The 72,089-nt window shown below is 44.9% G+C and overlaps 2 protein-coding genes across 3 annotated transcripts in view; one reads left to right on the forward strand and one right to left on the reverse strand.

The window, feature by feature from the left end:
- The first annotated feature begins 23,956 nt into the window (after positions 1-23,956).
- KMT5A (lysine methyltransferase 5A) lies at positions 23,957-51,983 on the forward strand. Of its 2 annotated transcripts, XM_077461917.1 has the most exons (9): positions 23,960-24,115; positions 32,263-32,322; positions 33,879-33,976; positions 36,687-36,843; positions 39,811-39,994; positions 41,859-41,946; positions 43,895-43,954; positions 44,938-45,128; positions 46,702-51,983. In XM_077461917.1, the coding sequence occupies exons 1-9, from the start codon at positions 24,106-24,108 to the stop codon at positions 46,910-46,912; spliced, it is 1,059 nt and encodes a 352-aa protein (XP_077318043.1). In that variant the 5' UTR covers positions 23,960-24,105; the 3' UTR covers positions 46,913-51,983. The 2 variants fall into 2 exon arrangements, with proteins under 2 accessions (XP_077318044.1, XP_077318043.1); XM_077461918.1 differs by lacking the exon at positions 32,263-32,322 and having other exon boundaries at positions 23,957-24,115.
- A 12,133-nt stretch (positions 51,984-64,116) lies between these two features.
- RILPL2 (Rab interacting lysosomal protein like 2) overlaps positions 64,117-72,089 on the reverse strand; it is a 16,458-nt gene continuing 8,485 nt past the window's right edge. Inside the window, exon 5 of the mRNA XM_077461925.1 lies at positions 64,117-67,111. Coding sequence (XP_077318051.1) covers positions 67,078-67,111 — 34 coding nt within the window. The 3' untranslated portion in view covers positions 64,117-67,077. The remainder of the gene's footprint in view (positions 67,112-72,089) is intronic.

Below are 72,089 nucleotides of genomic sequence, written 5' to 3' on the forward strand. Positions count from 1 at the left end.
ATTATAAATATATGTGTATATAGGAAAATTCAAAGGAAGGTAAAGCGGATGGAGAGAAGATATTAAACTGTTGGATTGACATCACCCTTCTCCCACAAACTCCTCTTCAGAATTTAAGATGTTGGTAATACCTGGGGGGGTGGGAACATTTCCCCTCTGGCAACCCGCGGTCAGGGAGAGTACCCTGGGGAAAAACTAACTAGAACTTGTTCATGAGGACCCAGGGGGAGGGAGAGAGATGATGTCAAAGGGGGAATTGAGAAGATCAGGTTGTTCTAAGTCTAGAGTTGTTCTTTACTTGTTTGTCAGAAATTAATGTTTGATGCAATATGGGAGTAGTTACGGCATCCACCCCCCATCCGCCCCCCATGGGTCACATCGCATGATCACTTGTGTAACCAAGTATTACCTTATATGGAAATCGTATGATAACTGTTATCTTGCTGACCTGTCTTTGTTTGTGTATAAATACCTCTGAATAAAAAAACCTTAAACTTGGCACGGGACTTCATGCTCGGAGCTGATACACGGAGAACGGTCTCTGTGTCTTATTTCTAAGATAAGAGCATAATAATTGGGAAACAGCAATATAAACTCATTAATGTGACCCATTGATAGTCACACTTAACAGTATGTTACATGATCTGAAAAAAGCAATTGTGGATATGGACTTCAAGTTCTGTACACATCCAATTTGTGTAACCCTCCTGAGTGATCCTCTGGGAAGTTAGGCAATGCCCAGATGACTGTTAGAAGGACGACTGTCGCTACCCTTGATACAGGATGATCTACCGGACACAAGTCTACTCCTTCTGGAAAGAAAACAATATCTTTTTCTGAAGCTCTCCGAGCTTGAATCCCAGACATCCTTCTGCTTGAAGATCTTACAATAGATGTCACAAACTGAACACTGTTCTGTTGGAGCAAATGGTCAAACTGATTTGAAATCCAGCAACACCGATAGATTCCACTGGGAAAGGTCCTCTTTCGTGGTGGTCTAAACCTCCTGTCTTCAAAATATGTGCAAATGAAAGGATTTCCAGCACATTTAAGCCTTGTTATTGCCAACCTAGTTGACACTTACAATCTGAAGGAATATAGGCTTATGCCGCGTACACACGTAGCGGACTATCCGACGGACTTAGTCTGGCGGACTTTCCGAACGAGCTACTTGCCCACACACGGCACTTTTTCAGCGGACTAATACGGCGTACTAAGTCCGCCGTACTATCCGCCCTACTTTTGAAATGAACGGACTCGCCCACACACGCGGAGGAAAGTCCGCTCATTTCGAGCGCGTCTCCAGGTAGGCGGGGCCCGCGAAGGAGACGTCGCTGGCCCCGCCACCTGGTATGGACTTAAAGGGGAACCCCAGCGCGGAAAAAAATCGGCGTGGGGGTTCCCCCAGGTCCACATCAGACCCTTGTCCGAGCACGCTACCCGGCCGGCCAGGAAAGGGGGGACGAGCGAGCGCCCCCCCCCCTCCGAGCCGTACCAGGCCGCGTGCCCTCAACATGGGGGGTGCCTTGGGGAAGGGGGGGCCGCGCGGCCCCCCACCCCAAAGCACCTTGTCCCCATGTTGATGAGGACAAGGGTCTCCTACCGACAACCCTGGCCGTTGGTTGTCGGGGTCTGCGGGCGAGGGGCTTATCGGAATACGGGAGCCCCCTTTAATAAGGGGGCCCCCGGATACCGGCCCCCCACCCTATGTGAATGAGTATGGGGTACAATGTACCCCTACCCATTCACCTGTAAAATAAAGTACAAAAAAAACACAACACACAAGATAAAATAGTTTATTGCACAGCTCCGGGGGTCTTCCGTCTTCGGGGGTCTTCTCGCCAGACTCCTCCGCTATCTTCTTGTAGATCTTTTACTAGCGGAGGAATCCGGCTTTCTTCCTCGCCGCGGCCTCTTCTTCCGACTTCGGGGGTCTTGTCCCCCTCTTCGGTTCTTCTGCCGGGCTACCGCGCCTTCTTCTAGCTCTTTTACAGGCGGTGGCCCGGTCTTCTGTTGCCGCCGCCGCCGCCTTCCGTTCTTCTTCTTCTTCTTCTTCTCCTTCTTCTCCTGGAGATGTTGACTCGACACTCTCTCCGGCGGCAATGCCAGGGACGCGCTGCGCGGCGACTTATATAGGGACAAGGGGCGGGGTCATCGGTTGATGTCACATGGGTTGATGTCACGTGGTGACCCCGCCCCCTTACGATGTCACAGTCCCGGAGGATGCTGGGACTGTCGCCATGTGACATCAACCCATGTGACGTCAACCCATCTCACATCTCTGGGTGGGAAAAGTCCGCTCATTTCAAGTACGGCGGACTGGCACACACATGGCCGGATTGTCCGCCGAAATGCGAGTCCGGCGGGAAGATTGAAGTGCAAAACTACTTTCTAAGTCTGCCGTACTTTCGGGTCAAAAAAGTATGCCGGAGGCCACACACGGGGGGATTGTCCGGCGGACTTCAGTTTGTCAGACTTTTCCACCCGATTGTTTGATCGTGTGTACGCGGCATAAGGCTCATGTCTAATCTGGTCTACAAGAAGACCAGAACAGCTGTCACCGGAGAAATAATGCAAAATTGTTCCAGATTTTGGCATAGATGTTGTTAGTAAAGTGCCTTCTCGCACTTCACAAGGTAGAGATCATCCTGGAGCAGGCTAGGTTCTCAAACTTCCCCTATCAGTCATCCTGTTTGCAGCCATGGCCTGCGTATGTGCAAAGGGGAATTGGCTTCTGTTTCATGAGATGAATGGCCACAAGAACTCAAGGCCCTCATTGTCAAAATGGAGGAATGTATATGACTACCATGTTCACTCTCATCAGCCTCAAGAGGAATCTTTTTACGAGAAATGTTGTTGGAAAATATATAAGCTAGATTGCAGATCCATGGAGAAAATCAAGGCATTTGTTCCCTCTGCCTTGGGGTGCGGAACTGATTCAGACATCCTCCTAAGTTTGAAATTGCTGTGAGAAGCAATGTAGTCTGTCTGCTGTTGGCCCCACCTGTGGACCAGCTCATAGAAGACATACAGTGTCAGTGTAGGGCCCACTCGTGCTCTGGAAAGTTTGCATGATGGTCAGTCTGCATGTGTGTTCAAGTCCCCTAGGAGGTAAACTGCTTTCTGAATTTGCAGCGTGGGGTTCACCTCTCTTAATAGCATATTGCCACCAGTTCCTCCTGTGTGATGAATTTAGGCTACTGCTGCCATGTTGTTCAACTGCAGAGAGACTGATCTTTCCCTTGATTTTGTGTAGTAAGGCGATAGGTGCTAAAGAAGCTGATTGGATTTCTAGGGTATTTAAGACTACCCCGCTTGGCTGGGAATCTTCCATTTCTACTGAACTGACGGTTTCTCACAGTGTGCCTTCCAGGCTATCTTTGCCGAGATGAATAGTAATTGTGATCTAGTCTAATGGTTCTAACAGGGCGACTTCATAAGATTCTCCCTCTTCAGCCACCACTGTATACTCCTCATACAGAGAAGTGACAGTAGATAACTGTGCCAGACTCTTTCTCTATTGTGCTAAGAACCCCAGTTTAACCTGTCAAAATCAGAGGGCCCAAGGGATTATTGGTATGATGACATTGTGCTCCAAAGATTGAGGCACTGAGAAATGGTCAAACAAGTGGAGATTATTGCCATCATTTTCTCTGGTGGAAGCAGAACAGAGGAGTTGGCAGAGTACCTCCCAGCTAGGGCTGTAAATAATTTTTTTTCCTGGGGGGGTTCAGGTCTTTCAAACATAAAGGCATCATTTACACTTTTATGTTGGGGGAGGTACAGTAAAAACATGTGACAGCAGAGTGGGGCCATGAGGCTTTGCACTGCATAGCAGCAAAAATTATCCCCATTCAACTGAACAGAACGCCATGCACGCATTTGTGGTGCACTAGTGTTGTTTTGGATCCCAGACAAATCTCTGGCCGAGTTATCTGCACCTGGTCTAATTCAAATGTCCATGTATGCATGTTTAGAAGGAGTACGCTGACACACACTGTTCAGTGAAAAACTTCCTTTATTGCTCTGGGCATATAGCCCCTTTATAGTGGAAGATGACTCATTGTTTGCAAAGCATCATCTCAGGTGTATTCTGTGCTGTCAAGCAGAGATTGGAGGACCCTTATCTAAGGGGTCCTGGCCAGTTTCATCCAGGTTTTCTGCTGATGGCTTGTGGACTCCTGGACTCTCGGATGGGAGGGGGGTCTCTAGGTGAAGCATTTTGAGTAAGGAGATTCAGCATATATTTTGACATAATAGAAAATAGTCATTTAATCAAATTATTAAACAATCCATAACAGTGTACTCATTAGTACAACAAGCTCCTCCTAAGCTCCCTAGTTTTTTTTTTTCAATCAGCCCACTGGGTTGAACTAAAAAAAACTTACTGTGTGAACCAGGCTTTAGATATCATTCATGTTCTAAATGCCCATGGAATGGCAAATATATCATGAATACCTACAGCCAGGATCCCAAATGTATTTTTATTTTTTTGTCAGCCTGTTCACCTGATTGATAGACTGAAAGAAATTGGAACATCTGAGATCCCAGGTGCAGTTATAATTGCTGCACCATGATCATGTAAGATGTATGAATGAGACCCAAGACTGGATTTCAGCTAACCTTACGTTGAAAGTTGAGCAGGTGCAAGGGGCAGCATATTGTGGTTGGCAGTAAATTCAGTGATTTATTTAAACCTTAAAAAACTGTGTCCTAAAAAATTTTATGAAATGTTTTAAGAGATGAAATCATCTCTTAAATAAATGGGGGCAGAGCCAGGGACTGACAATCACCACTCTTTGCTCACTGAAGGCTGAGAACTGAGTGATCAGCAGTCTTTAATTGCTCTGTTTTTGATCTTAGAAGCAGCTGGGGACAGATCCAACATTGGATCGATGCTCCATTCACCTAGGTAAGTATATATATATATATATATATATATATATACACATATATATATATATATATATATATATATATATATATATATATACACATATATACATATATATATATATATATATATATATATTTATTTTTTTTTTTTTTTATCTCTTTTAAAAAAAAATACCCTCTACCTCATAAGAATTCTCCATTCCCAAGCAAAGATTCCCACTATAAAATATCTCCCTCCCTCAAATATACACTGGCTGGTGCTGATACTTGTGGCTGGTATTGGTACTTCTGGCTGGTACTGGTACTGCTGGTTTATACTGCTGGCTGGTACTGATGACTGGTACGAATGGTGGGTACTGGTACTGCTGGCAGGTACTTCTGGAGGGTACTGGTACTGATGACTGGTACTACTGGCTGGTACTGGTACTGCTGGTTGGTACTGGTACTTTTGGTACAGGTACTGGTGGTTGGTACTTGTACTGATACTGGTGGCTGGTACTGATACTGGTGGCTGCTGTTCCAGATCGTGGGTTCATGTGTCCCAACCCGCCATCCCCGAGCATAATTATGACAGAAGCATGCAGCTGCAGTGGAGAGCAGAGCCGATGCTTCCAGTCACAGGTGGAGTACATTTGGTATCACTCCACCTGTGAAGGAGCCAACGCTATACAGGAAGCATCGGCTCTGCTTCCTCTAGCCGTGGCTCCATTCTTCGCACTAAGGCTTGGAGATGGCGGGTCGGGAACCTGCGCTCTAGGCATGCCAACCCGCCATCTCAGAGCAAGACATGGCGGGCCAAATCGGAGGGTGCTACGGGCCACATGTGGCCCGAGGGCCAAAGGTTGAGCACCCCTGCTCTATTATGTCCTTGACAATGGAGCATACAAAGGAAGTACAGCAGACCTACAAATGGAGACTCAACAAATTTCTATTGAGCAACCCAGTACACTGCACTTTGCTAGAGTCATCGCCTAAAGGAATTTTTTTCAAACCAATGACACGGGATCAGTCTTACCCTCGACTCTTTGGGCGCCACATAAGGGGGGAGACTGATCCAGTTAGCTTCTAAACTGAAGCGGGAGAAAAATGCAGATATACAAAAGCTCACAGACAATTTCCTGGTCGCAAGCAAGGCGCACAAATGAAACCCTATGTCCCTTTCCAAACTAGATTCGGCCCACGTCCAACTGAACCTAGTACTAACCACTTATGCCGAAAAACATCTCCGTTGGACAGGTGCCAGGTTCTACTATCAATTTGAACAAAATAGGGGCCAAACTAGTGACAAAATTGAGCCCTAAGACACGGACCATTTCTACCCCTAAAATTCGAACAGTGGCGGGAGAATCTAATCTAGAACCCTGTTCACATCATGAAGACCTTTCAAATCTTTTATCAAAAACTATATACAGATAGCTCCCCCCCCCCGCCTTCTAAAATAGAGGCCTTCCTCAAGGACCTCCCCGTCCCTAAACTTATTGAAAACCATAGAGAGCTCCTAGACGAGTTTTCTGAAGAAGAGGTAATAGACGTAATGAAATCGCTTAAACAAGGCTCAGCCCCAGGCCCAGGCAGTTTCTCCAGCAGTTATTACAAAAAATTTGGCCCCCTGCTAGCCCCCTATATGACACAATTTTTTAACTCACTATGGGACGGAGCCCCCCTGGACAGAGATCTCAACACAGCCTTTATCTTGGTAATCCCAAAACCAGGGAAGGACAATAGTGAGGTTGGGAACTACCACCCGATCTCCCTTATAAACAATGATATCAAAATCATGACAAAAAATCTGGCTACCAGATTGTCTAGCCTAATAGTGAAGTTATATACACAAGGACTAGGTGGGCTTCATCCTGGGGAGGCAGGGCCCCGATCAGGTGAGAAGAGTTATAGATATAATTTCTCTATTGAATTCCCACTGGGATTAGGCCCTCTGCAAACTGGCATGCTCTCAATAGACCTGGAGAAGGCCTTTGATTCTGTAGCATGGCCTTACCTGTTTGAGATCCTGGAGATATGGGGATTTGGCCCTCATTTCATGGGTACCATTGAGTGAGCGAATGGGTAACATTCGCTAACTCAACTCTACCCCCAACGTGCAAGACTTAGGGGTCATTACTCAGAAAGCTTCAACGTTAGAAAGACACCAGGCAAGGTTGACCCCTTTCGTGATAGCCATTGAAACTTTAGCCATAGCTATCAGATCAAACTCAGACAACAAGGGGGTCTCATGCGGTTCCCAGGAACACAAATGCGCATTATTTGCAGATGATATGCTATTATTCATAACATCTCACTTGATCTCCAATCCTGTTCTTCTCAAAACATTACAACAATTTAGCAAGGTCTCAGGCCTCTCCATTAATACCAAAAAGTCACCAGCGTTAAACATTTCAATCCCTCCACCTCTACTAAATCAACTAAAACACAATCTACCCTTTACCTGGGCTTCCACATCGATACCGTATTTGGGGATTACTCTCCCGGATAATATTGACAAACTTTATAAATCTAACTACCCTCTGATGTTTCGGAAATTGGAAGACCTCAAAAGGGAGATGTGATCTGTCCTGGCTTGGTAGGATAAATGCGGTTAAGATGACCCTGATGCCACGGATTCTCTACCTATTCCGATGCCTACCAATTCCCAAAAAGGAGATTACTAAATTTCAATCTAAAATAGTGGACTTTGTCTGGGGGAAGACACTCACCGTCTCTCTAGAGATATCCTTTTCAGAAATAAAAACCAAGGGGGTCTGGGCCTACCAAATGTCTGGTGGTATTATCAAGCGGTGCAACTAACCCAGTTATCTACAGTATACTCCAGGGCATACAAGCCTGACTGGATTGCACTGGAAAGACAAGTGGTCCTTCACCATACAATAGATTACCTTCTGTGGTGCCCACCAAAATTAAGACCCCCCCTTAATCTCAACTCTAAAACCTCTATCTCACCTATTCCATAACCCAAGTTTCCAACCGGGGATGAATATTCAAGCCTTTAGATGGTGGTTAAATAAGGGGTTAAATTCTGGAATAATTTTTTGCTCTAGTATAGAGACACCAATCCCCCAAGACCCTAAAATAGCGTTGCTGAACCATAGAATCAACAACACTCACAAACACATGCAAGCTTTAATCTTCTTTATGTTTCTGGGTGCCTAAATATCTCTGGCAGGGGCCTGGAAGAAACCCAGGGTCCCTATCCAAGCGACAAAATGCAAGATATCCTGGATAATGACCCAAGAACATATGACAGCAATGCTCTTGGACAGGGCCCAAAAGTTTGTGGCCATATGGGAGCCTTGGGCGGTGTACACCAAGGTCCCTCTATATCCAGGTCAGATTTCACCCTGAACAGCTTCTCCACCAGAGGTGACCCCCTCTGTCTTCCTCTCCTTTCCTCTCCCACTCTTTCTTACCTCTTCTTCTCTTCTCTCCTTTCTACCTACTACCAGGTAAGCCCCTGGCATGAAGGGACATCAGAGGCTGTTACCTGTTCTTTGGCACAAGACAAACATACACTGGGACTGTTGAATGAAGATGTTCCCAGGAACCAGGGTAATCTCGACAAGAGGAAGGGAATACCTCACGAGTAGACTGAGTACAGGGTCTGGATACGACTTTATATAGATATGGGAAGGGGGTTAGAAGATGCTCAAAGGGCCCAGCAAGAGCCAAACAGATCGCAGTGTGATCCCAAGGTGGTGACCCATAAAGCTCTCTGGTACCGATATGGTATGAGAATGTCTCTTCTGATCTCTCCAGAAGCAATTTCCATTGACCCTAACTTGAATCCTCGAGCTAACTACATTTCTTTGTTACATTGTTTTAGCAAGATTGTTCCCAATAGCTCTTTGAAGCATCTTCAATAGCTTTTCAACTTAGAGGTATTAAAAAACCCAAGCTCTGCTATTTTACACAGTTTTTGATTGTTGATGCACTGTATATGCCTTTGTCCTTTCTGACAGGGTCATGTTGGCCCCGGTTATGAGATAAGGATTGTATAATAATCATTTGTTCTCTAGTTGTAGAATTCTCAATAAACATATTGAAAGAGAAAATTACCACATGATGGCTTCCCACCTTTGAATTTGAGGGTCTTTTGTATAAATGGTGACTGACTCATGGTTTGAGGACAAATAGGATGGCCAGCTGAAAAAAACAAGGATAGCTGAAAAGGAAAATAGCATCAGCGAGCGAAAGGTTTAAAGATGAAAGAGAAAAATATACATTGGTAACAAAAAACAAAAAAATGAAAAAGTGTTCCCTTTTTTTTTTGTTCTTTTAAACAAAATTATAAAGGGAAATAAATTATTGCCCATACATACACATATGAATATGTGCATAAACACATATATACAAACACAGGGTTGTTATTTTTGTGCCATACCTGAAACAAACAGCAGAGTGCATTGAAGTGCACACAAAAGGTCAGAGATATGTGCACTGTGGGACCGCATTATGTTACTGGGAGTAAGGTAACAGAGGTATTGGAATGGTGGAGTGGGCGCAGGCTCAGCACATCCTTCCTATAAAAACAAATAAGTTATAGTGTGCAGTGACATGGGACAGTACTTTGTCAGAAGAATTCTGCACTTTTACTGCACACAGTGAAGGCTCATCTCTAAGTCAGGGAGCTGCCGTAGTATTAGATTCTTCAAATGACCTCAATCTCCACCTGGTCCCAGGCATTGATGATGGCGTTCCATGTGAAAGGTACCCCCGTGTGCAGGGCAAGTAGGCCCCACATACATAAGGATTCCTTTAAAGCATTTTATACAGCACAGTGCTTCTGCTTTGTAATTTTACCCCCCCCCCATATCACCTGAAATACCTGGTTGATCCTGCCTGGTTCTGCCCTTCCCTATGTAAACTGACCACAGTGTATCATGGCTACTGAGCCCTGACACAGTGGTCAATTTACCTGCCTCCCTCCCCTCTCTGCCTGTCAGCGCTTGTGTTTGTAAGATGCCCCCCACCCTCCTGATGCTATATGTTATAAAATACATATTAAAAAACTGTCACTGCCAGCCCCACTTTTATGTAGCCAAAGCACACACTGTAAATATTTATGCAAAACAAATGTTAAGAACTTCGGGTATTGAGTCTGACTTAGTGGAAGGGGACCTCTCTTACGGCTCTGGTTCTGGTCTCACTGGAATGGGAACAGAGAGACCGGAGCACAGTGGGGTAGGAGAGTCCAGCCAGGTGCAGCAGCAGGTGTCAGGAGATGAGGATCCTCTGAAGCAGGAACTCTCTGTAGCAGGGAAGCAGAAGGCTGCAGGCCACTGGATCAGGATGGATGGATGGATCCTCCGGAGGCAAGGTAGCAGATACAGGAACAGGCAGGAGACAGCAGAGGTATCAGGTGCAAGCAAGGTTCGGCAACAGGAAATCAGTCCAAGAAGGGTCAAACAAGCCGGGGTCGGAGCAGGAGAGGTCAGCAAGGTCAGACGAAGCCGGGTCAGATATCAGATAGGTAGCAGGTAGGTAAATAGGTATTCTCAGGCACTAGCTGCAGACGAGACAGCACAGAACCACTGCAACTGCGCCTTTAAAAAGGGCCACTGGCGCCAATCGAGCTAACGCTCGTCCGTGCGTGCGTGTACCGCGCGCACATACGATCGACGTGCACCCGCGCGCGTTGGAAGACGCTCGTGCCCACGACGACCCGCGGCACGAATGCGCGTGCGCGTACGGAAAGTCGATCGTACGGAACGGACGGATTCCTGACATTGCCCCCCCACAAGGGGCAACCTCCGGGTGCCCCAAGTGGCTCTTTTCTCCGGGTGTGCAGCAAAGAAGGCTCGGATCAGTCTATCAGCATGTATATTGGAAGCAGGTTCCCAAGAATTATCCTCCGGGCCATAGCCCTTCCATTTAATTAGAAACTGACCTTGTCCCCGTCGTTTTCTGAAATCCAGAATGGCCTCCACTTCAAATTCCTCGCTGCCATCAATCAGCACGGGGTCAGGTGGCCTTGTTTCTCTACCAGGGAAGGGATCAGGTACAGCAGGCTTGAGAAGAGCTACATGAAAAACTGGGTGTATTCGCATGGAATCAGGCAGGGACAACTCATAAGACACCTCGTTAATCCTCCTCTTAACGGGAAACGGGCCCAGAAACTTGGGTGCCAATTTCCTGGAGGGACATGCTAGTTTTAAATTAGAAGAAGACAGCCATACCTGGTCCCCGACTTGAAGGATCAATTCACCCCTTCTTCCACGGTCAAAACTCTTCTTGATGTCAGCCTGAGCCTTGGTTATGACCTCCTGCAGGGTCCGATTATTCTGCTGGAGAAAGGATACCGTATCCTGTACTGCTGGCACATGAGATTCTGTAAGGACATCGGGAAGAAAAGACAAGTTAAAACCGTAATTGGCAAAGAACGGGGACTGCCCGGTGGTGGCATGGCTGGCATTGTTGTAGGCGAATTCCGCCAGTGGTAACAGGGAAACCCAATTGTCTTGGACAAAAGAAGAAAAGCACCTAATATACTGCTCGAGGGTCTGATTGGTGCGCTCCGTTTGCCCATTGGTCTGTGGGTGGTAGGCAGAGGACAGGGCCAAATCGATCTTTAAAGACTCACAAAGGGCTCGCCAGAAACGGGAGGTGAACTGAACCCCTCTATCAGACACGATATTGGTGGGCACCCCGTGGAGCCTGATTATTTCTTTAATAAAGACATGGGCAGTCTCGGTCGCGGAGGGGGTTCCCCTTAAGGGTAAGAAGTGTGCCATCTTGGTCAGACGGTCACAAACTACAAAGATGGCAGTGCAGTTCTCAGACGGGAGAAGTTCCACAATAAAATCCATAGTGATCATCCGCCAAGGGCGGTCGGGTGCGGGAAGAGGTTTAAGTAGCCCCCAAGCCCGAATTCTGGGAACCTTATTCCGATTGCATACGGGGCAGGAACTTACATACTGCTTGCAAAACTCCCTCATTCCTGGCCACCAGAAGGAGCGCTGTACCAGTTCAAAAGTCTTACGGACACCAAAGTGCCCAGCGAGTGGGTGGTCATGAAGGAGGCCCAAAACCTTAATTCTCACATCTTCGGGGACGAAGATCAGGTTATCCTTCCAAAACAAACCTTCTCTGGACGCTAGTGAGAGTCCCGGGGGACAGGAAGATGTGGAGGAGGCGCTCCTTAGCAGAGACACTAGGTCTGGCTGAATGAGTAGGAAGGTGTTAGCAGGGAGGATGGTATCCGGGGGTGTGATGTCCTTGGGGCTGTCAAACATACGGGAAAGGGCATCAGGCTTGACGTTTCTTGATCCAGGGCGATAGGTTATGTGGAAACAGAACCGGGAGAAAAAGAGGGCCTAGCGAGCCTGCCGAGGTTTTAAGCGTTTTGCGGTACGGAGGTACTCGAGGTTCTTGTGGTCCGTGTAGATGAGCACGGGGTGTACCGCCCCCTCGAGTAAGTATCTCCACTCCTCCAAAGCAGACTTGATGGCAAGTAACTCCCGGTCGCCCACATCATAATTCCTCTCCGCCGGAGAGAGTTTTCGGGAAAAGAACCCCACGGGGTGCATCAGGTCGTCTTTGCCTAAGCGTTGGGAGACCACTGCCCCTACTGCTATCTCGGAGGCGTCTACCTCCAGAATATAAGGTCTAGATGGATCTGGGTGGCTAAGGATAGGAGCAGAGGTGAACAGGTCCTTAAGTCTTTTGAAGGCGGCCTGGGCTTCAGGGCCCCAATGGAAGCGCGTATTCAGTTTGGTAAGCTGGGTGATGGGCGAGATAATGGCTGAGAAACCCCTGATGAATTTTCTATAAAAATTGGCAAAGCCCACAAAGCGTTGGATGCCTTTCTTGTCAGAGGGGGCTGGCCATTCGAGGACAGCAGCGACCTTCTGCGGGTCCATCCTGATGCCCGCTGGAGAGATTTCAAGGCCGAGGAATTGGATCTCCTGTTGTTCGAATTTACACTTTTCGGCTTTAGCGTAGAGTCCATGTTGCCGGAGCTGAAGCAATACTCTGCCAACGTGTCCCCGGTGCTGCTCCAGGGACCCAGAGAAGATCAGGATGTCATCGAGGTATACGATGACGAAGATATCCAAGAAGTCCCGGAAGACGTCGTTAATTAAGTGCTGAAAGGTAGCTGGGGCGTTGCATAACCCGAAAGGCATCACCAGATACTCGTAGTGCCCAAAACGAGTTCGGAACGCAGTTTTCCATTCGTCACCTGCTCGAATGCGGACCAAATTATAGGCTCCCCTCAAGTCTAGCTTAGTGAAGATAGTGGCCGACCTTAGCTTTTGGAAGAGTTCTGGAATCAGGGGTAGAGGGTAGCGGTTTTTAATTGTGACCCTGTTCAGCTCCCGGTAGTCCACACAGGGTCGAAGGGTCTGGTCCTTCTTAGTAACAAAAAATATTCCAGCCCCGGCAGGAGATGTAGAGTGCCGGATGAACCCCTTTTGGAGGTTCTCAGAGATGTATGTCTTCAGAGCCTCCTGTTCTTTCTCGGACAACGGATAGACTCGTCCAAACGGAATCTCTGCCCCAGGGAGGAGCTCTATGGGACAGTCATAGGGGCGATGCGGGGGTAAGGAATCAGCCCCCCGTTTACTGAAAACGTCCAGAAACTCATGGTAAGGCTCGGGGACGGATTGACATAAGTCCAGATCTGGGTCTAGGCTGAGAAGAGTTCCGGATTGTTCAGAAGCCCCTGAAAAGCAGTGGTCCTGGCAGTAAGAGGAGAGGAACTTCACCTCCCCCGAAGTCCAGTTAATGGAGGGATTGTGGGCCTGCAGCCATGGGATGCCCAGAATCACAGGAAAAAGTGGGGATGAAATTACATCAAGGATCAGTAGTTCCGTGTGTTGGCAAAAGGTGGAGGTAGGTAGTGGAAGGGTCTCCTGGGTGACTCGGCCGGACTTAATCTGGGACCCATCAGCCAAGAAGATAGCGAGTCCATGAGTCTTTTGCTTGAGTGGAATGGAGTGTAGGTCGGTGAAGGCGGAATCAATGAAGCAACCGCAGGCTCCGGAGTCAAGGATGGCGTTGACGTGGATCGTTCTTCCCGAAAGCTGAAACGAGAGCAGAAGGGCGACATGGAGAGAGTTGGAGGGAGAAATACAGGTACTGCGAGACACTGAAGAAAGGCACTTACGTGACTTCACCGGACAGTTGGCCACATAATGTCCGGAGCCGCCACAGTATAGACACAAGTTCATCTGACGGCGGCGGGCTCGCTCTTCAGGTGACAGGGAAGGTCGGAGAAGTCCAAGCTGCATAGGTTCCTCAGGAGCAGGAGGCACGCTGGCAGGTCCTCTTTGAGGGAGAGGAGAGAAGAAAGGTGTGGAAGATGGGGTCCTGGCCGTCATCCAGGCAGGTCTCAGTGGTTGGGAGGAGCGTTCGGCCCTGCGCTCGCGAAGTCTGCGGTCTATCTGAATGGCCAGAGCAATCAAGTCCTCTAAGGCGTCGGGGGCGCCAACGCGAGCCAACTCGTCCTTGAGACCTTCAGACAGGCCCATGCGGAATTGGTGTCTAAGGGCTGACTCATTCCACTGGGTATCTGCGCTCCAGCGTCTAAAGTCCGAGACATAGTCCTCGGCCGTCCTACGGCCTTGCTGGAGCGCAGTTAATGCAGATTCTGCGGTGGCAGCCCGTTGGGGGTCATCGTAAAGTTGTGCCATCCCTTCGAAGAAGGTGGAGAGGGTCTGTGTAAGGGGGCTGTCATTCTCCAGGAGATGGTGGGCCCAAGACTGAGGTTCTTCTTGCAAGAGAGAAATGACGAAACCCACCTTAGTCGCCTCCAGCGAAAAAGTCCTGGGCTGGAGGGCAAAGTAAAGCTGGCAGGCGTTGCGAAAAGCCCGGAACTTGGAGCGATCCCCAGAAAATCTTTCGGGAATGGGAACCCTAGGCTCAGGTGGGAGCATCATGACTGTCGAATGAGCTGCAGGCTGGGCAGGAGGAGGCTGAGGTGTGGTGTCTGGAGACCCTGAAATGGAGAGATGCTGGACCCGCTCCTCCAATCTAGTGTAGCCATCCTGCAGGGACTTCACGGCCTGGGTGAGAGCCGCAAGGTGAGAGCAAATCTCCTTCATGGCGGAGGCCCCTTCCGCAGACTCAGACATGGCTGTCTCGTACTGTTAAGAACTTCGGGTATTGAGTCTGACTTAGTGGAAGGGGACCTCTCTTACGGCTCTGGTTCTGGTCTCACTGGAATGGGAACAGAGAGACCGGAGCACAGTGGGGTAGGAGAGTCCAGCCAGGTGCAGCAGCAGGTGTCAGGAGATGAGGATCCTCTGAAGCAGGAACTCTCTGTAGCAGGGAAGCAGAAGGCTGCAGGCCACTGGATCAGGATGGATGGATGGATCCTCCGAAGGCAAGGTAGCAGATACAGGAACAGGCAGGAGACAGCAGAGGTATCAGGTGCAAGCAAGGTTCGGCAACAGGAAATCAGTCCAAGAAGGGTCAAACAAGCCGGGGTCGGAGCAGGAGAGGTCAGCAAGGTCAGACGAAGCCGGGTCAGATATCAGATAGGTAGCAGGTAGGTAAACAGGTATTCTCAGGCACTAGCTGCAGACGAGACAGCACAGAACCACTGCAACTGCGCCTTTAAAAAGGGCCACTGGCGCCAATCGAGCTAACGCTCGTCCGTGCGTGCGTGTACCGCGCGCACATACGATCGACGTGCACCCGCGCGCGTTGGAAGACGCTCGTGCCCACGACGACCCGCGGCACGAATGCGCGTGCGCGTACGGAAAGTCGATCGTACGGAACGGACGGATTCCTGACAACAAAGCCTCTAAATTACGTTTTTCAGAGCTCTTCAGGCCAGTCAAGTGACTTCCGGCCGCGCCTCCTCCCCCATCTAAGGGCTTCAGCGGGAGGGGCTAAGCAGTCAGCACAGCAATCACATGACCTCCCCGGGTGATGTCAGAGGGAGAGCTTGGCCCTTCCCACTCTTGCTTATACAGTGGTGTGAAAAAGTGTTTGCCCCCTTCCTCATTTCCTGTTCCTTTGCATGTTTGTTACACTTAAGTGTTTCGGAACATCAAACCAATTTAAACAATAGTCAAGGACAACACAAGTAAACACAAAATGCAATTTGTAAATGAAGGTGTTTATTATTAAAGGTGAAAAAAAATCCAAACCATCATGGCCCTGTGTGAAAAAGTGATTGCCCCCCTTGTTAAAACATACTATAACTGTGGTTGTCCACACCTGAGTTCAATTTCTCTAGCCACACCCAGGCCTGATTATTGCCACACCTGTTCACAATCAAGGCATCACTTAAATAGGAGCTGCTTGACACAGTAAGGTCCACCAGAAGATCCTTAAAAGCTACACATCATGCCGAGACCCAAAGAAATTCAGGAACAATTGAGAAAGAAAGTAATTGAGATCTATCAGTCTGGAAAGGGTTATAAAGCCATTTCCAAAGCTTTGGGAATCCAGCGAACCACAGTGAGAGCCATTATCCACAAATGGCGAAGACATGGAACAGTGGTGAACCTTCCCAGGAGTGGCCGGCCGCCCAAAATTACCCCAAGAGCGCAGCGACGACTCATCCAAGAGGTCACAAAAGACCCCACAACAACGTCCAAGGAACTGCAGGCCTCACTTGCCTCAGTTAAGGTCAGCGTTCATGCCTCCACCATCAGGAAAAGACTGGGCAAAAATGGCCTGCATGGCAGAGTTCCAAGGAGAAAACCACTGCTGAGCAAAAAGAACATCAAAGCTTGTCTCAATTTCTCCACAACACATCTTGATGATCCCCAAGACTTTTGGGACAACATTCTGTGGACTGATGAGACAAAAGTGGAACTCTTTGGAAGGTGTGTGTCCAAGTATATCTGGCGTAGAAGGAACACTGCATTTCATAAAAAGAACATTATACCAACAGTAAAATATGGTGGTGGTAGTGTGATGGTCTGGGGCTGTTTTGCTGCTTCAGGACCTGGAAGACTTGCCGTGATAAAAGGAACTATGAATTCTGCTGTCTACCAAGAGATCCTGAAGGAGAATGTCCGACCATCTGTTCGTGTACTCAAGCTGAAACGAACTTGGGTTCTGCAGCAGGACAATGATCCTAAACACACCAGCAAGTCCACCACCGAATGGCTGAAGAAAAACAAAATGAAGACTTTGGAGTGGCCTAGCCAAAGTCCTGACCTGAATCCTATTGAGATGTTGTGGTATGACCTTAAAAAGGCCGTTCATGCTCGAAAACCCTCTAATGTAACTGAATTAGGACAATTCTGCAAAGATGAGTGGGCCAAAATTCCTCCAGGACGCTGTAAAAGCCTCATTGCACGTTATCGCAAACGCTTGGTTGCAGTTGTTGCTGCTAAGGGTGGCCCAACCAGTTATTAGGTTTAGGGGGCAATCACTTTTTCACACAGGGCCATGATGGTTTGGATTTTTTTTCACCTTTAATAATAAACACCTTCATTTACAAATTGCATTTTGTGTTTACTTGTGTTGTCCTTGACTATTGTTTAAATTGGTTTGATGTTCCGAAACACTTAAGTGTGACAAACATGCAAAGGAACAGGAAATGAGGAAGGGGGCAAACACTTTTTCACACCACTGTACATCGGAGTAGGAGAGCGGCTGGGAGTCCTGTGACCGGCCTGAAGACATCTGAAAAACTGTATTTAAAGGCTTCGATTTCCACAAATATTTACACTGGCTGTTATGGCTACATAAAAGAGGGGCTGGCAGTAACAGTTTTATAAGGGTTACAAACCCTATAAGCCGGCCATTGATGGTTTGAATTTCAACCCGCTTGGTTGCATGAAAAAAAACTGTTCATGTGTACCTGACTTAGGTTAAAGGTTATCTCTGACTACAAACCTGCTTCGGCTAGACTTGACCTTCACACACCCCTCTAGCTTGTCCCCTGATAGCTAATCTAATCTAAATGGCCAAAATGTCTACATGAGTCAGCGATCTTCTGGAATACATTGGGGGTAGGAGGGTCATTGTTTGGTTATCATGAATCCGGGGACATGGGCCTATCCTAATGGCTGTCCATTGAGAAGGTAGGTCTTTACAGGTCCTGAAATAAACAGTGGCATGTGATGACATTACAATGAGGGGCAGCAGCAAGACCAGTTGGTGAAAGATCACTGCTTTTCCGTCCCTGAAGAGGTGCCATAAAGGATCATATGATGGCAGATTCAGGTAAAAAAAAAAATGACCATGCAGGAAACGGGTGCCTGTAAATAAAAACAAACTGTGCAGTTTTGACTAAAATTGGTTATTGTTCTTGCTTTGGGTACAGGCAATTTAAAGTAGAACTAAATTTTTTTTTTACATTTTTGATTGATTAAGGGAGATTTATAAACCATCTGTCTGTTTTTTTTTTAGGTTTTAAGGCTTAGAACTTGGCACTTTAATTGGGTTGTAAAGGTAAAAGTTTTTTCACCTTCTATGAATTAAGGTGAAAAAACATCTGAAAATGCTGGCGCCCCCAGCCCCCTGTTTTACTTATCCGGCCCCTCGAAAGTCCCGCACTCGCCCCGGACGTCCTCTTCGCCGCTCACCCTGGCCATTGATTGGCTAGAGCTGCTGTCAATCACATCCAATGATGCGCTGCGCCGGGGCCGAATGATACAGCAAGTGGCTACGGTCGCTTTCTGTATTACGGGAGGGCGTCCGTGAGCACTCTACACTATGCAAGGGAGCTTGCATGAAGATGTGGAGTCCTTGCAGGAAAGAGCCGAAACAGCCGCCGAGGGACCCCAGAAGACCAGGTTCGGGGGCCACTCTGTGCAAAACGAGCTGCAGAGTGGAGGAAAGTATAACATGTTTGTTTTTTTTAATTTTTTTATTTTGCCTTTAGTGATCCTTTAAGGCTTATGCCGTGTACACATGAGCGGAATGTCCGACAGAAAAAGTCAGACGGAGGTTTTTCATCATATATTCTGATCGTGTGTATGCCTCATCTGACTTTTATTACGAAAATTCTGATGGACCTAGAAATAGAACATGTTTTAAATTTCCGGCGGAACCGATTCCTATCGGAAAAACTGCTCGACTGTATGCTGTTCCAACGGACCGAAAACGACGCATGCTCTGAAACAAGTACGAGATGGAGGTTATTGGCTACTGGCTATTGAACTTCCTTTTTCTAGTCCCATCGTATGTGCTGTATGTCACCGCCTTCTTAACGGTCGGACTTTGATGTGATTGTGTGTACGCAAGACAGTTTCAGCGGAACTCCGTCGGAAAAAAAAAACGGTCGTATGTACGCACCATCACAGTCAGGAGCAAGGGCTCAGAGGTCAGAGACATTTTTATGGGACACTTTTTGGAACCTAAACCTTATAACCTAAAAAAAAAAAAAAAAAAAAAAAAAAAGAAAGAACATGTCTCTTATGTTTTCACTTTAAGAATGCTTTTAGTCCTTGGCAGGAATGGACAAATCTGCTTGAGTTCAGTTAGCCAATGGTTTGGTGAATCCTGTTTGCACCAGAACTTATCAGTGAATCCAATGGAAGTCTTTGGAAGGTGAATCTTGTTAATAAGTTGAGGCCATATTTATGGCTAATAGGTAAATTGCTGTAAAAACAAGGCATAGTGACCTGGACTCTGCCATGGGAAACACATATCATTGCAAAAACATTTTGTAATAAATACCATACAGTGGGGAGCAGTTAAAGTGTAACTGTAGCTTGTGAAAATAAAATTGGCAGACAGGCAGGATTTTTTAATGCAGAGAAGACATACTTTGCTCCTTCTGGATTAAAGTGGTAGTAAACTCTGTAAAGTGGTAGTAAACTCTGTAATGAAAAAAAAAAATAATAATTTCCTCCCGCAAGGCAATGTTATAATGCGCTAGTATGCATCACATACTAGCACAATATGTGAAACTTAACTTAAAACGAAGCCTCCCAGTGATACGCTGTCACAGCTGATGGGCCATCCGTTTTCACCTGGTCTTCCTTCTGGGTTGGCTTGCTCCGGTCCTTTGATTGAACGAGCTGCGATGATATCACTACCGTGCATCTGTGCGGCACAAGGCTCCAAAGGAACACCACAGGCATGCGCATGGGAGCAGCTGTTTATGGCACAGGGCTCTGAAGGAATGGCACGGGCATGCACATGGGAGCAGCTGTTTATGGCACAGGACTCTGAAGGAATGGCACGGGCATGCCGTGTCTTTAGAGCATATGACGTCACCGGTGGCTTAACAAGTAAATATTTTTTTTTTTTTTTTTTTAACAAGTAAATATTTCCTTAACGGTGCATGTTTAGGAGATATTTACTGTACCTATAAGTAAGCCTAATTTTAGGTCTACCTATAGGTAGAAATCAACCAAGGGAGTTTGCTCCCACTTTAAAGCTACTTATCTGCCTCTTCACCCATGTATAGTGAGACGTACATGCGCAGCTCACTGTAAGAATCCGGCAATGCCGAATCTGAGTGAACTCCCGTACATGGGCAAAAGTGACGTCATCCCCGTACGGCCAATGACAGCCAATGAGACCTGGAAGCCAGCTGCCCGAAGATGTCAGCGGCTGAGCAGGGAGCTTGAGGAGACCACCTCGTTGGAACTGAGGTGAGTACTTTAAGCACACCCTCTTGCCTGAATTCCTGAGCTAAGGGTAGATTGATTCCAGGAAGTAAATTCTACATTAACCCCTTACCGACCGCCGCATGACGATGTACGTTCCTTTTTTGAAGAGGGATATCTCGGTAACGGCAGTAGCTGTTGCCACAACTGAGGTATCCATCTCTTTAGGCGACGGGAGAGGTGCTCTCCCATGCCCTCCGCCGCTTACCGGAGCCGTCGACAGCGGAGGAGGCGATCGGGCCCTATCTGTGGCTGAGTATTGAGACGAGTGAGACTAAGATGGCCCCCACCTGTCTCCATACCATAGCAGGGAGGAGGCGACATCAAAATGTCACTTCCGCCCATACGTCTTTTTCAAATGACAATTTTATTTATTTATTTTTTTATTGCATTTAAGTCTAAATATGAGATCTGAGGTCTTTTTGACCCCAGAGCTCATATTTAAGAGGACCTGTCATGCCCGTCATGCTTTTTTCTATTACAAGGTATGTTTACATTCCTTGTAATAGGAATAAAAGTGACCCAAATTCTTTTTAAAAAAAACAGTGTAAAAAGAAATGAAATAAAATAATAATAAAATAAAAAAAATAAAAAAAAATTCAAAGCTCCCGACCCGACGAGCTTGCGTGCAGAAGCGAACGCATACGTGAGTAGCGCCCGCATATGAAGACGGTGGTCAAACCACACATGTTAGGTATCGCCGCGATCGTTAGAGCGAGAGCAATAATTCTAGCCCTAGAAGTCAAAACATGCAACCTGTAGAATTTTTTAAATGTCGCCTATGGAGAATTTTAAGGGTAAAAGTTTGACGCCATTCCACAAGAGGGAGCAATTTTGAAGTGTAACATGTTGCATATCAATTTACTTGGCATAACATTATCTTTCACAATATAAAAAAAAGATTGAGCTAACTTTACTGTTGTCTTATTTTGTTATTCAAAAAAGTGCGCTTGTAAGACCACTGTGCAAATACGGTGTGACAAAAAGTATTGCAATGACCGCCATTTTATTCTCTATGGTGTTAGAAAAAAAATGTATAATGTTTGGAGGTAATTTTGTAGCAAAAAACACTGAGTCTGAAAAAGAGGCCTGGTCCTTAAGTGTCTACAATTGTCCCTATCCCTGTACATTGCACACTCACATTAGTCCCTACCCTCAAGGAGCCCACAATCCAAGGTCCCCATTCATATACTAGGGCCAATTTTGGACAGAAGCCAATTAACCTACCTGCATGTCTTTGGAGGAAGTACCCGGAGGAAACCCATGCAGGCTCAGGGAGAACATGCAAACTCCAGGCAGGTGGTGTTGTGGTTGGGATTTGAACCAGTGACCCTTTTTACTGCTAGGCGAGAGTGCTAACCACTACGCCTCTGTGCCACCCATCTGCCCTTACTCAACATGGCCACTCCCAGAAATGCTAGGGGGTGTTTTTCAAAGTGTTTTCTCAGTAAAATAAAGCATGTAGACATGAATGGATGGGGACGTTTGCTTTGAATATTTTTGGTTTGTGGTGCACGCATACAGTATAGCTTTAACTATCAAGAGTTTTACTGCACTATACCTTTTATATAACCTCGAAATTATTTTATTGTTTTGAAAAGCCAAAATAAAAGGAAAAGTATTGATAAGAAAATGGGTTAAACCAATCATTTTTGCTCCTGTAGTTATGGGAGGCATGGCAGGGTGTGTTTTTTGCCTATATACTGCATGCTGTTATGTGTCCCCCTTTCCCATCTCACAAAGTTGGGAGGCATACATATGTAAGTCCACCAGTAAAAGCGCACACGCAATACAAAAATCTGAAGTTACATTTCATCCGACTAACGATCTGACAATGTTCTGATCATTAGTATAGTGCTTTCAACAGCCGATTCCGAATTTTCGGATGACAAAACCTGGATGTACAGGCTATACAATCAACACAATGTCTTAAAGCGGAGGTCCACCCTAAAGTGGACCTTCCGCTCATTGGAATCCTCCCCCCCTCCAGCGCCACAATTGGCACCTTTCAGGGGGGAGGGGGGTGCAGTTACCTGGATAATCCAGGTAACTGCACCCACTTCCGGGATAGCCCTCTGCGGAAAGGGGCGTAGATTACGCCCCTTTCCGAAAGTCCCCCGCTGCCTGCTGGGAAACACACAGATCCCAGAGGCAGCGGGTCCATCCTCATTGCGCAGCGCGGCTCGCGCATGCGCAGTAGGGAACCGGGAAATGAAGCCGAAAGGCTCCACTTCCTGATTCCCATACCCAAGATGGCGGCGGCAGCACCTGAGAGACGATCGAGAGATCGGCTTCGGGTGCCGACATGGCGGGGGCGCTGGACAGGTAAGTGTCACTATTTTAAAAGTCAGCAGCTGCAGTATTTGTAGCTGCTGGCTTTTAAAAAAAAAAAAAAACGCGGAGTCCCGGCGGACTCCCGCTTTAATTAGTACGGTTTTCGTCCAAAAAAAAAATAGTAAGAGCAAGACCACGCTTGCTCAGAAACTAAAGAACAAAACAATTACATCACTTCTGAAGTCGTACGAGAATTTTCGTATGTTGTATAAAGCCCCGTACACATGATCAAAAAATCATACGAAGAATAGCGATTTCAGCATGACCGTACAATAATCTGATCGTTACTACAGAGCTTTCGAGAGCCGATCAGGAGTTTATCTGATATTATCCGATTAGACATGCATGACATTTTTTTCCGTACGATCCCAAATTGGACAATTTTCGTTTAGTTAGTACAGTTGTCGTGCGAAAATGCAATACAAATACACTACGACGCATTACATCACTTGCGATTTTTTATTCGGTCATACAAGTTTTCTTGACTTTAGTAAACTCTCCAGGCTCGATCTGAGATTAATAGGGGGGAAAAAAACGGCTGATCTCATTGGGGGTTATTTAGGAAAGGCAAATCCACTTTGCACTGAAAGTGCAGTCGCTGTAAATCTGAGGGGGTAGATCTGAAATGAGGGGAAGCTCTGCTGATTTTATCATCCAATAATGTGCAAGCTAAAATGCTGTTATTTTCCTTGCATGTCCCCCTCGGATCTACAGCGTCTTTACTTCCAAGTGCACTCCCAGTGCAAAGTGGAGTTTCCTTTAGTAAATAACCCCCGGTGTGTGTACCAGGCATAACCTTTTCACTTTTGATAATGAAACTAGCATGCAACAAAAATTTTATGAAATCTGATCGTGTGTACCAGGCTTATGGGTACAGTCAGTGTTTCATGTTAACATAAAGAGGGAGAGAGGGGAAGCTATTGTCATATATACAATGCCAGCGTTACATCCTCTTCCTCCAGCTCCCTTGTGCCTTTTGACTTGTGTAAACCAATCAGCGACAAACCGCCTCTCCTTTGCGACCAATGAAATTGCTGTCCATGGAAATTTAAAAATACGCTAAGTGGAGTAGTGGGTTGGGCAGTCTGTCGGGAGGGCTTGTAGGCGTTGATATTTCTACCAATAGGTGGCTCGGTTCGCTTAACAGACAGCGAAGTGATCCAATTAAGGGCTTGCCGGGCGGAGCCGTTTGTGGCACGGCGTCCGAAGTACATTTAGCGTGTGGGGCTTTAAACTTTCCAGTGGATTTTAATTCAGCGATTGTCTTTCTGATCGTGATCGATCCCGTCTCTTGTTAGCTCCGGTTGGTGTTGGAGTCGCTCGGCCCGCAGTCATCATGGGGAGAGGTAATGGAAGTCTTATTGCTGTGATCACTCGGTGACTATGGATCGGTTGTGATTGCTGAGTTTTATGTGGGTCAGCTACCGGATTAAAGCAGGGTATAGTCAGATGACGTTACTGGCATCATATGGCTACAAGGGAGAGTTGTATGCTGGTTACTTTAAGGGTTAGTCCACCTTTTATAATCACATGTGCAGCTCAGTAAAGATGGCTTAGTTATTTACAGATCATGGTGTAGTGTGGCCAATCTGATCTTCGTTCTAAGTACTACATACATGCACATCAAGCATTGCTTCTTACCAAGCTTGGCCAAGAAAGTAGCAGGTCATTTGTTCGGTTCACATTGGTGCGATGTCAGAACCCTGCGACTCTAGTGCGGGTACCTGAATCACACAGCGCTTCGCACTGAGATCTGCCAACCGCTGGGGGTGTCAATGTAGACTTGAAATTCCCAAATCGGTTCGCAGTGTGAACTGTGAAAGGCTGGGTTCACACCGCTGCGGGTGGGAGACCCGGATGTGATTCGCACTGCAGTGCAAATCACATCCGATCTCTGTAGCGATGCGAGTTCAGCCATACAGATAGTATGGCTGAATTCGCATCGCACCCGCCGCAAACTCACACAGGACCTTTTTTTTGGTCCGCAGCAGAATCGGATCGCATGGGTGTTCACACCATGCGATCCGATTCCTGTCCGAGTTTGCAGATCGCACTGCGATATGCGGACTGATCTGGGGGTGTCATTAAGATTTCATTGACACTCCCAGCAGTCCGCATAGGGCAGTGTGAACTGCCGGCGGGAGGCATGTGATGCGGGAAAACGCAGCGGATTTGCGGCGTTCCCGCATCGCTACGGTGTGAACCTAGCCAAATGGTGCAGGTATCGGTGTGAGCACCCCTGCGATCCGATTTCGGTGCAGATCAAAAAAGGGGCCTGTGCCATTTTGGCGCAAATGCGATGCAATTTAAGCCATACAAATTTTTTAAATTTTTTGTTTTGTTTTTGTTTTGTTTTTTATGGCTAAAATCACATCACAGAGACATTGTATGTGATCTGCGCAGCAATGCGGTGCAAATTGCATGCAATGTCTAGCTTTGCACTAGTGTGCACCAGTCCTCAGGACAGGTGGTATGGTTCCTCCATCACATGAACAAGCATGGAGCTGCAGTATTGCTTATCTACCAATCCGCACATTCGCGGGGCGCTCCCTCTGTCTCAACATTGCTTAGCTTGGTGCTACGGTGACAACGGGGGGTCATACATAAAGTGGAACTTCCGCTCATCGGAACCCTCCAGTGTCACAGTTGGCACCTTTCAGGGGGGAGGGGGGTGCAGATACCTGTCTAAGGCAGGTATTTGCACCCACTTCCGGGCATAGACTCCCATGGGAGTCTATGCTTCTTCCTGTCCCAGCGCTCTGTCTGCTGGGACAAACACAGGTCCCAGAGACAGCGCAGACCATGCGCAGTAGGGAACCGGGAAGTGAAGCCTCAATGCTTCACTTCCTGATTCTCTCACCTTTTTTTTTTTTTTTTTTTTTTTTCCAGTGAAATCCCTCTTTAATGTCCCATTATTCCTAGATCATATGCAGAAGGGTGCTGATCACAATGCTTTTTATTTTTTGTCAAACGCTCTGCTTTTGCAATCTGCAATGCTAACCACACCCCCAAATACAGGTCGCAAACACAGTGCATTTGCATGGTAACGTAGTACTGTGCGATCCAGTTGAGGTGTATTTATTTTATTTATTTTTTCCTGCTAAAGTAGCGCATGCTCTGTTTTTGGTGGGATTTCAGGCCATTCAAAGGAATGGGCTGAAAATGAATCCCACAGCAATGGAATTTTTGTTGTGAGCCAGCTTTTAAAGGAGAAGTCCACCCTAACACTAAAATCTCTACATCTACAGGCATCCACAATCTAACACTAACCTATCTAGCCCTGTAAAAAAGAAATTAGTATACATTGCTTTTTCTGAAAGCGATCTGACCCAATTCCACGCTGAGCTGCCAGCTGCGGGTTCACTGTGGAGGGTGCAGATGACACAGCCAACAATGGGAGCCCCGTAGGAACTCTATGGGTGACATCACACCTTATTCATTTCAGAGCCGTTGTCGGCTGTGTCCTAAAGATCGGATCGGCTTAAAAAAAAAAAGGTATGTATAGTGATTTCCTTTTTACAGGGTTAGATTGGTTAGGATGTCTGTGTATGCAGGGATTTTAGTTTTAAACTGGATACATCCTATACAATTATGTTCGGATTTTTTCCTTTAGATTTACCAAAACTATATGAGGTCAAACCAAAACACTTTTCAATTTGTATGCAATCAGGCAGGCCCTTGCACTACACAGTTGAAGATAAATCTAAAGGAAATACAGCAAAAGTTGTATAGTGTGTATCCAGCCTTAGGCTGGACTTTAACCACTTCAGCCCTGGAGGATTTGGCAGCTCAATGACCGGAGGACTTTTTACAATTTGCCACTGCTCTGATTTAAAGAGGAAGTAAACCCTGATGAGTTTACTTCCTCTTTCATTCCCTGCAAAGGCAAAGCATAATGGACTACTATGCATTGCATAGTAGCCCATTATGTGTCACTTACCTGACACAGGAGCCAGCGAAGTCACCGCTGTCCCTTGTAATCCGCCGCATCCATCTTCTCGGTGGGTCTCGCAGCTCCACGGCTGTCATTCTGCAAAGCCGTGATGACGTCACTCCCGAGCATGCGCACGGGAGCCGAGACGCGTGGCATCTTTGTTATCGAGGATGCCACGCTCAGTGCGCCTGAGCGGTGCCCGTCTTCGGGCAAATATCTCCTAAACCATATAGGTTTGGGAGATATTTCTTGGACCTACAGGTAAGCCTTAATCTAGGCTTACCTGTAGGTCAAAGTGGTTTGTAAGGGTTTACAACCACTTTAACTGGTAATTGCGCAGTCATGCAATGTTGTACCCAAACTAAATTTGCTGTCTTTTGATGGTATTTTATTGCCTCTGGGATCTTTTATTTTTTGTGATATAAACGGAAAATGACCGAAAATATAAATATTTTTTACTTTTTGTGTGTATATAATTTTAGTCATACATCTATATGTGTATATATAATTTCAGTCATACTCTTAATTTTAGTCATACATTTAGGCCAAAATGTATTCAGCCACATGTCTTTGGTAAAAAAAAAAGTCACTAAGTGTATATTTATTGGTTTTACGCAAAAGTTATAGCATCTACAAACTAGGGTATGTTTTCTGAAATTGAGGCAGTCAAACTAAAAACTGCATAATCTCATTTCTTGAGGTGCTAAAATGGCAGGGCATTACAGCCCCCCCGACCCCATTTTGGAAAGTGTACACTCAAAGGAAATTGCTAAGAGGCATGTTGAGTCCATTGAATATTTTTTTTTTTTTTTTGTCACAAGTGATTGAAAAATGACAAAAAAATTTAAATGACACAAAGTTATCACTAAATGATATATTGCTCACACATGCCCTAGATATATGTGGAATTGCACCCCAAAATACATTCTGCTGCCTCTGTAGCACGTGGATTCCACATGTGAGACTTTTTGGGAGCCTAGCCATGTACAGGACACCGAAAACTAGTGATGCACCGAAATTTCGGCCGCCGAAAACATATCGGCCGAAAATGCCCTTTTCGGCAATTTGCCGAAAGAGAAAAACGGCCGATAATGGAGCCGAAAATGGAGCGTGGCCTGGGTGGGGCGGGGCTCCGCCCCCGGTGACGCCCATCATGGGGGGTGCATAGCGCAGGAGAGCCGCCTCCGCCGCCTGTTTGATCACAGCGCCGGGAACATCACAGCTTTCATTTCAATAGCTGTGTGTTCCCAGCCGGCCGCCGTCACACACAGCCCCTCCCCCTTGTCCGGACACTTAGATAGACAGATCATCCGCAGGATTGGACGGATGATCTGTCTATCAAAGTGCCCGGACAAGGGGGAGGGGCTGTGTGTGACAGCGTGCTGCCGGGAACACGCAGCTATTGAAATGAAAGCTGTGATGTTCCCGGCGCTGTGATTAAACAAGCGACGGAGGCGGCTCTCTTCCCTGCACAGGCTGGCTGCAAAGGGGGGCGCACTGGCTGCAAAGGGGGATGCCTCCTGTACCATGTTCTCTGACCACCTCCTGTACCGCGTCCCCAGTCTCTGACCACCTCCTGTATAAAAATATTTTTTAAAAACAGTCATTTTCGGTATCGGTTTTCGGCCTAGTGTATTTTTCAGTTTCGGTATCGGTTTCGGCACCAAAAAACCCATTCGGTGCATCCCTACCGAAAACCAATTACCGCCTTCAGGCTTTCTAGGGGCGTACATTTTTTTTTTTTTATATCGCTCCTCACTGCCTATCACAGTTTCAGAGGCCATGAAATGCCCAGATAGCACAACCACCTCCCCCAAATGACCCCATTTTGGAAAGTAGACACCCCAAGCTATTTGCTGAGAGGCATGTTGAGTATTTTGCAGATCTCACTTTGTGAGAAATTAAAATTTTTCATTTTTCAAAAATAAGAGCTGAAAAATACTCACCATGCCTCTTAGCAAATACCTTGGGGTGTCTGCTTTCCAAACCGGGGTCATTTGGGGGGGGGGGGTTGTGCTATCTGGACATTTCAGGGCCCCTGTAACTGTGATAAGTAGTGAGGAGTAAAGGTATCCCTGTACGCTGGAGAAGCAGCAGAAAGTGTTTTTGGGTGTAATTCCACATATAACCATGCCATGTTTGAACAATGGCATGCCATGGATATATTCCCAAATCTTGTGACAAAATATCAAATATTCCATGGACACAACATGCCTCTCAGTAAAAAGCTTGAAGTGTCTACTTTCCAAAATGGGGTCATTTGGGGGAGTTTTGTGCTTTCTTGGCATTTTATGGCCTTTGAAACTGTGATAGGTACTGAGGAGTGAAATAAATTATGTATACCCTTAGAAATCCTGAAGGCGGTGGGGGTCCTGTACGTGGCTAGGCTCCCTAATAGTCTCACACTTGTGGTATCCCTGTACTCAGGAGAAGCAGCAGAATGCATTTTGGGGTGTAATTTCACATATAACCATGCCATGTTTGAACAATATATCATTTAGTGACAACTTTGTGCAAAACAAAGTGTAATTTTCCAGAAACTTGTGACACAATATAAATCCATTCAGCAAATACAGCTTGGGGTGTCTACTTATGAAGACCAAAGCCATTTCTGACACATTTTGTTTAAATGAAATACATATATTATATTAGAGAGCACGAGAAAACCATGGAAGAGTTGGGGGGGGGGGGGGGGGTGGAGAGGCGTTCCCTCCCACTGCTTATAAAAGCAGTCTAAAGGCTAATTGGCCACTAGGATTGTTTTTACGTGAAAGCTGGCTGAAAATAAGGATACCTAAACCTACAGGCATCATTCTGGTATAACCATTCAAAGTCTAGAAACATACCAATACGTTGCTGGTCCTTGTTGGGCATGCATTGTAATTTTTTTTTTTTTTATTCAGGCAGCCTGTGGGCTAAACGAAAAAGATTGATCTGTGGGTATGCCCACCATTAGAATACCGCCCTTCACCCGCCCACGTCTAATGATGGGCATACATGCACCATTTTATTTTTAACTGTGGTGGTGACCATCACCTGACAGTGCTGGAGTCACATCTCTACGTATTGTGGGAGCAAACGCTGTTGCTGTCCAGAGAAATAAACCTGTGTTGCAGCTGAATGGTGTACCTGCTAAGCAAATAATAATAAAACAAACATTGCAGTATACCATAAATCCAAAGCAAATACAATAAAACGGAGAGAACGATAGATATAGCACAATAGTGAGCGGACATTAGGGTGAGAACAATAGAGAAGAAAAATACAACCACAACTATTTTTGGATTTTTTTATTTCCCCCTTTTTTTTTTTTTCACTTTTTTAAAAACTGTAAACTGAACATTGCAGATTAGGGTCTCTCAAAATCTGATGGCCGCCGAAACATATCGGCCAAAAATGCCCTTTTCGGCAATTTGCCAAAAGAGAAAAACGGCCGATAATGGAGCCGAAAATGGGGTGGGGGCAGGGCTCTGCCCCTGGTGACACCCATCATGGGGGGTGTATAGCGCAGGAGAGCCGCCTCCGCCGCCTGTTTGATCACAGCGCCGGGAACATCACAGCTTTCATTTCAATAGCTGTGTGTTCCCGGCCGCGTGCCGTCACACACAGCCCCTCCCCCTTGTCCGGGCACTTAGATAGACAGATCATCCGCAGGATTGGACGGATGATCTGTCTATCAAAGTGCCCGGACAAGGGGGAGGGGCTGTGTGTGACGGCGCGCGGCCGGGAACACACAGCTATTGAAATGAAAGCTGTGATGTTCCCGGCGCTGTGATCAAACAGGCGGCGAAGGCGGCTCTCTTCCCTGCACACGCTGGCTGCAAAATGGGACACGCTGGCTGCAAAATGGGGCACAGGCACACTGGCTGCAATGGGGGATGCCTCCTGTACTGCGTCGCCAGTCTCTGACCACCACCTGTATAAAAATATTTTTAAAAAAGTCATTTTATCGGTGCTGTTTCGGTATCGGTTTCGGCGCCAAAAAACCCATTTGGTGCATCCCTAATTTTAACCCTTGTGTTTAGGTTTTTATTTTTTATTTTTTTTCTCTGCCTGTAAATGCCTATTTATGCACGGACACATATTGATATTTTTTGTTCCTCTGTTAGCCGAACATCTTGTGCTTAAAGCGGTTCTTCACCCTAAAGGGGAAGTTCTGCTAATCTGATCCCTTCCCCCCCCCCCCCCACCCACTTCCGGGCAGACCGCCGCAGACGCTCCGCCCCCCCCCCCCCCCGTTGTGTTCTGGGAAACACACAGTTCCCAGAGATACAGCGGGGGACCATAAGAGACGTGCAGCACGACTCGCGCATGCGCAGTAGGTAATGCTTCACTTCCCGATTCCCTGACAGAGGATGGCGGCGGGGGCAGCAGCGAGACGAGCGATCGCTCGTTATCTGCCGCCGACATCGCTGGACCCTGGGACAGGTAAGTGTGATTTTATTAAGTCAGCAGCTGCAATATTAGTAGCTGCTGGCTTTTAATATTATTTTTTTTTTTTTTTTTTTTTTTTTAGGTGCAGAACCGCTTTAAGCCCTTAACCCTTTCACTGCTAAATCTGTAAATCATATGGTGACTGCAGCCACCAGGATTGTGTGAGAACCTGCCCATAAGTTGAAAGCATTTGGGCAGCAGTACTGCTGCCTGATTTACACTCGCCCTCCCGGGTACCAGCGCGCAGCCATGCTTTCTCCATTTGCCCATCTGCGTGGTCAGTAACGACATGGCAGGTGCTGGCAGCTGGAGAGGAAGGAGAAGGGTGGACATGCACCCGCCCTCCTCTTGTGACCCGTAAAGTGACATCTAAGACGTAACTTCCGGATCAACCGGCAAAGGAGGTTTTGCAACTCGATCTGCATTGGCAAAACATTCAGTGGAGCCCAGAGGAGACATGCAGGGTATTTGAGAGCCTGTCGCCTAAAGCAAAACCTCACAATAGGGGACTTTTTGTCCCCTATGTAATGGGGGGGGGGGGGGGGCAAAAAGTTAAACCCAAGCACAACATTCTGCCCCCACATATACACATATGTAAACGCATGTGTCGGGGTGCCTATGTGTGAGAACGTTGGTTGCAATACGCGTTGCATATTGCTACGCTTGCCAGAGAGAGCAATAATTATAACGCAAGACCTCCTCTGTAACACTAAAGTGATATCTATTAAGGGGCTTTTGACGTGTCGCCTATAGAAAATATAGGGTACTGAAGTTTGTCATTTCACGGGCGCACACAAATTTAGAGTTTGACATGTTTGTTATCTCTTTACTTGGTGCAACCTCGTCTTCTACATTTTACCAAAAATTTTGTAGTGTATTGTGTTTTTTTGCCCTAAAATTCACATTAGTGTGGTGTGATTTTTTGCTTCCAATCCCCTTGTGGAGGCAACTGAAAGACTTAAGAATGTGTGGAAAATATTACTAAACCCACAACAGTAGAATCAGTCTGTATATGGAGTAAAGCATGCTGTTTACACTCAAAGTGGAACCTAAGGGGTTAATCCTCTGCATTGTGTAAAGAGTCTGTTTGATCCTGGCTTCTCTAATCCTCCCCTTCTTCAACAGCGCCAAAACCATCTCCTGATAGAACAGAGGCTAGGGGACAAGCGGCACATTCTCTGCCTGGTATGTATTGCTAGTGAGTTGGTGTGTGTGTGTGTGTGTGTGTGTGTGTGTGTGTGTGTGTTTTTGTATTTTTTCTTCGGCGAGTGCATAAGATGATCAGCTCTGTCAAGACAGAGGGTCTGGGGTCATGCAGCCTTATAAGACAACCTGAGGAGTTTGAAAACTTTTCCTACAAGCTTTAAAGTGGTTGTAAACCCTTACAAACCACTTTGACCTACAGGTAAGCCTAGATTAAGGCTTACCTGTAGGTCCAAGAAATATCTCCCAAACCTACACGGTTTAGGAGATATTTGCCCGAAGACGGGCACCGCTATCTACGGCGCATGCAAAAAAGGTAACAGCTGTGGGGGAGAGATAGAGGAAGTAAAACAGTGTTAGCCCTTGTACACACGGTCGGAGATTCCGACAACCAAATCCGTCGGATTTTGTCCGACGGATCTTGTCTGAAACTGTTGGATACACACAGTCGGACAAAGTTGTCGGAAAATCCGATCTTTCAGAACGTGATGACGTAATTTCGTTACGATGGGACTACGTTCAGGCTAGTAGCCAATAGCTTTGGTGTAGGAATTTGATCTGAGCATGCATGGCACTTTGTATGATCGGAATTCTCTACACATGATCGGAGTATGTCCGATCGGAGCATTTTGTCTGAAAATATTTCCGGCAAGTTGGAAAATTTGGTCCGATGCAGACCACACACAGTCGGAATGTCCGACAAAACGCTCCGATCGGACACATTCCGTCGGAATCTCCGATTGTGTGTACAAGGGCTTAGAAGCAGGATAGGCTTCTTTTTGAAGAGAAGGGTTTTCAGGGATCGCCTAAAGATGGATAGATTAGGGACAGTCGAGAGATTGGGGTAGGGAGTTGCAAAGGATGGGAGAAGCTGTGGACAAATCCTGGAGGCGAGCATGGGGGGGAGGTGACAAAGGCTTGGTTGGTATTTTGGGACTAGGTTAGTGATGTAGCTGGGGGAAGAGTTATGGATGGCTTTGTAAATTATTGTTAGTACTTTGAATTTTATTTGTTGGGTGCAGTGGTGATCAAATAACACCCAAAAGAAAGCTCTATGTTGGGGGGGGGGGGGGGGGATTACGTACACTTTATTTGGGTACAGTGTTGCATGACCACACGGTTGCCAGTTAAAATGACGCTTTTCATGTTGCAAAAATGTATTGATTGTAAAGGGGAGATACATTTTCTGCGGGTCAAGTGATTAACATGTATACACACAGGATATTAGATCGGTATTCATATGTATACATTCACAGCACACATGAGATTTGTATTCCTAATTACATTAAACACACACTTTAGATTCTGTATTACTATTTGTACACTGTGTGGATCGTCAGGACTGATGCACAGAGTAGTTGTAGGGCGGAGTTAAGCCTGAGTGACCGGGGGCGTCTCTGAGGGCGGCCTTTACACGTGCCAGCTCCGCCATTCGCCTCCTCTCCGTCCCTTTAAAGATGGCGGCGCTCGCTTTGCGTGTGATCGCTGAGCATGCCCACTAACTCCAGCACAACCAACCCTCCCTGTCTGTTTCCTAGGAAAGAAAATGTCCAAACGCAGCGGCGGAAGAGGCGGGGAAGCACCGGAAACCGATCGATCCGGGGGAACCAATGAGAACAAGCCGAAAATGAACGGGGTCGGTGTGATTTTGTGTTTTTGTTTTTGAAGCTTCTTGTGTTTAGCCAGTTGAGGTCAGGACTCCATAGCGGCCCCTGGGAGGATTGCTAGGGAACTGTTTTGTTGTGCTCTAGGATTCCCTGGGATCGGTTCAGGGAGGATCTGGTATAGCCGATGTAGATCATGTCTGGCTGCTGATTTCTGCATTCGTGGAAGTAGCTGCAGGGAGCTCAGAGCTAGAAGTGGCTGCAATGATGGGACTAGACAGATTGGGGGGGCTGGCTTCCATGTACATTAGGGGTTAAATAGATACTTTCTACTTGTTTGGTGCAGGAAATGTAGTGAGGATCTCCTTGTCTCATCATGTATAGTTGCTGCTTGTGTGTATATATAGTGTACCAAGTCTGTCTGCTCCACCCACTATGTTTAGTGCTGAATCAACTGCTACACGGGGCGCTGTCAGTTCTGTCTTAATCAAATTCTCTGAGTCAGATCAAAGCATGATTTGTACATTTCAATTATTTATTTTTTCTTTCCCATGGATAAGCAGCCCCATATATGCAGACTTGTCTTTCCACCTCCCGGGTAAAACCTTTTTACGTTCGTCCAGCAGATCTGTACAGACCAGAAGGTGGGCAGATGTAGGAAGGTGCTTACGTCTGCCCACCCATGGGTGGTGGTCTGCTGTCCTTTTTGTATGGGTTAAAAGACAGATTTCATCTGTGTAAAGGAGGGCCTATTTTAACAATGTGAGAATTTGCAGGCAGTTGACGTCTAATTATGTTATTTTTTTCATGCATATGAAGTTTAAAAATGTTTTAGCTTTCAGAAGTTGGAAGAAAAAAAATGCCTCCCAATTTATTTATTTTGGTGGTTAGCATAGTTATATATTCTACCCACTAGAATCAATTGACACACATAACTGCACGTTATGTATGTTTTGGAGCATTTATTGCGTTGGCGTGAAAAAAAAATTATCTCTATCTCTATCTCTATCTCTATCTCTATCTCTATCTCTATCTCTATCTCTATCTCTATCTCTATCTCTATCTCTATCTCTATCTCTATCTCTATCTCTATCTCTATCTCTATCTCTATCTCTATCTCTATCTCTATCTCTCGTATTTAATTCCAAAAGCAGCTTAATTCGGGGGGGCAAGTAAAATAGAATTTATGGTTGAATATGTTTTTATTAATCCATCAAAGTGGATGCAATAAAATATCCATGAAAACCATTATCGGACAAGTAAATACAGTGCACTCAATTCTCATAAGCTATTTTTTTTCACTTGAACGGGTACCTTCGCCAGTAAAAGTTCAATTATAGTGATTACAAGAACCCAAACAGGTTATAGAAAGTGTTTTGTAATAACAAAGAGGATCCTCAGGGTGGTCCATAACACACATGTAGTGCATTAGTAAATGACAAAAAAAAAAATAGATGGTATGTGACCATATTCATGGAGAGGAGACGGGAAGTATTTTTAAAGCGGAACTTCACGTCCTCCTCCCCTTTTTGTTGTTGCAGCCACTCAGTGGAGGGAGATTTCTGCAGCATATTTGGCAAGTAAAGAATTGCAGTCTATAGAAAATGATATGCCAAGTGGTTGGAGGGAAGCTTCAAAATGGCAAAGTTTTTATTACAAATGATGTGAGCGGACTGCCGGTTCTATTTAAAGCTGAGTTCCAGGCTTTTAATAAGTCACCCACTACAAAAGTTTAGCTGCTTACTTTTAATAAACACACTTGCCTGTTCCACGGTCCAGCGATGCGACTGCATGGAGCCCCGCGCCTCTCTTCGGCGCATCCATTGGAATTGTGGGCACCCAGCCGTGACAGCTTGCGGCTTCACGGCCGGACATGCACTGCGCATGCGTGAATCGCGCTGCACTCTCCCAGTGGAGAGGCAATCTTCTGGGACTTGCCACATGTCCCAGAAGATTGCCGAGAGGGAGGGACCGGGGAGAGGAGGAGTTGCCCAGGTGGTTTTGTGGGCGAAAGGATGAAGTGGGACAAGAAGTCCCACTCTAAAGTATGGGGAGGGGGGGAAGGAGTGCTTAAAGCGGATGTTCCACTATTGGGTGGAACTCTTCTTTTAAAGGGAGGAAAGCGAGAGATGAAGGGGAATAGAGAGACCCAGTTGTAGACAGGAGTTGCTCTGAAGTTTAAAAGGGGGGAAAAATATACATTAAAGTATTTTCATGGCGTGAGCATATTGCCTAGCTTCTCAAGAGTAGTGCACCTGAATGTACCAGAGGGTGGGAGAAGAAGGGAGAAGAGTCTGGGCATATACACTGTGAGCTGATTGCAGGAAAGGCACACACCCCCCACTTCACATAGACACAGGAACAAAGAAACTTTCAGAGCTGCAGTCTGAATAGACAATCTCTCTGCTCTAACTCGTAGTTCCTTCCCTGACACAAATTTCCAGCTGCGTTTATCTCATGTGTCGGAGAGCTTGTCATAAGTTATCATGCTGATAAATGAGGAACAAAGCAGCAGAGACACACGACTTAGAGCTTTGGAGAGAGAAGTAAACGCTACAGATATGTGCCCAGTTCAGATTTCATGAATGGGGTTTACAACCACTTTAAGGAATGTTAAACGTTAGATGCCCATTAAAGTTGATGAACTATAGTAACTAACTTTTCTGAGAACTCAAACGTATATTTGTTTAAGGGTGTTTTTTTTTTTTTTTTTTCTGTTTTTAATAATTGATTTGTCTGTAGGATGTGGGACATGGCGTTCAATCGAAAATCCCTGATTATATGAGCTCTACTAAGACGCCTAATGTGCGTCCTCCTCTTCAGGAAGAAAACTCCACTCCGCTCCATGAGGAGCGCAAAAGTGGTAAAGCCTTTTCAGATCCTCGCAAAAAAGCACAAGGTAAGAACTACAATACCTGTTAAGCATATGAACTGGTAACTTTATAACTTGGATTGTTTGGCTATGATCACGGTTGCATATGCATACATGGCAATTAATGGGAGAATAAATTTTTTTTTTTTATAGAGTATATTGGTCTCGGTATAAATGCTCTCAGCCTCCAATTTTATCAATTTGTTAAAGGGCAAATAGCTGTGTGCGGTAAAATGTACATATTCAGCAATGGGCAGAGGTAACACTCTTTTTGAAAGACAGCATTGGAAGATATCCAAAGCAAAATGTGTGTCATTATTTTAAAGAAAAATCGCAGCCTAAAATTTAGGTGGAGTATGAGTAGGGCCCCTTGTGCTTGAAATTAGAATTATCTATGGAGCATACAAAAGATAGAACCCAGGATTTTTTTTTCTTTTGCTTTTTGAGATAAGGTGTGTCCACTATAATGACAGCAATAAGTGGTGGTTCCGAGACAAGGAGTCATGGGGAAAGATGAATGGATTTCCAATGGTAAATCGTTACAATGGAGCCATCTAGACTAACTAGTTTACTTCAAATAGATGTTCAACTTTTTTTTAAAGCCTATCCACAGAGGTTTTATGCAAAGAAGAGTAAGGCCAACTTTCCCCTTAATATGCACATGTTTAGGCTGCTCCTCATCAGTTATTCCTATGATCACAGCGTACACTTGAATTTCATAACATCATTACTGTAATCCCAATATAAACAGTTTTATTTTTGATTTGTAAGGTTACTTGAAAAGCCTCATGTTGTGAGTTCTGCCTGTCTGCTGGCCATCTTTCCACAAATCCCTGGGTTCCCTGCATGCATTGCAACTTTTCCTTTTGATATTTACGTTCAGTTTTTAAGGACTACATGTCCCATGGTATCTTGCTGCCTGCAGTCTTTGATTCCTGTACCGACACTGCCTTCTGAAACTCCTCCTATCAGCACCTCTAGTTCAGAAGGTAGGCTCTGTGAAGTGTGACACAGTGGTGCTTACTCACAGGGCATAGTGAATACATGTCCCAGAACTCAAGGAAGTAAATATGTGGGGATCTTCACAAAGTACATTTACAACTTTAAAGCAGGACTAAAGAATGCAGAATACTCATTTTAGTTCCAGCAATATAATCATTGGATCCCTCACTGGCTGCTGAGATCTTTACAGGCTTCTTCCTGGTGCCAGGTTTTCAGCTTCTCCATTGGCTGATGGGGGTGATGTGACTCTTGCGCATGCACCCAGTAGTCTGTCCAGCACACTGGCACCATGTTGAGATTGTATGCTGAGTTGTGCATGCACAGTTCAGTGTACATTCAGTGGAAGTTTGTAAGCAGACAGTTTATTTTTTTTTTATTTATGCAGAAGAGCTATAAAAGCTGCCTGCTCGCTTCAGGCATGGATGCTGACAGTTTCTGCTACTGCAGCCCCTGCACCCAACACTCATGGCTGACAGTATTCAATGGCTTGAATAAAATTGGCATCCCCAGCTGCCACCTGGACTTGGTTTGCAAACATTAGATATAACTTCTGGAAGAAGTAAAGTTAATCTTTTGTGGGGTGACTTGGCTCCAACAATTTTGAGATCTATGGACCCTTTCACACGATAAGCCCAATCGGATCCGCGTGTCTGATTTTAGTCTGATCTGCTAAAAACACATATGGCGATACATTCAGCCATCCGTCGACTGGATGAGATCTAATGAAAACGGACATGCTGTCCACTTTCGTCCAATCTCCCCATAGAAATCAGACTGACCTGTCATCCGCTGGCTCAACAGAGATCTCCCGCTGAGCTGGCGGACTCCACTGAGTGGATCCGCCCTGTGTGAAAGGGGCCTTAGGCTTCATGTACATGGGATGTTTAAAACCTCTCCTGAATGATTTAACTTGAGAGTAAACTACATTTAAAAACGTCCGTTGTGCCGCATTTGTGTTTAGAAGTGTGTTTTTTTTTTTTTTATTTTTTTTTATTTTTTTACATTTAAAATAATCAAATCTTTCTCCATTAAAAAAGCTTGTAAGCTAAGCACGTGTTACTGAGTTACCGCGTTTACAAGCAGTTACAGACATTTGGCATTTTCAAATACCTCTAAACATCCATCGTGTGTGTGTGTTTTTTATTTTTTGCTTTAAATGCTTCTGCCCATCTGCTCCTAAATGTCCGTTTGCCAGCAGCAGTGTACATGAGGCTTTAGAATAAAGACTTTTTTTTTTTTTTATCTTTTTCATAAGTTTTGGATAGTAGTTTGACATGGCGGTTTTCAATGTCATAACTGCATAGCACACAGTCGCTGGCTCTCTGCTCTGCCCCCTCCCAGTGCTCGCTGAAGTTACCGCTGTGAAAAGGATGGCAGCGGCTTGCTCAAGGTCCTAAGCATGCTGAAAGGCTGAGCCAACTTCCAGTCAGGCATCTGAGTGGATCCCGACATTAAAGTCGAGATCCCTGCAGAATCTAGACCATGTCATTGATGTCAGCCCAACGGCAAAAGTAGAGCCAAAAGAGCCCTACTTCTTTTTAAAAGTATTGTTTGGCCATGAGACTACAAGTCCCAGCAGGCCTTGCCTGGCAGATGCTCTATGTATGGCATGAGGTGGAAGTTGCAGCTTTTGACAGCAGCAGTAATGATTGCTGTTTTTACTCAGCGACTTTTGAATGTTGTATAGACAGCTGGGAACGGCCAGCAAATACAAGGGATGGAGATGCTGAAGGACAAGGGTATACTACACATGCCCTGTGTGTATGTTGAATGCACCAGGTCTGCAGCTATTATATATATATACTTTTCTTTTTTTTTTGTGTTTTATTTTTATTTTATTTTTAAATGAGGCCTTGGTTCTCAGTCAATGAACTATAGAGTGTTTTGAGACGTTATGGAGTTTTATTTGGGGGTGGGGGGGGGGGGAGAAGTGGTGTTTTGTTTTCCTTTTTTTAGTAATTGTGTCTTGTCTATATATTTGAAATATTTTAGCTGAGAAGAAAAGTGTTGCTATATCAGACCCAAAAAGCAAAGCCACAGAGCACAAGAACAGTGAAAGTAGTGTGTCGGATAGTGTTCTGGTCCAGAAACAAAGCTTGGCTGAGCCACCAAAGAAGCTAAACCCCATTGACCGGAAGCCAGAACCAAAAAAGACGGTCAAAAAAAAAACCTACAAGTGAGTTTGGAATGTTGTCATGGTAACACTGGTTTGACTTTAAAGTGGATTCATAATCCTGTGTCCTACTTTGCTTATCCTTGCGCTAGATATAAAAAATAAAAAATAAAAAAATTTAAGTGCTAATGCAAGCAGAACATGCCCTCTGTTATTTTATTCCATACCGTCCTTAATCCATAGACTGTCCCCAAACTTATCGGACGGGTGTTGCAGGTGTCTACGAGAGGAAGGGGCATTCTTCCACACATGGTTTTCATGCCCTGCTCTCAACAAATAATGGGCAAAAGTTCACAATATAATTTTAGCTGTAATGGGCACAACTATTGAGTTTACCCCGGCACAATACTCATGTCAGTGTACTAAGATTTCAGCTCAGTGCTATAGGAAATCCTAAACTATCCATATGATCAATGCAATGAGATTAGGCAAACTAAATCATTGGTTGGATGCTTAATCCTCCGAATCCGAGGCAATGGTTTTTGAGGCAGAATAAAATAGATGTGGTAGAAGAGCGTATTCACCTTGCTTAAGACAGACTGGGAAGTTTCACTAAGGCCCCTTTCACACTGGGGCGGGAACAGCGTCAGCAGTAAAGTGGCGCTATTCTTAGCGCCAGTATGCGGCCACTAGCGGAGCGGCTTTAATCCCCGCTAGCGGCCGCAAAAGGGTTAATACCACCCGCAAAGCACCGCTGCAGCGGTGTTTTGCTGGCGGTATAGCCGCGCTGCCCCATTTATTTCAATGGGTAGGAGCGGTGAATACAGCACTCCAAAGATGCGGCTAGCAGGACTTGTTTCACTGTGCTGCTAGTGCACCGCTCCAGTGTGAAAGCCCTCCGGCTTTCACACTGCAGTGAAAGGGGCCAGATTTTTTTCAGGCGCTATTTTTAGCACTGTGGCACCTGGAAAAAATGCCCCAGTGTGAAAGGGGCCTAAGATTTAGTTGTGTTGGCCTGATTAGCATAGACCCTCTGCCAGAGTCCCAGGCTTTAATGACGCAGATGTGCAGGTAAAAAAGCACAGAATACAGCAGGAAGATGCACCCTGCAATTCAGGGTAAGGGGTGGAGGGTAGTTGGGGATTCTTTATGGGACCATGCTACACCTTAACCACTTCAATAAAGGGCCCTTTCACCCCCCTTCCTGCCCAGGCCAATTTTCAGATTTCAACTCTGTCGCACTTTGACACTTGAGCAGTCATGCAACACGGTATCAAAATTACATTTTTTGAGACACTGCTTTCTTTTGGTGGTATTTAGACTAGACTTAAAAAAAAACGTATTGCCGGGCTTTAGGAGCAAAGCCCATTCATTTCAATGGGCAGGGGCATTTTTGGAGCGCCCCAAAGATGCTGCTTGCAGGACTTTTTCTACTGCCCAGCAAGTGCACCGCCCCAGTGTAAAAGCACCCATTCAAATGAATGAGAGGCAGTTTTCAGGTGCTATTTTTAGAGCTAATACACCTGAAAACTGCCTCAGCATAAAAGGGGTCTTAATTGCCACCGGGGTTTTTTTTTTCTTAAACCAATGAAAAATGACTGGAAATTTGGGGGTCAATTATTTTTTTATTTGCAGAATTTTGACAAACTAATTTTTCTTCCTTGACTGGTGCCAATGAGGTTGTGCTGATGGACACATCGATCAGAGCGTGCCTGATGCATAGTTCTGGTAGGGGGTCCATAGAACTGAAGAGTTTCGCTGTAGTTTTCTTTCGGCTATAGTGTGGGTGGGAAGGAGTTAAACATGGGTGTAAAAAAAAAAAAAAAAAAAAAAATGGTCTGAAAAAAGGAGGACTTGCCTTTTTGTATTTGTTTTTTATTCTTGAGTTTTCTTTACTATTTATTATTATTTTTTTTTTTTCACTCAGAGTACGAGGAACCAAATCTCCAAACAGAAAAGTTACAGACTATTTTAAAGTTAGAAGAAGCTGTAGGAAAAACAAAACTGAGATAGAGGTATGCTTTTAGAATAAAATATTTATTATTGTCGGGGGCTTTCCTCCCCTGCCCCCCCCCCCCCTCTCAGTGAAATGGGTCCTCTCTGGCCAATTCTCGATCTCCGACCCCGGTGTTCCTCACATTGATGTAAAGGGGTACCAAATCCGCACGTTGTGTAAGAGGCACAGAGTACCATTATCAGTATTGCATAACACACAGGGCTTAGTGTGTACAGTTCAGTGCTGAGGTATTTGTATCACACAGGACACCGAAAAATATCAGCACAATGAACAGAACTTGTACAGTGCCTTGCAAAAGTATTCATCTCCCTTTTTCGTGTTTTGTTGCCTCACAACCATGAATTGTTTGAGAATTTGCATCATTTCATTTACAGAACATGCCCACAACTTTGAAGATGGTGTGTGTTTGTTTTTTTGTTTGCGTCACAATAAAATAAAAAAACAAAATAACAGAAAATTTTAATGTGCATAACTGGTCACCCTCCTAAAGTCAATACTTTGTAGAGCGATCTTTTGCAGCTATCACAGCTCCAATTCACTTTGGACAAGTCTGTATGAGCTTGCCACATCTTATCATTTTTGCCCATTCCTCCTTGCAAAACTGCTCCAGCTCCTTCAAGTTGGATGGTTTTCCCTTGTGTACAGCAATCTTTAAGTCTGACCGCAGATTTTCTATTGGATTTAGGTCTGGGCTTTGACTAGGCCATTCCAACACATGCATGTTTCCCCTTAAACCACTTAAGTGTTGCTTTAGCAGTGTGTTTGGGGTCATTGTCCTGCTGGAAGGTGAACCTCCGTCCTAGCCTTAAATAACACAGATTGGTACAAGTTTTGCTCAAGAATATCTCTGCATTTAGCACCATCCATGTTTCCCTCAACTCTGACCAGTTTCCCAGTCCCGACTTCTGAAAAACCTCCCCACAGCATGATGCTGCCACCACGTTTCACCGTGGGGATGGTGTTCTTCATGTGATGTTGGGTTTGTGCCAGACATAGCGTTTTCTTTCTTTAATGGCCAAAAAGTTAAATTTTAGTCTCATCAGACCGGAGTACTACCGGAGTCTCGCGCATGACTTTTCGCAAACTCAAAGCGTGACTTTTTTTTTTTTTTTTGCTGAAAGTAATGGCTTTCTTCTGGTCACTCTGCCATAAAGCCCGACTCTGTGGTGTGTACGGACTATTGTTGTCCTATGTATAGATTCTTTGCTGTGGCACTTTGATGGTGCTCTTAGGGATCATCAAATATTTGGATATATAATTTTTTTTTTTTTTTTTTAACCTAACCCTGACTTCTCAACAACATTGTCCCTTACTTGTTTGGAGAGTTCCTTGGTCTTCATGGCAGTGTTTGATTAGTGGTGCCTCTTGCTTAGGTGTTGCAGCCTCTGGATCCTTTGAAAAAGCTGTGTGTGTGTGTGTGTGTGTGTGTGTAATAACAGATCATGTGACGCTTAGATTGCACACAGGTGGACATTTCACAAATTATGTGACTTCTGAAGGTAATTGGTTGCACGAGAGATCTTTATGGGCTTCATAACAAAGGGGGGTGAATACCTATGCACATGCCAATTATCATACATTTTTTTCAGAAAAAAAAAATATGTATATATTTTTCAAACTTTTGTGTTCTGATCCATCACACATAATTCAGAGTAAAAATAATTGAACTGTAATGTAACAAAATAGGTAAAAAGCCCCCCCCCCCCAGGTAGTTGGCATCAGGACCTGGGGCACCAACCAATACCCAGCTCTGCACAAGCCCCAGCTGCCCGGCAATAACACACAGAAGATGGTAGAGAAAGTGAGTAGTGCAAAAACTTGCTCTACCACCTTCTGTTTTAAGGACCGAGGTGGCGGAACGCTGTTCAGGCAAAAAAAAAAAAAAGCCCCGATTATTGTGGTTGTATACATGTAAAATGCTGAGCATGTCTTTTTATATTTTGCAGTTGGAGGAGAAGAAAAGAATAGATGACCTAATTACAAGTGGCAAAGAGGAGGGGATGAAGGTAACTATTGATAGACAAGCTTATTTTTACAGGTACTTTTTAGCTAAAACTGAACATGAATCCCAGAGTTGTATGCAAGGCAACATGGGGCACCTGCTAAGTAGTTCCCCCCCCCCCCCCCCCCTCTCTCTCTTTAACCAGCCACTGCTATATGACCTGATCTGCTCTAGTCCATTTTTTTTCCCCAGTTCTCTGGTGTTTTTTTGAACATGCAAGCTTTTGATGCTGAAAAACACCCTTCTTTATTAGAGTAAGGAAACTTAACATTTTAATTGCCCTGTTGTAACCCAATCTAAACCTTGCCATAATGTTTTTAGATTTTATTCTGTCTTTTTTTGCAAAGACAGCATATGCGCAGTACAATCGCACATACTTCAGTGGGTCCAGGAAGCAGATCTACTTAGTTTAAGTGGTAGCAAATGTGAAAGTCGCATACAAAAGTGTCTTGAGCCCTCATTCACACTGAATGCGGGTTTGAAATCAACTTGCACAATTTCCAACCCACATTTCGGTGTGCGTTCAGGGGCGATTTGAGAGGCGTTTTGTGAGGGTTCATACACAGATGTCTATTGAAATCGCCCCAAAGTCGCCAAAAGTAGTGCAGGAACTACTTTTGGAAATCGGTGTAGCGCCACACTGATTGGGACAGTGCCGTTGGTGAGATTTGGCATGTGGTTTGACGAGAACCATTTATAAAGGCATTTGGTGCCTTTATATCCTTTGTGTCAATTGAGGAATAAAAAGTTTTACTGCCTGAAGTTAAGCTTGACGTTTGAAATGGACTGTAAGAGAACCAAGCTGCTGTGTTTCTGCGACATTCTGGAATCTGAAGAAACCCATTATGCACCTGAAGACTCCAGTATTACTTTATCCAACCTAAAATTTTACTTAACTGTAGAAAGGTTTACTTTTTAAATTTGCTCTAAGCCTCATATTCATCTTTTAGATGGAATACTAAAAGCTTGTTATTTCTTTACATTCAGATTGATATCATTACTGGTAAAGGCCGAGGTGTGATTGCAACTCAGAATTTTAGACGGGGAGAATATGTTGTAGAATACCATGGCGATCTTATAGAAATTACAGATGCAAAGAAACGAGAAGCGGCATATGCTGAAGACACCTCCACTGGCTGCTACATGTACTACTTCCAGTATTTAAATAAAACCTACTGGTGAGTATGTGTAAGACTACTTTTATAGCTCTTCAAAAGAAACCTGTAAATGTTCTATACCTGTGTATATTTGAGAGCTGTACTGATGCAAATGATGACTTTGAGAAAATGGCTAGTTTGTGTATTTTTTAGTTGGTTTGAGGGGCTGGAATGTATTGTTAGGATTGTCTGTCTTTTTTATACTTGATCACTTTTAGGGCTGGTTCACACTGCCGCAATGCAGGAACCCTGCAAATCCATTGCGGGTTCCCACATCGTATTTTTCCCAGCGGCAGTTCACACTTCCCTATGCAAACTGCTGGGAGTGTCAGGTAAAAGTTAATGACTCCCAAATCAGTTTGCATATTGCAGTGTGGTCTGCAAACTCAGACAGGAATTGGATCGCATGAGTGTGAACAATTCTTTGCGGACAAAAAAAGGGCCATGTGCGAGTTTGCTGCACATTCAGCCTTATGAGCTTTATGGCTGAAATCCCATCACACAGAGATCGTATGTGACTCAGTGCGGTGCGAATCACATCTGATCTGACATCGCACCAGTGTGAACCGGCCCTTAAGCTGTACTTGAGACAGATATTGGGCACCATTTCATGCCATTTTGTTTTTCTTTCAAAATTAATAAATGTTTTTCTCATCCGTTTAAAGACTCAGCAAGTCATACACGGTTAGGTTATACTGCTGCCAACAGGAGGATTGGACACTGGCAAACAAAGAAAACTGTAGGCCATCTTTGGATAAACCATTCAGGAAGCCTGAGTTTGCTAGTGTCCCAGGAGGGTGGATATCTATCTAGTTCTGCTGGAAAAAGTCTAACCATATGTTGCAAGCGTATTCTTCAAGCTTTTTTTATTAATTTTCTTCAGTCAAGATTCCTCATACGTTGCTGCTTGAGCTGGTTTCTACATGGCAGCTTTTCAGATCAGTATTTTTATTTTTTTTTTGTTTTGTGACTGGGTAGGGGTACAATACTCATTCACATAGGGGGAAGGCCAGGATCTGGAGGGCCCCCTTGTTTAAAGGGGTTTTCCAGATTCTGATACCACCGGCCAAGTGTTGTCGAGAAGATGCCCTTATCCCCATTAACAAAGCAGGGCATGCAGTATTTTATGGTTTGGTTCAGGAGGGGGGGGGGGGGGGCACGCACGCTTTTCCTCTCCCTTTCCTGACTTGCCAGGCTGCATGCTCGGATAAAGGCTTGGTATGGACCTGGGAGGGAGGACCCCCATGTCCTTCTCCCTTTTTTTTTTTTTTTTTTTTTTTTGCTGGCAATTATTTTTTACATTCAGCTATCACTAGGGAAGCCCCGCTGACAGCTGGTGACTCATTGGTCTTTAAGGACACGGTGGCTGGCTTTACGGCCCCCTTCTTGGCAACAAGCTATATACAATGTAAAACAAAATAGCGGCAAGCACTGCAGAAACTCTCAAAAAGCAACATGCATAGATGTGAATCAAGCCTAACAAGGCAGGTTAGATGAGGGTAGGAGGGAGGCAGGGGGGGTCATATTTAGCCTGGAATGGTGGTTTTCATTGCTTTAAAACTGTTTACTGCATACATGTCTTGGTCTATTTCAGTGTTGATGCAACGAAAGAAACAAACCGTTTAGGAAGGCTTATAAATCACAGCAAGAGCGGCAATTGTCACACCAAACTACACAATATCAACGATGTACCTCACCTCATATTGGTTGCATCAAGGGACATAAAAGCAGGAGAGGAACTCTTGTACGATTATGGAGATCGGAGCAGGTCATCCATTGAAGCACATCCTTGGCTTAAGCTTTGACCTGCATACAGATGGATTTTTACCCATTGCTTTTGTGAACTGATTTGGTTTTAGGCAGACCCCTTTCCATTAGTGTTGCACATTTAACACTTAGATGCCAACAGCCTTGATCATAGTATTTTTATATTGATAATTTCTGTGCTTACGAAGCATGCAGTGGAATGAAGCATTTTAGTTTTGTACACAAGGATGTTTGTCTTCAAGTGTTTTTGACAGATGATCATTGCTTTAGACATCTTGTTGGGTAGTCTGATTTTCAAAGCAATCACTTTGATATCATTTTAGCTGCAAGTGAAGGATTGAGTAAATATTGTACCGTTCAAAGGCTAACAGTAAATTTTTGTATATGTGTGCTTAAAGGGCAATTTAAGGCAAATGTATTCTTCCAGGTATTATCAGCAATATGTTGTGGGCAACACGGCAGTGTGTGTGTGCGCAGGTATGCCTATTGAGACAACCAAGCATTTCCATTGAAGTAACCCACAGCACCCAAAAAGCAGTCGACTATCTTTGTCTTGGCTGCAAGAAAAAGATGGAAGAATCCATTTGATATGCTGTAAGTTGCTGCTGTCTGTATAGAAAAATTGTTGCTCTTTGTACTCCTTTGCTTAACGTAAACCTGAAGGGGCTGCTGTTGCACACCATCCTCTTTAAAATGCTAGTTGCCTGGTATCTATGCTGATCCATTACTGCTTAATATTCGCTGTTAACCTCAAACAAATATGCAGATTTCAAAAGTCAGAGCAATCTGTCTTTTTTACCTACATACTTGCTCTGGATAAGAGATTAATTCCTGAAGAAAACAGGTCAACGTGATAACCAGTCAACTATCCATTTCTAGTTAACTGAAGCATATGGGCAAGATTTACTAATGCTGGAATGTACAAAATCTGGTGCAGCTCTGCATAGAAATCAATCAGCTTCCAGGTTTTATTGTCCAAGCTTAATTGAAGGTCAAGTTGGAGCTCTGGTTCACACAAGGCGATTTTGTTGTACACTTTGAGAGTTCAAAATTGCATGACAAGTCGCAGCCCAGGAACCTCAAGTCGCAGCAACTCTGAAAAAGGTTCCTGCACCCTTTATTTATTTTCCCCCCCCCACCAAAATGGATCCTATGCATTAAGGTGAAAAAACATCTGACAATACCACCCCCCCCCCCCCCCTTCTTACCTGAGCCTGCTGCGTTTGCCCCCCCCCATCTCCTCTTCGCCGCTCAGCCTGGCCGTTGATTGGCTAGAGTGCATGGATTAAAAGCAGCGCAGCCATTGGCTCGTGCTGCTGTCAGTCACATCCAATGACATGGGGGCGGGGCCGAGTGATACAGTGAACGGCTATAGCCGGCTGTATCACGGGAGCGTGCCCGCAACAACTAACCACCATGCGAGAGCGCTCGCATGAAGGTGCTTAGTTCTTTCAGGGAGGAGCCGAGATACCCACCGAGTGACCCCAGAAGACCAGGTTTGGGGCATTCTGTGCAAATTGAGCTGCACAGTGGAGGTAAGTATAACATGTTTTTTATTAAAAAAAATATATAAAAATTACCTTTACAACCCCTTTAACTGTAATTTCATTGTGACTAGCATTGACTTTAACAAAAGTTGCAAACCGCAATAAAATTGCACTGATCGGTGGTTTTGAAATCGCACTGAAGTAGCATGATTTTTAAGCCGCAGTGGTGTGAACCAGGGCAGAAGCCGACTGGCTACCATGCACAACTGCAATAGATTCTGAGTGCTCCAGTTTTAGTAAATCTCCCCCTTATGTTTCTCTTTAAATGGTTCTTTTCAAACAAATTTGTAATGATTAAAAGCCTACTAAACTAACCTTTATAACAGCAGGCACCGACAGATAATGCTGGCTTCTCAAAAAGGGCTCCAATTCATTAACACCCCACCTGCTACATATCACAAGACGATGCCCAGGCTTTTAAATGGGTCACTCGGGTACCTTCAGAAGCAGTGAAGGGTGGAAATGATCACAGCCCCCCCGCCAGAACACTCCAACGCTCTGCCATTGGCTGAGAGCACTGATCATGATTTGGTCGGCTGCTGGTTTTTACAACAGAAGACAGTCGGCCATGGGTTTTTTTACTAGCCAATGTCTCCTGGCTTTAGTTGATAAGTTTAGGACTAGAAGTTTTGCTTTAGTCCAAAATGTTTTTTAGGAAGCCATCTTCTGCTTTTTAAAACTGTAGGGAGGGGGAAGTCCCAGGTATCAGGGCTAGATCTGTGAATAGCACTTAATACCTATAACAATAGTGTGTTTTGTCTCCATAATCCCCTGGATTCTTTACATTTTTAATATATCTATTGATAATCGGACACACCTGTACACAGGTTTTGATGGCACTGCTTGACTATTCTAATAGTGGGGATATGAGGGGTTACTGTACCCACATGGCTATGGAAGCGGTAGTTTGACAGGTCATGGGAGCCATTCAGCTTTCTATGTGGAAAGATGTAATATTCATTTAGTGCTGTGTAATTTCCCCCCCATTATACATTACCTATAAGGCATGATTTTTGTATTCTAACAGCAAATGCCTCTTGATCTAGAAGGCTAAAGTCGGTGTGTGTGTCTCTTGTTGAGCTCTTAGCATGGCAGGCAATTAGATATTGGAAAACCATTGTAAAAGTACACCTGCATGAAGAGGTGGGGTTTTATACCCTTGATTGCAAATTCATTGCAATTGTTCTTTGACCTGCTCTCCTTGTTTTGTCCCCCTGATTTCAAACAAAATGTGAATGCCTTTTTTAAATGGATGACTATGTTGTTGAAACAATGGAGGCAGCCTGCATAGAATGTTTTGCTTTTGTCGCAGCATTGCGAATATATGCCAAATGAAGTCCCTCCTGTCCTCTCTCCAGAATTATAATTATGACTGTTTAATTTTATTTAAAGCTGAAATTGAGGTATGGAAATGTTTTGCATAGTTGTGTTGGTCCAGCTTGTAAGTTTGCATGTGCCATACCTGGCCAAGCCACGTGGAAGCTGGAAATCGCTGTAGTAGGCTGCTACTCTATAGAACTTGCATGCTTTATATTGCCCCAAGCTAAAACAATATAGCTATGCAAAATTAGTACTTGTCTAAACTTCTCATTTATTGGCAAATCCCAGCACATGGATGATTTCCTTTATCTGAAAAGGCAAAATCCGTGCAGCCCAATCAAATTCGGACCTTCCCACTGTCTGAATTTGGTGGTTGGAGAGAACCGACCCCTAGTTTTAGGTAATTATGCAAACCTGTCTGTGGCAGTCACTTGTACAGCAAGGAGGGGAGACTAGCTTCTGGAACTTCAAAGTTCAAATTTTTACAGGGGCCTGCTAAGACATTTTATGCTTTACACATATCCTGTTAATAAACTTCAAAAAGTACCTGTCTATAGGCTCTCATTAAGTTGCCATTTTAAATGAAACCTGTACTGAGAAATTTTGGCAGCTGCCTTTTTTTTTGGGGATGATTGTGTGGCTGGCGTACTGATCCAATGGCTTCAGTCATTTCTGGAATAGTGCTTTAAAGTCACACTGCTCCAAGTGCTTTTGATTTGGAACAGCAATGCAGATTCGCTGTTACAAACCCCCCCCCCCCCCCCCAAAAAATGTCTCCTAGCCCCTGGCTTATGAAATTTTAACCTTGCCACCTATTTTCAGCTTCTAATGTTTCACTGAGTGCTGGAATATCAGGATGGTGTAAAATAGAATATTTTAGTGTAACTACGCTATATTACCAAAAGTATTGGGACACCTGCCTTTACACGTACATGAACTTTAATGGCATCCCGGTGCTTAGTCAGTAGGGTTCAATATTGAGTTGGCCCAGCCTTTGCAACTATAACAGCTTCAACTCTTCTGAGAAGGCTGTCCACAAGGTTTAGGAGTGTCTATGGGAATGTTTGACCATTCTTCCAGAAGCGCATTTGTGAGGGCAGGCACTGATGTTGGACAAGAAGGCCTGCCTCGCAGTCTCTGCTCTAATTCATCCCAAAGGTGTTCTATCGGGTTGAGGTCGGGACTCTGTGCTGGCCCGTCAATGTCCTCCACCCCAAATTTGATCATCATGTCTTTATGGACCTTGCTTTGTGCACTGGTCCAAATCATTTGGTAGAGCGGGGATTATGTTATGGGATTGTTTTTCAGGGGTTGGGCTTTGCACCTTGGTTCCAGTATAGGAAACTCTTAAGGCGTCTGCATACCAAGACAATTTGGTCAATTTCATGCTCCCAACATAGTGGGAACATTTTGGGGTTGGTCCCTTTATGTTCCAACATGACTGCGCAGCAGTGCACAAAGCAAAGTCCATAAAGACATGGATGAGCGAGTTTGGTGTGGAGGAACTTGACTGGCCTGCAGACTCCTGACCTCAACCCCATATAACACCTTTTGGGATGAATTCGACCGGAGACTGCGAGCCAGGTGTTCTCACCCAACATCAGTGCCTGACCTCACATATGCATTTCTGGAAGAATGGTCAAACCTTCCCATACCAGTGGTTCTCCACTCCTCAGGACCCACTTACAGGCCAGAGTTTAAGTCGGACCTTGGGGAGATGCAGACGAGAATACTGCAGCCGCTAAGCAGCAAATTATCTCACCGTTGATGTATTTGTTATCTTTCACACCTGGCCTGTTGGTGGGTCCTGAGGACAGGAGTTGAGGACCACTGCCATAGACACTTCTAAACCTTGTGGACCGCCTTTCCAGAAGAGTTGAAGCTGTTATAGCTGCAAAGGGTGGGTCAACTCGATATCGAACCCTATGGACTGGGATGCCATTAAAGGTCATGTGCATGTAAAGGCAGGCGTCCTCATACTTTTGGTACTATAGAGTATTTTAATTGCCTTGATGATCTCTGCTATAGCAGGGCATGACTTCTGTATAAATGTTTTTCTTTGGTTTAATGAGATTAATCCAGCCTGCTGCAGTTACAGTAGAAGCTCAGATTGTTCTAGGTTGTGTGTTTTTTTTTTTTTTTTTTTTTTTTTTTTTTTTTTTTTTTTTATTGTATAAAATGTGAAAAGGATGTTTTTTATATTGGGAAAATAAGGATTGTGGAATAAATATTTATTAAGAAATGTGTGTATCTTCTTTTTAGTTTTAAACTGAGGGGGAAAAAAAAAAAATCGCTTTGAACCCTACAAGACGGCTATTAAAGCGTTTGTTGACCCAAAAAAAACTGATCCTGTTTCTTTGAAGCATGTTATCCAGTACAGCGCTTGTGTTGTGTCATTTGGCCCCCCTGTATACCCTAAAAAACCTGGCTGATCCTGCCTGGCTATACCCCCCCCCCCCCCCCCTGCAAACAGACGCGATAATCATGGCTGCTGAGCCCCTGATACCGTTGTCTGTTTGCGTGATTCCGTCAGACGCAGCTCTCCGGGTGTCGGTGTACTTTCTCCTCCCCCCCCCCCCCCACTCGTAACTGCGGCGATTGTACATTGCACAGTCACCGGGACAAATGTTATTAATGTTAACTTTTAAAGGGGCTGTAACACCCCTTTCACACCAGGGCGTTTTGCAGGCGCTATAGCGTTAGAAATAGCGCCTGCAGTCCGCCCTAGAGAAGCTGCACCATTGTGTGTAGTGTGACAGCCCCGAGGGCTTTCACACTAGAGTGGTGCGCTGGCAGGAAGTCAGAAAAAAGTCCTGCCAGCAGCTGTGTTTACCGCTCCTCCACCGCTGCTCCCCATTGAAATCAATGAAGCAGCGCTGTAATGCCACCGGCAAAACGCTGCTATTGCAGCGTATTGCCGGCGGTTTTAACCCTTTCGCGGCCACTAGCGGGGGTAAAAGGTAAACCGCCACTAAAAATAGCGGTGTTTTACCGCCGAAGCAAAGGGCGGTGTGGTGTGAAAGGGGTCTAAAGGTATTGTTTGTTTAAAAAAAGAAAAAAAAATACTCGCCTCCACTACTGCTCGTTTTGCACAGAGTGGCCCTGAAGCTGATCTTCTGGGGTCCCTTGGTGGCTGTCTCCGCCCCCCCCCCCCCCCCGCAAGGGCTTCTTGCATGGTGTCGCACTTTGACAGTTGCACGGTTATGCAACACTGTACCCATAATTTGTTGTGGTTTTTTTTTTTTTTTTTTAATTTCGAACAAATAAGAGCTTTTCTTTTGGTGGTATTTAATCACTACTGAATTTTTTTTTTATATTTGAGAAAAATATACATTTTTTTTTTTTTTCTCGTTTCGGTCATAACATTTTTGAAAATAATTTTTCTCACTGATCAGAGCAATACAGTGTTACTGTAGTATCACTGTACTGCTCTGGGAAAGTGATCAGGATTTTTTTTTTATTACACTTGATTGCTTATGCCAATAAATTTCATTGATACAAGTACCGTAACCATTTTTATTGCATGAAACTGGTTCATTCAGTGTCTTTTGTTTGTGATTGGCCAAAGCTAATCACATGGTATAGATGGGCTGCAATTGCATGAAGGGAAAGCCATCCATTGTTTACAATTGCCAAGTGATTTTTCACAGCGATCACATGACACTGGCAGCAGGCCAGTATGATCATTCATCGGTTGTGTCTGATGGACACAGCTGGTGACGGATCAATATGTCCTCTTGAAGGAAAATCCCACCCCACAGTCAATCTGCTATAGGCTGAGCGGGAAGGTGTTAAAGTTCTATTTGCAAATTTTTTTTAATGTCATGGTGGGAAACATGGGAGCTTCTATTGAGGGATCAGAAGTCAATCAATATTTGATATTTACTGGTCTGTCAGCTGTCTGATCTCCACGTTGTACCATGCCATGCTGTGTGGAGTCAGTGAGTTGACAGCAGCAATTGTCAGACTTCAAGAGGAAGTAAAGGGAAGAAAAAAAAACACACCCTGCAAGGCAAAAGCATAATGAGCTAGTATGCATAGCATACTAGCTCATTATGAATAACTTACCTGAGAACGAAGCCCTCGAAGCGGTCCTCCGTCTTCCTCTTCGCCGCTGCCATGAATCCCGGAGCGACTTCCGGGTCTCGCGACTCCAGCGCTGTGATTCACCGGAGCCACGATGCACATCACTCCCACACATGCGCACGGGAGCCGACACTCGCGGCATATCGCCGCGATCTGCTGCCTGCTCAGTGCGCCTGCGCGCTGCTGTCTACGGCGCATGCGCCGTCGACAGCGGTGGCTGTCTTCGGGTAAATATCTCCTAAACCATATAGGTTAAGGAGATATTTCTTGGACCTACAGGTAAGCCTTAATCTAGGCTTACCTGTAGGTCAAAGTGGTTTGTAAGGGCTTACAACCACTTTCAGGTGACATCTAACATAAACCCTTGAAGCAGGGGTACATATGTTAAAGCAGAACATATGTGTTTAACGTTTTTTTTTTTTTTTTTTTTTTTTTTTTTTTTCCTTCCCCCCCCCCATTTGTGTTCATTGTGTAACTCAGGCATTGTTGGGTTATACTTCCATCCACAGAAGGACTGTACACTGGAAATAAAGAGGAATTGCAGTCCAGCCCTAAAATAACACCCCCTGTATCTGACATGCCTTTGTGTGTTTGTGTTTTGTTTTTGTTTTTTTTCCCCTCTCTCCAGTGTTCTAGAAGGGTGGACAGTGTTTTTTTGTTTTTTTCCTTTTTTCTTATCCATTGACTTCAATTAAGATTCCAGTCTACATCATTGCTTGAGCTGGTGTCTACATTGAAGCCTTTCCGGACTGAACATGTACAGCTAGCTTGCTAAAAATGTGACCTATGGGCACTGTGTTCTGCAGTGTGGTGCTATCCTGGCCTTCATATACAAGTAAAAGTTGGCTGTGGAGTGCTTTCCAAATGAAGACATGTGGCATTACCTCAGCGCTTTGACCCCACCATTTAGGAGACATTAACCACTTGCTTACTAGGCACTTAATACTTAAACCCCCTTCCTGCCCAGGCTAATTTTCAGCTTTCTGCGCTGTCACTCTGACAATTGTGCGGTTATGCTACACTGTACCCATATGATTTTTTTTTTCCACACAAATTGATCTTTCTTTTGGTGGTATTTAATTACTATTAGGGTTTTATTTTTTGCTAAACCAACCAAGACTGAAAATGTCCCGTTTACTCCAGATGGTTATCTGCTTTTTTTTACAGACTATTTACATCACATGATCAGCTGTCATTGGCTGACTTCTGATCATGTGGTAAGGGGCTGGAATTAGTCCCTTGCTCCAATCTGTGATTTGGCTACATCCAGGGTGGATCTGATTTAAATCGCTAGTAAAAAGCATGATTTAAATAGGGTAACTTTTGAGAGATGAAGATCTACCTGGAAAACATTGAAGAGACCAAAAATCACTGCTGTATAGTCCGTCTCCCCCCCCCCCCCCTTTTTTTTTTTATTTAAAGAAATTATCTAGCAAGCCCCCAATAACTCGGGAGGGCTGAGGTGTTAGGATATGGTATTGGGGGGGGGGGGGTCAGGAGAGCTGGAATGTGAGGAGGGCATAGTGTTTGGGGGGGGGGGGGGGGGGTGTCAGGTGGGCTGGAGTGTACAGAAGTTTTAAATGCAGAGTGGCGCAGGGAAGGTGCTGCGCTAATCCCTGCCGCCAATCTTTTCACTTTCCCACGTGGTATCTTTGGAGCGGGGAGGAAGGCCGGTGGCAATGGGCATGCCCTATCCATACGCATATAGTGCTTGGGTGTTTGGAGCAGAGCCCGAACCCGCCTGAGGTATTCTGGAGGTTCTCCCTGCCCCGCAGCCACACACATGCAAGGGGGCGGGGACTGCCTCTGCAGCCTGGAATCGGGTATGCATGCACTGCTCTGGAGCAGCAGTGGGATGTCTACTTGTTGGCGGTTGACAGGTAGGTAGCCTGTGAGTGACATATTGCCGACCCTCAATTTAAATAATAATTTTTAAAGAGCAACTGTCATCTCTGTCTTGCAGCAGCTCCTCTTCTGAGTGGAAGAGGACTCCAATGGTAACCTGTAAAGCTCTGGTGAACTCCATGCCCAAGAGGGTTAAGGCAGTGCTGGAAAATAATGGTGGTGACAAAAAAGACACTTTGGGCCCAATTTGGACATTTTCACCTATGGGTGTACTAACTTTGGTTGCCAGTGGTTTAGACCTTAATGGCTGTGTTATTTTGAGGGGACAGCAAATTTTACACTGCTGTACACTCCCTACTTTACATTGTAGCAAAGTGTAATTTCTTCAGTGTTGTCACATGAAAATATATAACAAAATATTTACAAAAATGTGAGGGGTGTACTCACTTTTGTGAGATACTGTATATGCAGGTGAGAACACAAGAGGCTATAATGGAGGAGTGCATGACATATGACAGTGGGAAGTATGTGCATGAGATATGGCATTGGGCAGTGTGCAGAAGACATCATGGTTGGTAGTACAGTGCCTTGCGAAAGTATTCGCCCCCCTTGAACTTTTCAACCTTTTGCCACATTTCAGGCTTCAAACATAAAGATATAAAATTAAAATTTTTTGTGAAGAATCACCAACAAGTGGGACACAATTGTGAAGTGGAACAAAATCTATTGGATAATTTTAGCAAATAAACTGAAAAGTGGTGCGTGCAAAATTATTCGGCCCCTTTATTTTCAGTGCAGCAAACTCACTCCAGAAGTTCAGCGAGGATTTTTGAAACTTTTTTAACTAATAAAAAAAATGAAAAGTTGGGCGTGCAAAATTATTCGGCCCCCCCTTGCGTTAATACTTTGTAGAGCCACCTTTTGCTGCGATTACAGCTGCAAGTCGCTTGGGGTATGTCTCTATCAGTTTTGCACATCGAGAGACTGAAATTCTTGCCCATTCTTCCTTGCAAAACAGCTCGAGCTCAGTGAGGTTGGATGGAGAGCGTTTGTGAACAGCAGTTTTCAGCTCTTTCCACAGATTCTCGATTGGATTCAGGTCTGGACTTTGACTTGGCCATTCTAACACCTGGATACGTTTATTTGTGAACCATTCCTTTGTAGATTTTGCTGTATGTTTGGGATCATTGTCTTGTGGAAGATAAATCTCCGTCCCAGTTTCAGGTCTTTTGCAGACTCCAACAGGTTTTTATCCAGAATGGTCGTGTATTTGGCTGCATCCATCTTCCCCTCAATTTTAACCATCTGGTTATTCTTCACAAAAAATAAACATTTTATATCTTTGTTTGAAGCCTGAAATGTGGCAAAAGGTTGAAAAGTTCAAGGGGGCCGAATACTTTCGCAAGGCACTGTATGTTTAGCAGAAAAGCGCAGGAGGTATGGCTGTGGCCAGTATTTGCTCGTTACCAACACCTTAGATACTGGTGAAAAAACTGAGGTACTAATACCAGTGGGAGGGGTTATATAGGGAGTCCCCTTTTTAATTTGGGGCATGCCAGTGCCCATCACCTGAAGGTGGCCTATAACTCATAGTAACTACTATGGCTCTGTATCCTGTGATGTACAATAAGAAAAAAAAAAAAAAGTTCCTATCCTTTGCTTTCACAATTTTTCACTCCTCCCAAATCAATGCCTTCCACACTCCCATTTTGTACCTATTGCCTGTTGTGATAATCTTCATACTTCTCTCTTTCAAAAGATGTGCTGTGCTGAGCTCCACTAGAGCAATCCTTGCTGGGGCTAGCCACGCTGACTGGATCCATTCAAAGTCTTTTTTTTTTGGCCAGACTGAATGGTACCCGGGCCTTGTATCAGAAGAAATAAGGTTTTTGTCCGCAAATGCTTATTTTTAGAGAGCTGAACCTTGGGATCCAGCACTTTTTGGCAGTAAGGCCATATGTTTTTACTGGCAGGGTACTGTTGCAGGTCCGGGATTGTGGGTTTGAGGATCCCCTGCTCCTGAAGGTTTAACGGAACCCTCCGTGAAGGGTGAATCTTGGGTCTGTTGGTTTACTACAGAAAACCTTGCGGTGGGTAAGGTAAAGGGCGCCCCCGCTTTCTCGAGGGGGGGGGGGGGAGGCTTATACAGCTTTCAAGGATCAGGCAGGAAAGATGTCAGAGTTCCCGTCTCCTCATTTTCTCAGATCAAAACGTTCCCAAAGATCCAGTGATCCAAATATCCAGTCTCTTTCTAGCTTGGATCATCCTCTCTTGTCTCAGAGTGATATTGGTGGTCCCCTTAGAGCAGTGATGGCGAACCTTGGCACTCCAGATGTTTTTGAACTACATTTGCCATGCTCTTGCAATCTGCAGTGTAGTTGAGCATCATGGGAAACGTAGTTCCAAAACATCTGGAGTGCCAAGGTTTTCCATCACTGCCTTAGAGCAAGGATTAGGTTGGGTGTTTTTTTTTTTTTTTTTTTTTTTAAATACGGTTCCAAAATTGTACGGGGATGTCAGAAACATTTCAGAGCTCAAAGATCTAAACCAGGTTTGAATATCCATTTTTTTCACATGGAGTCAATCCAATCTGTAGTCTCCATCCTACAAGGGGGAGAACTTCTGGTGTCAATCGACGTCAAGAATGCGTTTTTTTTTGTTTTGTTTTTTTACCCCCTGCTCACCAGAGCTATTCCACCTTGAGGGTTTACAAAGGTCCTGGCTCCTTCTTTAGCCAGAGTAATGGCTTGAGGTATAACAATACTATCCTATTTATATCTTCTCTTCACAGAAAGCATTCCTTGCCTATTTACAATTTTCATTCCAGGAATAGGAATTGACAGGCGGACTACTTGAAGTTGCCAACAATTGTTCCTGGGAGAATGGTCCTTTCACCCCGAGATGTTTCTGTTGATATACCAGAAGATGGGGAGTTCCAGATGTGAAACTTTGTGTCAAGGACAAGGGATCTGTTGGCATACGAAATCGATGCCTTGATTTGTGTTTTTTTTATTTATTTATTTTTATACTGATCTATGCGTTCCCTCCTGTTCTGATGTGTCAGCGCCTTCTTCACAGGATCAAGTAAGAAGTGAAGGCAGTGATTCTTGTGGCCCAGGAGATCTTGGTTTGCCGAGATCATAAAGATGGTGGTGAGGGACCCTTTGTCCCTAACACTATGGCCCGACCTTCTCTCGAGTGGTCCGGTATTCCATCCTACCTTACAAATGCGAAATTTAGTGGTTTGGCTATTGAAACCCACATTCCAAAAGATCATGGACAATTAGCCTCAGTGGTTCTACTTTGGTAAATGCTAGGAAGCCGGCCTCCAGAGTCAACAATCTGGAAGGCATATGTCTCCTGGTGTAGATCCAGGGTTTGGCACCCCAGCAAATATGTCATAGGGAGGATCCTTGAATTCCTACAGATGGGATTAGAATTAAAGCTGGCCTTGAGTACAATCGATAGCCAGATATCGGCCTTATCGGTCTTTCTTTTCATCAATCATTTGCTTCTCTCTCTCTGGTTTGTAACTTTTATTCAGGGGATAATGCGGATTAATTCTCCAGTTTGATCACCCCTGAACCTCCGGACTTTATTTTAGTCCTGTCGGCTTAGAAGCAATCTTTTTTTCAGAGCCAGTACGAGATAATCCCTTGGTCCTTTTGACGGGGGGGGGGGGGGGGGGGAGAAGAATTTTCTTCTCCACCAGGGCTGTTGGTGCTTCTTGGGCAGTGCATCACTAAGCCTCCATTGCTTAAATCTGCAAGGCTGCAACTTGGTCTTCAGGCAATACATTTACCAGATTCTATCAAGTAGATGTAAAAGGCACGAGGACATAGCCTTTGGGCGCAGTGTACTGCAGGTTGCAGTATGAGTCCTCTAGTCTCTTGGTGCTCTACACTGGTGTCTCCCTCCCTTCAGTTGGCATTGCTATGGTACATCCCATATAGTAACTACTATGGCTCTGTGTCCTGTGATGTACGATAAGAAAATAGGGTTTTTATAACCACTTACCTGTAAAATACTCTTCTTTGAAGTACATCATGGGACACAGGTCCCTTCCTTCTTGGTATACACGTGTATTGCTTTGCTACGAAACTGAGGTACTCCCACCAGTGGGAAAGGTTATATAGGGAGTGCACTTTTTAATTTAGGGCATGCCAGTGTCCATCACCTGAAGGTGGCCTATAGCCCACATAGTCACTACTATGGCTCTGTGTCCCGTGGTGTACTTCAAAGAAAAGGATTTTACAGGTAGGCTTTTATAAAAATACTATTTACTTTTTTTTTTTATATTGTGACAACAAATGTATATTAGATCTTTGACGCTTCCTTTGTGTCCATCAGAAACACACTGGGGAGATGGAGTCCCCAATTTGTGTCTGTGCGGTTAAGCGCTGAACACTTAAAGTGGTTGTAAACCCTTACAAACCACTTGGACCTACAGGTAAGCCTTAATCTAGGCTTACCTGTAGGTCAAAGAAATATCTCCTAAACCGTATTTACCTAAAGACAGACACCGCTGTCTAAGGCGCATGCGCCGTAGACAGCAGCATGCAGGCGCACTGGGCAAGTCGCAGATCGCGGCGATATGCCGCGAGTGTCGGCTCCCGTGGGCATGCGCGGGAGTGACGCCATCGCTGCTCCAGCAAATCACAGCGCCAGAGCAGCGAGACCCACCAAGAAGAGGGTGGGTTAGGTTTGCATAGTGATTTGGTGCGGTGTGTATTGAAAAAGTCATGCTTGCACAGCTTTTTCTGCATTCCAGTGCATTTGCTATCAAAATGGACTCTGTGAGATTCGCACAGCAACGTACCATTTCCATTTTGAACTGGCACTTAAGAACCTAGTAACTACCTGCCTTAATGTGGTATTAAACGCAACTAAAAAAATGTATATATTGCAGTTAATCGATGGATGTGGTGGTTGCATCAGTTTTCTTTTGGCTTTTATTTAATTTGTATTTATTTTTTTTTGTCCGTTTTCACTTGGCGATCTGCCCAGTAAAGCCATTGTTGGCAGGGGATTGTCTGTTGGCAGACTATTGTCCTAAAATCTTACCATTAGTATGCTTCTTTTGACAATTGTTGTCCAACTTTCGGCCAACAAATGTTGGATGGCAGGCTAGTAAATTTTCGGCGGAAAAAACGGTTTGCCGTCAGTCGAAAGTACAAACTCACATGCTTGGAATCAATGCTCACCAAACACGAAATTAGCAGAAGGGGTGCAAAGGGTGTCACTCGAGCAAAAATTCCTCATAGTACATCACTATATTCGGGTTTGTTACATGACAATTGTGTAGCATTAGTATGCAAGACAAGATCCTGGCACGCGCCCTTAAGAAAAAATAAAATAAAAATCAGACCCTCGGTTGGCCAACAATCGTACCGTGTGTACTAGGCTTTACACACCTCCTGTATTAATGAAACATGGCCCTGGAGGAATGAAACATGAAGCACAGCAGACAGTAGGAGCCAATCAGTGGGTCTAGCAGACGCAATATCTACGTAAACAATGCAAATGAAGATCTTGTGTTTCTTCTAAGCAGAAGCACAAATCTGGTTTCCTCTAATCAAAGCACATCCCTCAGTTAGAAAGCACCCCCTAGGGATGCATTTAACACTTTGATTGCCTCTGATGTTAACCCCCTTCCCTGCCAGTGTCATTTGTACAGTGACAGTGCAGTTTTTTTACTTTTTTTTTTTAACGCACTGATCACTGAATTATCGGTCCCAAAAAGTGTCACTGTCAGATTTGTCTGCCACAATGTCTCAGTCCCGTTTAAAAATCGCTGATTGTTGCCATTACTACTAATAAATCCCATAGTTTGTAGACGCTATAACATTTGCGCTAACCAATCCATATGTTTGTTGGGATTACCAAAAATATGTAGCAGAATTGAGTACTTTTTTTTTGATTGGGTATGTTTTATAACATAGACTAAGAATTTTTATTTTTTTTCCCTTAAATTGTGGTGTTTTTTATTTTTTAAATTTTTTTTTTTTGAGTTTGCCCCCCCCTCCAACCTAACTCTACTTCTGGCTCATCATGTAGCCCTGTTCGGGGCAGTACAGGACCTGCTGCGTGGGGTGATAGTACTTGTACCAACGCAGGAAAGGTTTCAGGGATTCTACTCCAATCTGTTTGTAGTCCCCAAAAAGAAAAGGGTATGTCCAATCCTGGTCAACAGCTTTGTGAAAGTGCAAAGGTTCAGGATGGAATCTGTTTGTTCCCTGGTCGTTGCACTCCATCAGAGGGCCTTCCTGGCATCCTTGGATATCAAGTACTTACATGTACCCATATGCCATGGGCATCAGGAGGTTTCTGCGATTTGCAGTCGGGGAAGAGCACAACCAGTTTGGCTCTCCATTATCCCTGGATTGTCCAATTGGGATAAGCCAGTTAGGGATTCTGTTCTCTGGTGGCTGAGGACAGTGCCTCTCCACATGGTCCAGAAGGCTACATGGGTGTCCGTTCATGATCCAGTCGGACAACGTCATGGCGGTCTACGTCAACCATTGAGGAACAAGGAGCTCGGCTGCAGCACAGGTGGTCGCTCACATCCTCCAGTGGGCAGAGCAGCGCGTGCCTGCCCTGTCGGCCATTTACGTTCCAGGCGTGGAAAACTGGCAGGCGGACTACCTAAGTCGTCAGATACTGGACCCAGGGGAATGCATCTGGATGTATTCCGGCTCCTAAGGTGGGGCACACCCGATGTGGAAGATGCGGACGCGGCAGGTGTGTTTGCTCCATGGGGGCATTATCGCCTGATTTATGGCTCCCCCCCTCCCCCCAAAACTTCTACCACGTCTGCTGTCTACCACTTCAAAGAGAAGCATTTTACAAGGAGTACAAAAATCCAATTTTTGTCACGCTCAGATCTTTTCAACATGACAGAGATTGAGATCTCTCTCTCTCTCTACATACATATAAATTATATCTATAGACTGACCCATCGGGTACTGCATAAGGGCCCGGAGCCAGTAGGGGGGGCCCCATGAGAAGCTCTGCTTAGTCAACACATGCAGTATAGCATGGGAAACAGCTGTTCCCTGCTAGCCCCAACCCAACGCTGCTCCCTGTCAGCCCCTCCTTCCCTCCTGATGCTTGTATGTAACATACGTAGGCACAATGGCAGCAGTGAGCAAATGGGGGTACCTGTACGTCCCCTTTAAGAGCTTGGGATAGCAGGCATGCATGTCCTCCAGTCTCCCCGCGATCGTGTCACAGAGCCTTAGAATGGGGAACTGCCTATGTAAAGAAGGGACTTCCCCATTCTGGCTTGTGTCATGACATCTGTCATCGAGAGAAGCGATGGCTGTCATGTTACTAGTAGCCCACCTCCCGCAGTTAGAATCACTCCCTAGGACACACTTAACCCCTTCAATGCCCCCTATTGGTTAACCCCTTCACTGCCAGTGTCATTTACACAGTAATCAATGCATTTTATTGCACTGATTGCTGTATAAATGACAATGGTCCCAAAATAGTGTCACGAATGTCCGATGTGTCTGCCATAATGTTGCAGTCCCGATTAGAAAATCGTAGCTCCCCGCCATTACTAATTTTTTGCACGACCGCGCAATTGACAGTTAAAGCAACGCAGTGCTGAATCACAAAAAGTGCTCTGGTCAGGAAGGGGGTGACATCTTCTGAGGTTGAAGCGGTTAAGTAGCTGGCACCAGTAGCCTAGAGATTCAGGGATGATTCTGGAGGATTCCAGTGCTTGGACATATGCCAGGAAACCTTTGTGATCAGACTGAATCTTGATGTTCTGGTATTTACTAGGTTGGGGCCGTCCTCCTATCGGAACACAATAGCTCTGCAAGAAGATTACTGTACTGACACTGTATAGTTAGTACAGCAAGCTCCTCAGTTTTTGTTTTTTTTCTTGTTTATCCCACTGGTTTAACTAAAAAAAAAAAAGGGGATAATGCGTATCAGGCATAATGTAGCCCTGCAATCATTCATACATCATTAAAATATTTTTTATATGCAAGCTTGTAAATGCTTAAATTTGACCTGGTATGAGCCTCTTGCAGTCTCTGTAGAGCAGAATTTGAGAGGGACAAGGAGCTAATCACTTCATATGCTGACAAGCGGAGTCACAAAGATTAGCTCACCACTGTGTCATTTCTTTTTTTCGATGTCCAGTCATAAGCTGGGGCAGGTCCAGGACAACATTGGATCTGAGAAAGTGGGTTAAATGCTGATGGTCAATAGAGTGAGGGCAGCTAGAAGCAGAAAAAAACTACCAGAAGGCAAAGATTTTGGATTGAAGTCGGGAAAAATCAATTTTTTTTGGGCCATTTTTATCTTATGTTTGTTTAGAGCTTGTTTTAAATCACATTCAAACAGAACACCACCTGCTCGCTTTCTTTACAAGATAATGTAGATACAAAGGAACTATTTTACATTAACATAAGAAAAGTAAAACAAAGTTACCAAAAATTGTTTACTGGCAGTAAAGAATTCACTTCACATTTTTATGAGAAAAGTATAAACAGTAGATTATCTGTACAATGAAAGCTTGAACTTTAGGAATGCATTATTTAAAAAAAAAAAAAATAATTCATAGGCAATAGATTATATCTTCACACCTTCCCAGAAAGCAAATCTATCCTAAATAGCATCACAGATATGCATTTTATTCATTAATTCTGCTTTACAATAGATGAAAAAAATAAAAACGTGATCTTTAAAGTTTGTCTCACGTATACTAAAGCTGTACTCCAGCCCGATTGGGGGGAAAAAAAATACATGTAATCATTCAAAAACCAGTAACTGTTTTTAAATACAGGTAGTATACACCTGTATTGAGTCTTTATTTTAGCCTCTTGTAATGCCCTGTATAATACCATGCAGACTGGAGAGGGAGATGCAGCACCCTGACCCAGTCAGGGTTCTATTGTTTGCACACTGCTTTCAGTCTAAAACCTCGTACACACTATCAGATTTTCAGATGACCGGATGTCTGTTTTTTGTGGCATGCTAATCTCATGTCGAACGTGAAGAGGTTACTCACAATACGAAAATTTTGTACAATGTCAGAAGTGATGTAATGTGTTAAATGGTTTTATATGTATTCTTGTTTCTGAGCACGCGTAGTCTTGCTCTTATGATTAATTTTTATACGGAAACCGTACTAATGAAGTGAAAATTGAATGTCGAGTTCACATCCACCAAAAAATGTTATAGTCTGCACAGCCAGCTTTTGTCTGATGAAAAAGCAAAATCGGCTGTTGAAAGCACTGCACTAACGCTCCGGAAATTGGCAGACCGAAGTTGTCCATCCAATTTTCATATTATGTGTACGGGCCTTTACACTGTCAAAATGCTTGTAGGAGGGGTTATAGCTACATAATGTGGACCTATGCCCATATTTTATAGAGAAGGCATTAATCCAGGCTGTATTTACCTTCTCTGTGCTACCCTGGAATCTTGGTACATAAGCTGAAAATCACTAGGCCTGATCTATGCCATGTTGGCGTAGGAGAGGTGTGCAAGTTGAAAGTTACAAGGGAATCTTGGGCAGCTTGGTGACAGATCTGGGAACCCCACATAGATAAATACTATATGTTTAGCATGCCTCCAGTAACATCCTGTCATGCAGCTCAAAATGGGTAATGTTTTGGTAAAAAGTTTGTCTTACCTATGTTCAAATGAAAAGGTGACAATTACAAACACCATTCAGCCATGACATTATGATCAATGACATGTAAAGTGAATAATATTGATTATCTTGTTACAATGGTATCTGAAAGTCAGTGACATATATTTGGCAGCAAGTGAACGTATTTGTTCATGCAGCTGTTGTGTTTGAAGGCAGGAAAAATGGGCAGGTATAAGGATCTGACTTTGACACGGCCCAGATTGTAATGGCTAGACTGGGTCAGAGCATCTCCAAAACTGCAGCACTTGTGGGATGTTCCTGGTCTGTAGTGGTCGCGACAAACCAAAAGTGGTCAAAATAAGGAATCCGGCAAACTAGCACCAAGGTCCTGGGTGGCCAAGGCTCACTGATGCTTGTGGGGAGCGAAGGCTGACCTGTGTAGTCTGATCGAATAGAAGAGCATTTGTACTTAAAAATGCTAAGAAAAAAAAAAGTTAATGCTGGTTCTGATAAAAAGATGTCAGAACACACAGTGCACTGCAGTTTGTTACATATTGGGCTGCATAGATGCAGACTGGTCGGGATGCCCATGCTGACCTGTGTACACAGCAAAAAGGACCTACAATGGGCAGATGAGCATCAGAACTGGACCACAGAGTGATGGAAGAAAATGGCCTGGTCTGATACATGCAAGAAGGGTTTGAGGAACACATCAGTTTAAGGTATTTACTTGGCCTCCAAATTTTTCATGTCTTAAAGTGATACAATTTTTATTTTTTTCCCTCATTTAAAAAACAAAACAAAGCCGTTATACTTACTTGCTCTGTGCAGTGGTTTTGCACAGAGCAGCCCAGATCCCTCTCTTCTTGGGTTCCTCACTGATGCTCCTGGCCCCTCCCTCCCTGCCAAGTGCCCCCACAGAAAACAGCTTGCTATGGGCCATTCAGACACAAAGCTGCAGCTCAGCTCCGCCCCCTCTTTCTCCTCAATGGCTCACTGACTTTGACAGCCAATGAGGAGTAAAGTCCCAGACAGCTGAGACTCTCATGCAACATTGCTGAATCGAGATGGGGCTCAGGTAAGTATAAGGGGGGCTGCTGCACACACAAGGTTTTTTTTTTTTTTTTTTATCTTAATGACTAGACTGCATCGAGATAAAAAAAAAAAACACTTTAAGCCATTTAAATATCTGTGGTATGTGCTGGAAAAACAAGTCTAATCCATGGTGGCCCCACCTCACCACCTACAGGGCTTAAAGGATCTGCTACTGATGGCTTGGTGCCAGATACAATAGCATACCTTTTGTAGTGGAGTCTATGCCTAAATGGGCTGTGGTGGATGATCTTCATGTCATGGTTGAATGGTGTAAAATGTTACTGCCATATGCTTCAAGACCACTAATAAACCAGGCAAAGACAAGTCAGGGCAGCTTTGGTACCAGAATCCCATTACTGGCAGGCTGTTATAATCAGTTGTCAGTCATCACGTTTTTATGTGAACTAATCGTTGAATGGCAATTGGTCATGGTTCTGCACACAATCTACAATTAAGTGTATGGTGATTATTTATAAACAGTCCAGTATTTCACTCCCTACACTTCCAGTTCCTATTATAATTGCACTGAACACAATTACTGTAAATTAGCACATTTTACATTAAGGTAAATCTCATACGTACATTAAAACATCTGCTGGTCCAAAGTAAAGCCAGTTTACAGAACCTCTTGGAATGACAAATATTTCTCTTATAATACAAATACATGAGGCAAAAGCAGCAGCTGATCAACAAATCACTTTGCTTGTTTTTCTTGTTTAAATGAGAACCTGAGAAACAAAAATTTAGATAACATATAAAAGGACAATAAACATTGTATATCAGTCAGATTGGCAATTTTATAAACTGCGTACAGTATACAGAAAAATACCACGTGCCCCTTCCCCCTGCTGAGCTGCCTGATAAATAATTGGTGCTCATCCTCCCTATGTTACACATGTTGTAATCAGGATGTCTCTCCCTCTGTCATACATGTGTGGGGAGAGTAATCATGATTACCCTCCCTCTGTTATACACAAGAGTAGGTGGGAATAATCAGCTTGCACAATGCAATTCATTTTTGGACATTGACTATTCTCCTATATACTTGTGAGTGGATAGTCCTGTCAACAAGAAACTCAGAGTCTACGCAACAGGGATAGCAAAGTTTTTGTGAATTGATGTTACAGTAAAAGCCTTTAATGATATATTTTACACTGTAACATTGGCATTCTAATGTAAAATTTGATTTGTTGAGTTTGGTGCTGCAATCATGGAACACTTCGTTTTGAGTCCAATACCTGTTTATAAGGCTCCAAAATCAACAACATGAGGAAAACAGACTGGATAAATAGCCCTCCAAAAAGTGAGGGCGAGTAGAGCAGGCAGAAGCAGCGGCAGCCAAGATTCTACTGGGGGAGCAGAAGAGGCACCCGGTCAGGGCCGTCTTTAACACATCTCAACAGTACCTGCAGACGTGTGTAGTCTCTGACTCTCATGCACCATGTCTGCAGTCTCTCTGACTGTCTCCTGCAGTATGTCTGCAGTCTCTAACCAACTCCTGTAGTATGGCTGCAGTCTCTGACCGTCTCCTGTAGTAATTATGCAGTCTCTATAACCATATCCTGTAGTCTTTCCAGTCTCTAACTATCTCCTCCTGTAGTTTGTCCGCAGTCTCTAACCATCTCCTGTAGTGTTTCTGCAGGGGGTGGGGGGCAAAAAAATATTATCCCATTGTCCACTTGACATTAAAGCCAACCCTGCACACCATGTATGATCTGTGCATACCCCTGTATAATCTAAATAAAATATGATAATTTACGAGGGCATGTTTAGGGGCAGGGTAAGGGCTGGGTGGGGAAACTGGTGGTGAGTAACTCTTAAGGCCTGGCTAGTAGCTCAGGACTTTATATGTTGAGCCTTAATGTGTAACATAATATTTAGAAGAAGTCCCCCGCAACCCCTCTGAACCTCCCCATGACAGAGGATGGGGAATCCTCTCCCCGCTCTCACTGTTGCATTTCAAAAATACTGCGGCTCTGTCCACATAGCCACGTCATTCATTCCCATAGTTCTGTGAATTAAAGTATTAGTGAAGGCAGAACATTTTTATTACCTAAAGAGGTTCTAAAGGTAGAATGCATGCAATCTATTAAGGTAAGATATCTGAGTGCAGCAGACCCCCACCCCCATACTTACCTGAGCCCCATCTGCAGTGGTGGTGGTCTAACTCTTTCCCCACAGGACAGACTAGCAGCTGCAGAAGCCATTGCCTTCCGCTGCTATCAATCAAATCCTGGGGCGGGCGGGCCTAGGAAGCAAGCCCTGAGGTGCACCCGCATAGAAAGTGGTTTCCTCTGGTAATGCACTGAGCAAAGGAGGAGCCTGGAGCCCAGGCGGAGAAGGAGGTTTAGTGCCTCTCTGTGAAATAGTATTGCACAGAGCAGGTAAGTACAATTATTTAAAAGAAAAACTGAGCCTTTACAAACGTTTAAACTTCACGTCCCGTCTTCTACTGCAGCAGACGGCTCTCAAAGAATTGTGAGGGCGCTCGTGAGAAGACAGCTGTACTTGGTGTCTGCAGAAGTCTAGCTTTGCACTCGTAAGCCAATGCTTGGCAGGCAGCAGTGTAAAAAAAAATTAAATAAATGCACATTTCTTTATCGTACATCACGGGACACAGAACAGCTATAGTAATTACTATGTGGGTTATATGCCACCTATAGGTGAATGGCACACCCAAAGACCAAAAATGCCCCTCTATATAACCCCCCCCCCCATACAGGAAGTACCTCAGTTTTTTCGCCAGTGTCTCAAGGTGATGGTCACAGTGGATTGCAGTTCTTGAAGAAAACAGCCCAGTTGGAGAAATCCTTGGCAGGATCAAGGGGCTATGCAGTCAGATCCATTCAAAAGGGCAAGAAAGGCCAACATGGATGGTACCCGAGCCTTGTGGATGAAGAAACAAGGTTTTATGCCTGTAATGACCCTCTTTGGAGGGCTGCACCCTGGGATAAAGGCCCTTGGATACATGACTAATCCAAAGCGTTGTCCTGGCAGGGTGCTGTACAGGTCCAAGGGTGTGGACCCCTATATGTAGGGGGACCCGGTCCTTGAAGGTCCGTTCAAAGACCTGGCCTGCCGTGATGGGTGAAGATTGGGTCTGGCTGTGTCTTTTTTTTTTTTTTTCCCCAGCAAACCCTGCGGCAGGAATGGTAAGTTTAAAAAAACAAAACAAAAAAAACCTGGGAAATGAACACATTTGGTTCACTTCAAAAGGATTTCTTAGCGAATACCTTGCCTGTTTTTCACCACTAGAGGGTGTATTGTAACATACTTGCTTGTCATGCTTGTTTTCTATGTAGAGCACTCCTTTGGAGTCAGCATTGCCCCTCATCATGGTTTGGAACCACCCGCCTCCTACCCATGGCATGTAGCCCTCCCCCCAGAGATTGGTTTTGACGAGGGGAGCGGGGAGCCCAGCATCACCCCACAATACACAGCCCCCCGAGCTATCCCGATAAGATGGGACTGCCTCGTCCACACGCAGGTCAGCTGCTGCAGGATGCAGGGTGCATGGCTTAGGCGCAGCAGGCGTGCATGTGGGGAGCTAGCGTGCACAGCGCAGGCCATGAAGTTTGTGACTGTGAGTCTGGTGGCTGATGGGACACAGAGTATATTTGGGCATGTAAGCGCTGTATAGGTGTGGATACAGGCATGTAAAGGCACGTCTACGGGCCATTAAGCTGAGCAGTGATAGCGGCTATTTTATCTGCACTATAGCTCAGCAGTGGATGCATATTGTGAGTAACTCTGCATTTTGTGCTTAGGACTAGGTCTTCCCAAAAGAAAGGTGGGGGGAATACAGCAGGGAGGAGCGCAAGAGTGCTGCTGTCAGGGTCTGAGACTCCTAGTCATGCTTCCACAGTACTATCCTCCCCTGAAAGGCCAGGTGCAACTGGCCAGTCTGAGCCATTGAGGCTATCGGGCATAGTGGCTACATCCAACATTTCAGCCTCTGCGTACGTCACTAACGACGATTTGGCTTCAGCATTAACAGGGTTGGAGGGAAAAATAGTCAACATGATCTCCCAGTCTGGGGAAAAAAGCAAAAATCATCATCATCCGTTTTGGAACAAGAATGGGCAGATGACATTGAGGTGCCTTTGGGTGACTGGAAAGAGGAGCAGGCAGATGACTCCCCTTCTGTGGGCTCAATCTCAGAGGAGCCCTTCTCAGCGTCACAATCCCAAAAACTGCTGCTCCAATCCCTTACGGAATTGGTCCATTTCGGGATATAAATTGCCCCCAGCGGAGGTGGCTGATGCCTCCTTTTATTCTTTGGGTTATTTGAGGCCTTACCAGGGCCCACATGCTTTCCCTTTTACATCCACTGCTGGAGCAACTAGTATATGCAGACTGGGATCACCCAGGCATTTTCCCCCTCCTGGAAGATTTTCTCTTCTTTATCCAATAGAGGAAAAATTCACTAAAAAGTGGAGTTTGCCAGCGGTGGATGCTGCTATTTCCTCTGTAAATAGGAGTCTAAGTTGTCCAGTAGACAATGTCCAGGTTTTTAAAGATCCAGCCAACAAGAAGCTGGAATCTTTACTTAAAGCTTCTTTTACTATAGTTGGGTCAGCAGTACAGCCTGCAGTAGCAGCGATATGGGTTTGTCAATCCTTTTAAAAGACCATCTCAAGCAAGGCATTAAGTGTCCCTACTCAAGGGGAAGTAGTCTGCGAGTTAGCGGAGCTGCCAAGGGCCTAATGTTTTCCGGTAGATGCCCTTAAAGATTCTATTCAACAGGACGCTTTGTCCTCTTATCTGTGCATATGCGCAGAATTCTCTGGTTGAAGCATTGGTCAGCTGAGTTGCCGTTCAAAAAGCTACTGGCGAGTTTTCCTTTTCATGGGGAATGGTTGTTCGGCGATGACTTGGATATGTATATCCAAAGAATTTCAGGTGGTAAGAGTGCCCTTTTACTGGTTAAAAGGAGTAAGCATCCTTCATTTAAACCTTCTTCCCCAGCACCAGGTGCTGCAGCCTCCAGGCAGTTTCGACAGCCTCCGTTGTTGGGTTCAAGAGGTAAGCCTCAAGGTCAAGCACAAGGCCAGAAGAAGCCCTGGGGGTATAAACATCAAAGCAGAGTCCTAAGGCCCCCTTATGAAGGGGCACCCCCCCCCCCCTTGCTCGAGTGGGGGGAAGTCGTCTGCAGTTTTCAGGAGCTTGGCGGGAAAAAGATCCAGGACAGATGGGTCATCTGCACAGTATCTCTAGGCTACAAGCTAGATTTCTCTTTCATTCATTAATGGACACTGTTCCTTTAAATCTTGACCATAGGGTTATCACGCCACTTTCAGGAGAGGACTAGGCAGATCATGCAACACATGTAAAAATAGCAGAACTGCATAGCTCCACCCAGGGGAGCAGTCCCTCTAGCTATAACCCCTCAGCCTGCTCCCTGCAGCTCGGTTGACCCATTCTAGATCTCAACGATCTAAATCAATTCCTAACCAAATGCTCTTTTTGCTTGCAGTCAATCTGGTCAGTCACGTCCTGTCTGAGAGGAGGAGACTTTTTAGCATCAATAGACATCAAATATGCATATCTGCATGTGCCAATCTACTGATTTCTGCAATTTTGAGGTGGAACAGCGTCATTTTCCGTTCGTGGCCTTGCTCTTCGGGTTAGCTACCGGGTGTTCACAAAGATTTTGGCCCCCCGGTATTAGCAAGATTGAGGCTCCAGGGTGCTAGATCAGTAATG

Source organism: Lithobates pipiens, unplaced genomic scaffold (assembly GCF_037356315.1).
Source record: "Lithobates pipiens isolate NorthernLeopardFrog02 unplaced genomic scaffold, aLitPip1_a1.2 Scaffold_3, whole genome shotgun sequence".
Taxonomy (NCBI): Eukaryota; Metazoa; Chordata; class Amphibia; order Anura; family Ranidae; genus Lithobates; species Lithobates pipiens.

What these genes read in the sequence shown, in the direction of transcription:
- KMT5A (XM_077461917.1), top strand. An exon ending in GTCAAAAAAAAAACCTACAA is followed by an intron (nt 39,995 to 41,858) that starts GTGAGTTTGGAA and finishes TTTTTCACTCAG; the next exon opens with AGTACGAGGAACCAAATCTC. An exon ending in AAAACAAAACTGAGATAGAG is followed by an intron (nt 41,947 to 43,894) that starts GTATGCTTTTAG and finishes TATATTTTGCAG; the next exon opens with TTGGAGGAGAAGAAAAGAAT.